We start from the raw sequence: 71717 nt of genomic DNA, 5'->3' as shown, positions 1-71717 counted from the left end.
ACCACTGTTCATATTTTCATGCACATTTTTGTTACAACACTACTTGATCATAGATAATTAAGGGATCCCCGTAGATTTTCAATCTATCGTATATCTAAGTAATCTATAACAAAACAGTTTAACTTGCCTGTTGAACTTTTAAGGTGAAATTTCAAATGTGTATACATTTAATACTATTTAGGTCAGAAATCATTGAAACACTGGTAAAATCTATCCTATAATTATATATCTAAAACCTCTCAGAGACCCTGAAAATGCACCTGAGAGCGTCTATTTTCAAAAAATTTTCCAGGGGGCATGCCCCTGGACCCCCCCCCGAGTTTCACTTGGCACCATTGGCGCTCAATTGTCTGTGTGTTATCATGCCAGAATTTAGGGCTTTAATCTTTTTCTTGGGAAAATGCTGTGCTTAACTCTTGAATATTTTCTATCGTGAATACTATCATTTTAACAAAGCATATAATCTCTGCTTTCCAAAGAAATTTCTCTCGTTAAGATCTGTTCAGTACTTTGGGAGTAACGGCAGGTTGAAGTTGGTACAACAGAGTTCACTCTCTGCTCGTGTGACGTCAGGAAACTGCCAGCGATTTTCTTTCTGAGTCATGGGAAAGCGGTCAGGCTCTCTCTCTCTCTCTCTCTCTCTCCTGATCAGTTTCTGACCGGATTACTCGTGAATATCAATCAGATTAACTTTTATAGGGATGTTCTCTCGCTCTCACTGTTTCTGATGAAGGATTCAGAAAAATTTTTCCCTCTGCTAGTTTTGATGTTAGGATTCACAGGAGACTCTGAAGTGAATTTTCATCGCTTTACCGACTTATTTTTTCAAATCAAACTGATTCATGTAAATAACTGTTTTAGAATATAACTGTAGTTTTGATGAAAAATATTGAGATCTTAGTGGTCGGAATGATATTTTAAAATCGGAAGTCAGAAATGTGAGTTTCAATTTCAGTGCAGTTAATGTGAATTGTTTATTGGATGTGGCTCACAGTTTTTTCGAGGTTCGCCTTGAAAGCTGTGAATATTAATTGAAATTATCATTTATATTCTTTCATATAAACACTAGTAGGCCCTACTTTCGAGAAATACAAAGGCCTACAGAGCACAAAGAGGGTATTAGAAATAATCTTTTATTACTTTTTAAAATTTTGGTAGAGAATGGTAGACGTGAATGACATTCAGTGCTTATTTATGTATATTTTGTAATTGTAATTAACCTTGATTTCTTCTTCTTTGTGATGTATAAATGAGAGTTAAGATCAGCTTTATATTGTGCAAATAAAGCCATTTGGTGAAACTTTGAAGAAGAGTGTACGGATTTAACGGTTTTACCTAATTAGCATAATTAAATACGAATGTGTATAATTTGTTTTTACTAATTTTTCAAACTTTGTATTCAGTATACAACCATCTATGTGCCTGGCAATTTCCATGTAAATATCTTGAAATGAACAATTCCAGCGTTATGGACGTGACACTTGAACTTAAAATGGCAACAAATGACCCAGTGCATGTTTTATTGTCTCCCAGTATTTAAACAGGTGTTGCATATTTTAAGGCTGTACCATACTGGAGAAGTGATAGAACAAGAACAATTCCCATAGTACATCTAGGGCATGCCAGAAAATGCCAATAAAAGATGCGTTATGGATGTGACAGAAAAAGTATCACTTTTCTTGGGTGACTGTACATTTTTATCAAACTCTGTGAAACTGTAAACCTAATGTCGAAATGGAGATATCCGTTTGATAGAGGGGTCCAAGGTGAATATTAAAAAATCTTTGTTTAAAATATTTTGTATTTCATGCAGAGTTTTGGAAGGAAAAGTCAGCGTTATGGATGTGACGAAATTCCGTTATGGATGTGACGCGTCTGAAATAGACATGGCATATGTTTAGAAAATCAGCAATTTAACCACCATAACCCTTTGAAAAACTCTCTAAATATCAGCTAAAACTATCAGAGTTCTTAATATTTAGGATGGCTATAGTTTTGCTGTTTTGTGGATTTTAGCATACATTTCTGTGGCTTGTGGCAATAATATAGAATTGTACATGATCAAAGTTGATTTTAGCTTGGGGTTTACATTATAAGAAAGAAAGACTGATGGTGACATATTAGGTTGGTTACAAATTGGTTCAGCTTGTTCACATCTGTAAAATACAGGCCTAGGTGATATCTCTGGGAGTGATTTTGATGTATTACATGTTGCTTTATTTTTGCATGGTGAGGTTGACATTTACATGGAATTGCCCACATATAAAAATGTTAAGAAAAAACATTTGACCTCATTGAACCTCATTAATGAGGCCCATTTTGGACCATGTGATCCTCATACAGAATATTACGGCAGTTTTCTAAAAATTAAGCCGCTTGATTTGTAATATCTCAAGAATGGATCAACATATTTTAATTCTGTAAGAAATATGTTATTCTGCATTAATTTCTGAATTCAACGAGACCAGTTTCAGGTAATTTGGACTGAATTTGAATTCAGTCCAAAAGCACAATGTTGCACACTGCTGTTGTGTAAGAAGAATATATACAGCGATTAAATGCTGTTATTAGAATTTAATCAACTTTGGGGTGGTAAAAATAAATCCTCTACTCGCCTGCCTGCATCACAGCACCCCATCATTGATTGTTTTCTTATAACAGCACACCCTGTGTCTTGTTTTATTCCTTAAATATAAATAACATTCTCTGTTTTATCTACACGTTTTATATGAATGTATCCCATATATTCCTTTGTAATTAGTTATTGTATGTAGCTAAGCTCCATTAATCACTAATGTGATCATCATTGCAGAATTACAATAACGAAGGACACCAAGGTGCCAAACGCTTGTTTGTTTACGCTGAATAAAGAAGACCACACGCTGGGAAACATCATCAGATCGTAAGGACTTGCTTTCGGTTCACTTGTCTCCACCTTGTCTTTCCATCCTTTAAAACCCCAACGTCCTCTTTTCCGACAGACAGCTCCTGAAGGACCCTCAGGTGTTGTTTGCTGGGTATAAGGTTCCCCACCCACTAGAGCACAAGATTGTGATTCGGGTCCAGACAACCCCAGACTACAGTCCTCAAGAAGCCTTTACAAATGCCATCACTGATCTGATCAGCGAACTGTCGCTGCTGGAGGAGAGGTTCAGGGTGAGTGTTACTACAGCTGGACAAAATACCACATTGCTCTTTGGTTGTTACTCACCGTGATTGTTGTGGTGGTCATTTTTACGTTGTAAGGAGTGAAACACCAGGCGCTCTGTTGAAGTTAATAAGCCAAAAAGATGCAGCTTGTCGTGTTACTGAGAAACCGCAACATGTTCTGTCCTGAAGACTTTCCTGGGTCAGAAAACTTGGTTCCAGTTTTACCTCTGACAGGCAAAGCGTTGATTGTCCACTATACAAGTCCCTGTGTAACAATAATGCATTCGGGCGTGTGCACTGTTATTGAAATTTAATCAGCACTTTCTGACCAATCAGGTTCAAGAATTTAACAAATCTCTTGTATAAATACACCAATCAGCCATAACATTAAAACCACTGACGGGTGGTACAAGGAATAACATTGATTATCTCATTACAGTGGCACCTCTCAAGGGGTCGCATATATTGGGCAGCAAGAGAACAATCAGTTCTTGAAGTTGATGTGTTGGAAGCAGGAAAAATGGGCAAGCATAAGGATCTGAGCAACTTTGCCAAGGGCCAAATTGTGATGGCTAGGTGACTGGGTCTGAGCATCTCCAAAATGGCACATCTTGTGGGGTGTTCCTGGTATGCAGTGGTTAGTACCTACCAAAAGTGGTCCAAGGAAGGACAACCGGTGAACCGGCGACAGGGTCATGTGTGTCATTGATTCGTATGGGGTACTACGGCTAGCCCATATGGTCCAATCCCACAGAAGAGCTAAAGTAGCACAAACTGCTGAAAAAGTTAGTGCTGGTTAAAACAGAAAGTTGTCCCATGCAAATCAATCAGCCTTCGACACCCATGACCCTGTCGCCAGTTCACCGATTGTCCTTTCTTGGACCACTTTTGGTAAGTACTGGGTACCTACCACTGCATACCAGGAACACCCCGCAAGATGTGCCATTTTGGAGATGCTCAAACCCAGTCATCTAGTCATCACAATTTGGCCCTTGGCAAAGTCACTCAGATCCTTAGACTTGCCCATTTTTCCTGCTTCCAACACATCAACTTCAAGAACCGATTGTTCTCTTGCTGCCTTTTATAATATATCTGACCCCTTGACATGAGATAATCAATGTTATTGACTTCACCTCTCCGTGGTCATAATGTTCTTGCTGGTTGGTGTATGTTTAGTATCAGTGCTCAGTTCCTACACTGTTTTTGACCCAAACAGCACCGGAAGAAGTACTCCTACCTGATCATGGTATCTTATGCAGTTTCTTTGCATTCAGTTTTCATGACTAATCCATTTTCCACTGATTTTTAGGTTGCCATCAAAGACAAGCAAGAAGGAATTGAATGAACGCTACAGCTGTGTCAGACCCTGGATGTCCACTGACGACTGCTCCAGCCCCTTCTTTGAGCTCTTTAATGAGTTTAAGTCGCTCAGTTTGTCTTTGTCATCTCTGGGCTTCTTGGGCTGAAGCTAAATGTTCTTCTCGCTCCAGTCCAGTAAACATGGAGACTGTTGAAACTGTCTGTGAAGTCATTTTCAGTTTGAATATTATTGTGTTGCCATGTGTGTGTCTGATCTTTGTATACACTTTGTCATGAATAAATGTAATTTTGGTACCTGAATTGTTCAGTCAGTATATTGTGGGGTTTGAAAATGGAAACAGCATATGCATCAGGATAGGATCTGCAGAACCCAACAACAGAACCCAAGCTGCATAAGCGAGCAGTATTTTGGTTAATGGGGAGAGTCAGATATGAAACTGTCTGTGAAGATTCTCAGTCATCCAGGTCATAGTAAACTGTGGGTGGTAATAGAGAACAACTGGACTTGCTTGAAGATTCTTGAAGACGTTTCACCTCTCATCCAAAAGGCTTCTTCAGTTCAGAACTGAAGAAGCCTTTTGGATGAGAGGTGAAACATCTTTGAGCAAGTCCAGTTGCTCTCTTTTACCACCCACAGATATGAAACTGGTGAGATAAAGAAAGTAAAGTTTGCACTAATTAACATGGAAGCATGTTAAATATGCTTCATTGATCTTTAATTTTGCCTGCACACAATTTTATGTCGACTCTTCTTCAGGAGTGGGTGGGATTAGTCAAACTTTTCATCAGAGTGGGCAAAGCAGCGATTGGTCAATTTCGACCAGAGTGAGCAGAATTGGTTAAAATTTCTACAAGCGTGAGCGGGATTACTCAACTTAGTGATCGTAAGAGGGATTGGTCAAATTTTCTCTGAAAATGGGAGGGGTTAGTCGAACTTTATGTAAGCAGGCAACAGTCTGAAAATGTCAATGAGAGAGGGTGAGATTGGTCAAAGTTGGTACCAGAGTGAGCAAAATCGGCTAAAAATTCTACAAGCGTGAGAGGGATTAGTCAATTTTATGTTACAGTAGGAGGCATTCGTCAAACTTTCTCGGAGAATGAGAGGGGTTGGTCAGGCTTTTTCATCATAGTGGGCAAAGCAGCTATTGGTCAAAATTTCTACCAGAGTGAGCAGAATTGGTTAAAAATTCTGCAAGTGTGAGCGGGATTAGTCCACTTTTCTGTGAGCGTTAGAGGGATTGGTCAAACTTTTTATGTAAGCAGGCGACAGTCTGAAAATGTCAATGAGAGAGGATAAGATTGGTCAAAGTTTATACCAGAGTGAGCAACATCGGCTAAAAATTCTACAAGTGTGATAGGGATTAGTCAGTTTCTATATGATAGGAGGAGGGTTTGGTCAAACTTTCTGACAATGAGAGGGATTAGTATTTTTCTCATCAGAGTGGGCAAAGCAGCAATTGAGAGTGAGCAGAATTGGTTAAACGATCTACAAGTGTGATAGGGATTAGTCCATTTGTCTGTGACCGTAAGAGGGATTGGTCAAACTTTCTCTGAAAATGGGAGGGGTTAGTCAAACTTTTTATGTCAACAGGCAGCAGTCTGAAAATGTCAATAAGAGAGGGTGAGATTGGTCAAAGTTGATACCAGAATGAGCAAAATTGGCTAAAATTTTTTACAAGTGTTGGAGGGATTAGTCAGTTTTGTGTGATAGCAGGAGGGATTTGTCAAACTTTCTCTGAAAATGAGAGGGGTTACCCTGCATTCATGTGCTCTGGGAAGATGATATTTTCCAGTTGGGAAGTGGTATTTACCAGTGTGTTGTGTTCACATGCTTTTGTTGTGGTTGACAAATTAAAGATGGTGGACCAGATTCTAGTTAGCAATAGTTAGTTAGCTATCGTTAGCAATAGCGTCTGCTCTGGATAGGTAAAAACAAACCATAACAACGCATTTTTAAAGGAAACGGATTTCTAATGTATTATATTACACTTGTTAATGGCGCAACATTGCATAGACACCAAAAACTACCCACTAGTACTAGTAAAAAAAAAAACTTTAGTAGCGTACAATGCTTAGCATTCAAGTGTCTTGTACCGCTCGCCGCCATGTTGAAAAGGTTAAAGTTCATCTCATCTCGGCAACTCGTGTATCAAAATTTTCTACGAGTTGCCCAGTGGAAAATACCACAAGAGGGGGCGTTCATGTGTGTTTTCCATGTCGGCGTTTGGTATTTACCATAATTCCCATAGCACATGAACGCAGCATTAGTCTTTTTTCGCATCAGATTGGGCAAAGCAGCAATTGGTCAAAATTTCTACCAGAGTGAGCAGAATTGGTTAACCGATCTACAAGTGTGATGGGGATTAGTCCATTTGTCTGTGATCGTAAGAGGGATTGGTCAAACTTTCTCTGAAAATGAGAGGGATTAGTCGAACTTTATGTAAGCAGGCAATCTTCTGAAAATGTCAATGATAGAGGGTGAGATTAGTCAAAGTTGATACCACAGTGAGCAAAATTGGCTAAAATTGTTACAAGTGTGCGAGGGATTAGTCCACTTTTCTGTGAGGGTAAGAGGGATTAGTCAAGCTTTTTATGTAAGCAGGCAACATTCTGAAAATGTCAGTGAGATTGGTCGAACATGAAAGTGAATGGGTTTAGTCAAATTTGCTCTGAGCGCAAACGGGACCAGTAAAACTTGTCAAGGGGTTGGGGGTTGGGTGTGATCGATCAAACTAAATTTCTACGGGACCGGGCAGTGCTGGTTAAACATTCCAAATGAACAAACCGCACACGTCTTTCACTGGAAACACATGAAACTCTCCCCGGAACTAGTTTAGTAATTGCTGTTGCGGTGGGACACATTACCGAGATGCACAAGAGCAAAGTTACTTGATGGCTGCCAGGCAGCAGACAGCTAACTGTGGCTGTAAAGGCATCCGAACGTGTCTGAAATGTGAGGCAAATGAGAACAAGCGACATCTGCTGAATAAGAAAGACTCGGTAGGTTTGATAATCAGTCAATAATGGAGTCTGAGTGTGATTATAAAGGTTTATAATAAGATATCTGTGTAGGTATTGCATTAGCCTTTGTTGTTAGCTACTCCCATGCGTTAACACTTCCGCCATATTGGATGGGTCCAGATTTGACTGTATGCCAGTTCAAATCAATGGAGTGGTGCTTCTATTTAAGAAAATAAATAATGTTACTTGCTTTGTAGTCAGCACTTAATTACATAGCTGTAGTTTTACAGATTATGGTTTTAACATTATGCATTTACATTCTCTGTTCCAGGTACGTTATGATTTTACCTACGATCCGGAATCAAAACTGGCAGTGCCAGATGGCGGTAACATTCAGCAGGCTTTTCCATTCCCTGGTGTGTTCCTCTGGGAGAACTTTATCTCTGAGGATGAGGAAACAGAGCTGGTTGCAAAAATGGACCAAGAAGTCTGGAAAGAGTCTCAGTCTGGTCGGTGTAAACAGGTACTCCTCTCCAAGACGATATAATCGAATGTATATGTTTTTTTTTTTCCTGGTTGGCATTTTGTAATCAACCCCACTATTTAATTTTCAGGTTTGGTGTGTTTCTGAGCAGAGAAGTGTTATAAAGTTATAATATAGTATGTAATAGGTAACGTGTGTTGACTTATGTGTGGCAGCCTGATAAAACCCTTCACGTGGTCACGTTATATATAGTTGTGAAAAATGGCAAGATTTCCTGAACTGAGATCTTTCTCTTTCTTGCTCATATCCCAATCAGAAGTCAAGCTCGAGCATTTTTAAAAAAAGTTTTGTTACCCCAGACGTGTAAAGAAAAACATCACCGTATTTAAAGATGTTATAAGTTTTTACAATAGGAAATGAGCTACAAATTTATCAGTCTCTGTTTCATCCCCCTGAGGTAAAAGTCACTCAACATTTAAACACAAGCTTATCGTCTCTTCACTTGACTCATCTCGGTCCATACTAACATTGGTGGGGCTTCCCTGAGATTTAAAACGCCGATGCTTGCCTTCAAAGCTGAAAATGGACCAGCATCCACTTACCTCAAAGCACTTATCACACCCTGCACTGCCCCACGCACTCTCCAGTCCTCTCGCACTGCTTGAAAGGGTTCCACCGTCTCTCTGGGTGTATTCAGACCAGGATAGTTCGATAGTTCACTTGCTTTGGTCCGAACCAAATGTTTTTTTTTTGTTTTTTTTTTTCATTTTGGTGCGGTTCGCTTTCACACTGTACATTTTAGTAAGCGGACCAAAATCTGTCAACAAAGCCACGCGCCCTGAGGTCGTTCAGCTATTGGTCAGAGACGACACGCGCACAAAGCGTTAAGTTCAAAAGTAGTCATGGAGGCTTTCCGTGCTGTTATTCTTTTTAATGTCATCAAAGCTATATGTTTTTTCCAGTTTTTACTGTTTGCACAATTGTGCGATTACTATGCTGTTGTACAAGTAATTTATCAACGACGACGACAAAGGGCAAGGCGGCTACGGAGGATAGCGCTGATGAGCGCACATCATGTTGTGACAGTTCTGGCTCTTCACGCAATAGATGAATTTCTTTTTTGCGTCGCTAGTACCGCCACTTTTTGAAAGAATGTCCCTGATTTTAATGTAGGTCTGACGGAGTTTCTTCACTTTTAGCCGACATTGTTCTGGGGAGCGCGTGAACCCCTTCTCCTTCATTTTCTCACTGAATACAGCAAACACGTCGGCATTTTTGTGTGTTCTCTCCAAAAGCTCAGATATGTGGACATCTGCCCATATATCCACAAGGGTACGCGTTTCTTCCTCGGCCCACGTTTGCCCCCTACTCATTTTTTGTACTCTGTAGTCTAGCCTCTCACTGGTCTGAATGACTGAACGACTGTTGTAAGGTTCCCTTGACAACCGAAACAGTGTTTGCACTTTGCGGTGGAGTGTCAAGACTCTGTTTCCCATAATGCTCGACAAACGACGGAAGCTCCCGAGGTACAAAAAAGCAAAACTGTCGGATTAGGTCCGGTCTGCTTTCACACCTCCAAAAGATCCGCACCAGGGTTCCTTTGGTCTGGACCGAGTCCGACCTTGCAGCTCGGTCTCGGTCCGCTTGTTTGGTCCGGACCAGAGTTCGGTGGGTTGTATTCAGACCAACCCAAAAGGTCCGGACCAAGGGAAATTTGGTTCGTTTGGTCCGGACCAAACAACATAGGTGTGAATACGCCATCAAGGTACAAGGAAGACGTACATCAAGACTCTTCTCTGTTCTGGCACCGAGATGGTGGAATGAACTTCCTCTAGATCATGGACATGTTTTTACTTCTCAAATTCACCAATATTTCATGATCTCCTCGTCGAAACCTACTTTTGTTTCTTACTCTTTTTCATTTGACCGTCGCCATTTCGTATCTAAACGTGCATTTGAGAACGAAGTCACGTGAGGTGTCGATAATGGTGATAATTTTCACCAGTGTCCACCATTATTGAAACCCTGTGAGATTAAGTGACCTTTACAACTGTTCTGGATCGATCTTTGTGTAACATTGTTGACGTAGATGGAGTACTTTTTAAAAATAGTAAAAGTGCTGTGATTTTATAGTAATTTTTTTTTCTGATTCATGACAGAATGGAATGTTTATAGAGTATTTGGAATCCTAGTGCAATAAATAGAATTAGACCAGAATTAAATTCCTAGCATATAAAAAAAATTACGTGCTTGAAATATTCAGATTTTTCTATTCCATTCAGATTTTTTTTTTTTTTTGCAGTTTGTTGTAAATATCTACCACATATTACGATACCAGGAGACATTTTATATTTTGGTTCGAGGAATAACATGCGACCTTTGACCTGGATTTTCATGCGGCTACAATATCAGTTGCCTGTTGACATTTATTGGTAAACTACAAAACTAGAAATTAATACAAACAACAACGAATGATTAACAAAATGTGATCTACGAAAATACTTAAGTGGAACAAAAAGATTTTTGGACACAGGTTCAACATTATCAGTTCATTTGTTTACGAACATTAGAATTAGTTCCTCATTTACGTAAGCACCCACATCGATATATTTATATAAAAGATATTTTGTACTAAATATAAGTCTGTGTAAAACAAATTTTAAATAAAAACTTTTTTTTTTTTTTAAATAATCGTCGGGATGTCAATAACTGTGGACAAAGATGTCGATAATTGTGGAACGGTGTCACGTGATCTGATACGTTAAGTAATCGGGAATCAACTCATTTTTTTCCAGTGGAAGTTTAAGTAACTATTCATGCACAATTTATGTATTCTACTTTTGCAACGGCCAAAAGATCGATAATTGTAGCCGCCGCTCTACTGTAGTTAGTTCTACATAAACATGTTGTTTCTCTTAGGACTTTGGACCGAAGGTAAACTTCAAAAAGCGCCGTATACGCCTTGGGGGATTCAGTGGCCTGCCTGCAACCAGTCATAAGCTTGTGGACAGAATGACCAGAGAGCCACTGCTGGCTGATTTCCACCCGGTAGAGCAGTGCAACCTGGAGTACTGCCCCGAACGCGGCTCTGCCATCGACCCTCATCTGGATGACAGCTGGCTGTGGGGGGAGCGCCTGGTGACTCTCAATCTCCTCTCTGACACCGTGATCACCATGAGCTTAGACCAGGGCTGGGGGGACATGGACCGAGGCGAGGTCAGGGTGGCTGTAAATATGCCTCGGCGGTCTTTATTTGTGCTGTACGGTGAGGCGCGCCACCGGTGGAAACACGCCATTCGCCGGGAACACGTTCACGACAGGAGAGTGTGCAGTACCTTCAGAGAGCTGACTGCTGAGTTTCTGCATGGTGGACAGCAGGAGAAGCTGGGATCAGAGCTGCTGGATGTAGCGTCGAGTTTTAAAGGTGTTCCTTTGTAGAAATGGTTTCGTGTTGGGTTATTTATGGATGAACTGGATGAATTCAGTATACCCCAGTGTTTGGTTTTAAACATGAAAAGTCTGTTTATTTGCTTGAGATGATATTCAGTCTTGTCTCGTAGTCATGTGTGTGTATGGTGTGAGCAAATCTGTGGTTTAAAAAAAAAAATTCTCAATAAAGAGCGACATGGGGGAAAAATGTAGTAATAATACAGTGGAAAAGGAAATGTATTTAAAAGTTCTGACTGCAAAGTTGAATTCTGGGCAAAATGTTCTATTTCAATAGCTGTTCGAGGTTCAGGATGTTTTTGCTGCTACACACACACACACACACACACACCGTATATCCTATGTGTGAATGTTTTGCCAAGATAAAAAGCGTCCCACATTTTACGATTCCGGAGAGCGCCGAAGCAAGTGAGAAACAATATCACGTGACCACCGGTTGGGGCATGTTTGACCAACTTTTAACCAAAACAAGTCGGACTCGGCTGTCCCACCAGCGGAAAAGAAAAGGGAAGTCTGTCTAGTGAGTGCAACTGCAAGATAGAACAAGGTTAGATGACGCGTCATTTTTCTGGACAGATAATTAAATCATTCTAGCTAGCGCTTAGCTATCTTAGCCTCAGAATGCACGGGCTCGACTCCATGGTAGCAAGTATAGAGTTATACACCTAATGTTTTGATCTTACAGAGAAAGAAACGATAACACAAAAGCAGTAACAGAGAAAAGATATAAATATTTGTCTTTTGTGTCATGGATCTATTCACGAATGTCAACCGCAGATTACATCCCTGCGACTCGAAACTCTCCGAGGTTGATGCAGAGGCATGATGTTTTCTTGGTGGCGTCGCCATCTTGGTGTGATGCAGTTCCATGGTTATGCGTTCGGCTGTTTCCATAGGGCCGTACTGTTTACCTCAAGACAGGCTTGTAGTACTTGAATCCGACTCATGCCCTAATTTTAAGGACTTGTGACTTGACTCGGACTCGTGCATCAACTGCGTTCAGACTCGGAATTTTTCTTTATTTTTTTGTAACATGCCATAATAATTTGGCGTAAGATATTTATATCGGCATTCATTTTTATACTAATTTTGTGCAAGAGAATGCACATTCACCTGTTCATACATCACGTTCAGGAACAAACTAACGTTAACGGCGCTAAAATGCCTGGAGAGAAGCCCCTAGGATTGTCCGATTTGCTTCTACAGACTTCTCGTGCAGTGGGAAAAAATGCTGTGTGTTCCATGTGTAGAAGAACTATCGAGGAGACGACGGGGACAACCTCGAACTTCAGTCTTCATTTGGTAAGACTCCACCCAGAGAAGGAAGTGACATGCTATGTCCATTGCTCTGTTGATAGTGGGTGGGGCTTGCTGAGCGATGAACCTCATCTCATCTCATTATCTCTAGCCGCTTTATCCTGTTCTACAGGGTCGCAGGCAAGCTGGAGCCTATCCCAGCTGACTACGGGCGAAAGGCGGGGTACACCCTGGACAAGTCGCCAGGTCATCACAGGGCTGACACATAGACACAGACAACCATTCACACTCACATTCACACCTACGGTCAATTTAGAGTCACCAGTTAACCTAACCTGCATGTCTTTGGACTGTGGGGGACACCGGAGCACCCGGAGGAAACCCACGCGGACACGGGGAGAACATGCAAACTCCGCACAGAAAGGCCCTCGCTGGCCACGGGGCTCGAACCCGGACCTAGCTGTGAGGCGACAGCGCTAACCACTACACCACCGTGCCGCCCAGCGATGAACCTGTTAACTAAAATGGTGCAGTCGAGCAGTAACGTTAGTCCAACACAGTAGCAGAGACCGTGAAATGGTGCGGGTGGAGTCTTGTTCTCAGACTCAACTCGAAATTTTCTTTAATGCCTCGGACTTGAACACTGGGGACTCGAGACTGGACTCGGACTCGAGGTTTAGTGACTGAACTACAAGACTGCCTTGTAGTTGAAAGCAACCCTCGGCACATCAAAATAATCACATCTCGTCCACTTGATATTGTTCTTACGAGACACAGGAAAATGCCATGCACAATAAAAAAAAAAAAAAAAAAGTTTTTGAAATTTTCCGATGACTTTGCAGTCAGCACTTTTAAATACTGATTGACTTGTAAATTTGATTCTAAAATATTGTAGTAATTGCTTTTCATCCTTTCCCAAAGGAATGTCACAAAAGCTAGTGTTAATTTCCCCCGACAGAAAAGTACCCAACAACTAAAATACAGTGACCTTTTTAACAAGACTAAAAGTGCTTAACCCTTTCAGCACTGCGTAACTTTTTCCATCAGGGGTCTCTTGTCAGAGTGAGACCGGAATAGCGGTCTGCAGTGGTGAAAGGGTGAAAAAGCACAGGAACTACAGGCATAAATTGTAATTTCAAAAACAAAACACTGATGCCATTGCCAATTCGTTGACTAAATTTACGTCTAACTTTTTATTCCAACTCTGGTCTTTACGCAACACACCATTTTTAATCTCGCTGTACCGTCTGAGTCTTTACACACACATGCAGTGTGAGTCCCTGCTCTTCTTCCCCTCCCCCAATTTGCTCCTCCATTTTGCTTCCTTGATAAATCAATGGGTCCGTCTCAGAAACTGGTCTCTCATTTGGGACATTATGGTCCCAATTAATTTTCTAATTTAACTTTTTTTTTTTTGCATTTACCTAACACTCAATGTTTCTTTTGTCATGTTTAATAAGAATAAAGATAGCGTCTTGCTTTATCTGGCCTCCACTGTGGAAAATATTTTTGATTACAATTCAAATGCTTTTGTAAAATTGATTTCCATATAAAATAACTACAACATGAAGAATTAAAGCCCCTCCTTCACAGATGAGTGAAAATATTGAATACATTTCCTCTTTTTGATTGCTTGGGTTAAAAATGCCAAGTTATGATGACTGAATTGATTTTTCACTTAAATATGAATAATGAGATACATTTTGGGGATTTGATATGGCGAAATAGGACACAATGGAAAAATCAAGAACACACCGGAAAGATGAGAATAACGGCGGTGGTAAAAGAACAGCGACTGTACCGGCTGAAGGTCGCGTGAGCAACGGGACATCACTACCGTACCGGACGGAGCGCGAGGCGGGGGCGGGGCAAAATGACTGGCTGTAGATTCTATCCAAAGTTCGATCTAAATTGACCGTGGTTGCAAAATATTGGTCAAAAACACGCAAACACTATGAAATATGAAAGATGAAAAAGAAACATTCTATTGCTTTATACTGCAAGACTAAAACAAAATAAAACTCTCAACTCACCTTTTCAGCGATAACGTCCGAACACATCACTCGCGTAACAGAAAGACCGCAAATGGAAGCACGATCAACTTCTAACTGTTGGAGTGGAAAATTCCATTCTACACATGCAAATTGTTAATGTGTGTCCTTCCCCGCACATAAATAACACGCTACGGTAAAAAATACACCACAACTCATTTTATAGCTCAGAAATTCATACAAGACCAGCTACCATCGTAACATATTCTGTAAGAAACATATTCTATACCGTACTTTCAGCTTTCATTTTAAAAAACAAAATCGCAGATTTATAACTAAATTTTTATATGGCATAGTGATTTTAAGTTACTGCTTTTGGTGAGGTAGTGACCTCGACCCTGAGGCTTTCCGTTTAGATCAAAACACACGATCGTATTGGTTTTGGGTCTGCGGAAAATGGAGTTACAACGGTGATGAAATATTTTGCATGATGTTTTATTACGGTTATGATTATTCTGTGAGCGCACCAATCCTTAGGTGGATAAAGTTACAACTTAAAATACAATTAATGATAACTGTAGACTTTTCAGTGGACTATAACCTTTTTAAGGGAATGCGATGTAGTCAACTATTTATCATGTCCCAGATCAAGCCGCCATTTTTCCACAAATTTGCAGAATTTTTGCCAAATTCTGAAGAGTATTCACATCAAAGATTTAGTTTTATCTGTATTATTTCTTTCATCATTTTATTTCAAATTAAAACCAACATCACCATTCAAAACCGTATAGTTTATTGACTGTGAGTATATTTAGTGGGGGACCCTCACAGTACCCAGTTTCTGAGACAGACCCATATTTAAACTGAACTGATTTAGAGAATTTTTATTTAACCCTTACTAAACATGAAATATGATTTCTAATTTTATGGGTGGTCTTTGATTTTTTTTGTGTGTGTGTTATGTAACTACAGCATATCAAAACTACTGCACCTGCACTGTCAGAATATAATGTAGTGTTTCTGAACTCATCAGATGCCAATTGTAATGTCATCACAGGTGAAGAAAAATACGCACATTTTTCATCGGAGCACTACACACACGTGTTTGTTATTGTGTTGATCCGTTTATGTTCAGAAAAGTGTAAAGATCACGTCACTGGAATGTTTTATTCTCGTTTAGTTGATGATCTGGAGCACAATGACAGGACTTTACAGAGAACCTATGTCCAGGAGTATGACACGGACCCTACAGAAGTAGAACAATTCTATGTCTGTACAGAGACTGTTGTTCACATTCAACCATCTATATAATTAATCATATACAGTGTCTTGCAAAAGTATTCATCCCCCTTGGTGTTTGTCCTGTTTTGTTGCATTACAAGTTGGAATTAAAATGGATTTTTGGAGGGTTAGCACCATTTGATTTACACAACATGCCTACAACTTTAAAGGTGCAAATTGTTGTTTTATTGTGACACAAACAATAATTAAGATGAAAAACCCCCAGAAATCTGGAGTGTGCATACGTATTTACCCCCTTTCATATGAAACCCCTAAAGAGCTGGTCCAACCACTTCACTTCATCCATCCATCCATTATCCATAGCTGCTTATCCTGTCCTACAGGGTCGCAGGCAAGCTGGAGCCTATCCCAGCTGACTATGGGCAAGAGGCGGGGTACACCCTGGACAAGTCGCCAGGTCATCGGCGGGCTGACACATAGACACAGACAACCATTCACACTCACATTCACACCTACGGTCAATTTAGAGTCACCAGTTAACCTAACCTGCATACCTTTGGACTGTGGGGGAAACCAGAGCACCCGGAGGAAACCCACACGGACACGGGGAGAACATGCAACCTCCGCACACAAAGGTCCTCGCCAGCCGTTGGGCTCGAACCCAGGACCTTCTTGCTGTGAGGTGACAGTGCTAACCACTACACCACCGTGCCACCCCAATTCACTCCATAAGTCACATAATTAGTTGATGTCTGTATAAATCAACCTGTTCTGGAAGGACCCTGACTCTGCAGCACTACTAAGCAAGCAACATGAGAACCAAGGAGCCTCTAAACAGGTCAGAGACAAAGTTGTGAAGAAGTATAAATCAGGGTTGGGTTATAAAAAAAAAAAATCCCAAACTTTGAATATCCCATGGAGCACCATTAAATCCATTATAGCAAAATGGAAAGAATATGGCACCACAATAAACCTGACAAGAGAAGGCCGCCCATCAAAACTCAAAGACCGGGCAAGGAGGGCATTAATCACAGCGGAGATGGGAGTATCTGTCCATAGGACCACTTTAAGCCGTACACTTCACAGAGCGGGGCTTTATGGAAGAGTGGCCAGAAAAAAAGTAATTGCTTAACAAAATATGTTTGGAGTTTGCCCAACAGCATGTGACAGACTCCCCAAACACATGGAAGAAGATTCTCTGGTCAAATGAGACTAAAATTGAACTTTTTTGGCCATCATGGGAAATGCCATGTGTGGCACAAACCCAACAACCTGAGAACACCATTCCTACAGTGAAGCATGATGGTGGCATCATGATGCTGTGGGGATGTTTTTCATCTGCAGGGACAGGAAAGCTGGTCAGGACTGAAGGAAAGATGGATGGCACTAAATACAGGGCAATTCTGGAGGAAAACCTGTTTGAGTCGGCCAGAGGTTTGAGACAATGACCCTAAACATACTGCTAAAGCTATACTGGAGTGGTTTAAAGGGAAACATTTAAACGTCTTGGAATGGCCTAATCAAAACCCAGGCCTCAATCCAATTGAGAATCTGTGGCATAACTTGAAGATTGCTGTACACCAACACAACTCATCAAACTTGAAGGAGTTGGAGCAGTTTTGGCTTAAGGAATGGGCAAAACTCCCAGTGGCTAGATGTTCTAATCTAATAGAGACATACCCTAAGAGACTTGCAGCTGGAATTGTAGCAAAAGGTGGCTCTATAAAGTATTTACTTGGGGGGGGGGGGGGGGGGTGATTACCTATGAACACTCCAGATTTCTGTTTTTTCATCTTAATTATTGTTTGTGTCACAATCTTTTCCTTTCGTACAGTTAGTCTTCCTTCCTATCTATTCATTTATTATTACACCAACACAAAGGCTGTCCAATACTTCTTTTCTATTAGAAGAAAGAAGAAACCTTTATTCATCACATGCACACTTCATGCACAGTGAAATTCATCCTCTGCATTTAACCCATCTGAAGCAGTGAACACACGCACACACTCAGAGCAGTGGGCAGCCACACCAGAGCGCAGTCAGGGGTCAGGTACCTTGCTCAAGGGCATCTCAGCCCAAGGCTGCCCCACATCAACCTAACTGCATGTCTTTGGATTGTGGGGGAAACCGGAGCACCCAGAGGAACCCACACAGACACGGGGAGAACATGCAAACTCCACACAGAAAGGCCCTCGCCGACTGCTGGGTTCGAACCCAGAACCTTCTTGCTGTGAGGCGACCGTGCTAACCACTACAACACCATGCCAGGATAGTTGTTGAAACAGGATTATTTGCTCATGTTATTTGCCATTTTCACTTCATTCTCACAGTTGTGTCTTCACAGTGTTTATTGGTCACATAATTCACTGTCAAAATATTCATGCACCTTGCAACCAATAAATACTGTTAAGACATGACTATGAGAATGAAGTGAAAATGGTAAATCCATCCATCCATTATCTGTAACTGCTTATCCTGTTCTACAGGGTCGCAGGCAAGCTGGAGCCTATCCCAGCTGACTACGGGCGAGAGGCTGGGTACACCCTGGACAAGTCGCCAGGTCATCTTAGGGCTGACACCCAGAGACAAACAACCTTTCACACTCACATTCATACCTACAGTCAATTGAGAGCTACCAATTAACCTAACCTGCATGTCTTTGGACTGTGGGGGAAACCCATGCAGACACGGGGAGAACATGCAAACTCCACACAGAAAGGCCCTCGTCGACCGCTAGGCTCGAACCCAGGACCTTCTTGCTGTGAGGCGACAGCGCTAACCGCTACAACAGCGTGCTGCCGAAAATGGTAAATCTCATCTCATCTCATTATCTCTAGCCGCTTTATCCTTCTACAGGGTCGCAGGCAAGCTGGAGCCTATCCCATCTGACTACGGGTGAAAGGCGGGGTACACCCTGGACAAATCGCCAGGTCATCATAGGGCTGACACATAGACACAGACAACCATTCACACTCACATTCACACCTACGGTCAATTTAGAGTCACCAGTTAACCTAACCTGCATGTCTTTGGACTGTGGGGGAAAACGGAGCACCCGGAGGAAACCCACGCGGACACAGGGAGAACATGCAAACTCCGCACAGAAAGGCCCTCGCCGGCCACGGGGCTCGAACCCGGACCTTCTTGCTGTGAGGTGACGGCGCTAACCACTACAACACCATGCCGCCCGAAAATGATAAATAACATGAGAAAATAATCCTGTTTCAACAACTGTCCTAAAGAGAAAAGAAGTATTTGTGTTGGTATAATCAGATAGATAGACAGAAGAAATATACAAAAGAGAAAGATGCACTGAATAAGAGAAAAACTAAAATAAAATCAGTTGAAATAATTATGGTAGTACAAGAGCCGTTCAAAAAAAATGATCAGAGACTGGACTGGACAAGTAACAGTGAAGGGGAGCGCTATAAAGATATGTAAGGAATGTCGGTGGAGTTGAATAAATAAAGGAGGTAATGAAAGGGGGAAAAAAGTCAGGAGATACTTTTCTTGGGGCAAATTTGATCGAATACGTGGGTTTAACCCAAACCAAATACACACAATGCGAGTGGTAAGATGGCGGCCAGATGGCTTCACTCGTCTCACGTGGCAGTGAGTTTTGGCTGGATTAGCCACATTCAACATGGCGGACTCGAAGCGCTACGCAAGCGCGTCATGACGTCACTCCGGTCAAAGGTCACGGCGCGTTTCCCGGGAAAACACGAAGTAAAATTGACGGAGAGACTGTGAGTAACATATGTTTTATTTTGAATGGAGAAGCATTTATCATTGTTAAGGCAGATACATAGCTTCAGTAATATGGAAAGTAGTTATAATATGTATATTTTATTCTTTTAATGATGTTTAATGTTGTTTAAGGTTAGTTTACTGTCTCGCGCGGATGGAGCCATATTGGTGCGCGTGCGTTTATAGTAGCGTCTTTTCTGCTGATTGACTTCACGTGAAAACAAACAAACAAACAAACACACAAACAATCCCAGTCTTCAAGATCTGAGTTTTCAGTCGGCTCGAGTGAGTTTGATGGAATTGTTTCTTTTGTACTACAGACAGGCCCGTTTCAAGCTATTTGGGGGCCCTAGGCAAAGGGGGATCTGGGGCCCATAATTATCCCCCCCTCGACGAAAGGCCTTATGGCCGCCCACCCACTGAAGACTTAATAAATAAACATCACACATATTGTAATCATTCTTACGATTTTTACTTAATAAATGAGCTCTTTACATTATTATAAATAAGTATCAAACCCAATTAAACACAATAATAGACAAAATATACACACACATATATACTCAGCAAAAATAAAAACTTGACACTCATTATTTTTCAAATAGTGTTTAGAAACTTTTCTTGAAAGAGTTCTTGTTGTGGGCGGCACGGTGGTGTAGTGGTTAGCGCTGTCGCCTCACAGCAAGAAGGTCCGGGTTCGAGCCCCGGGGCCGGCGAGGGCCTTTCTATGTGGAGTTTGCATGTTCTCCCCGTGTCCGCGTGGGTTTCCTCCGGGTGCTCCGGTTTCCCCCACAGTCCAAAGACATGCAGGTTAGGTTAACTGGTGACTCTAAATTGACCGTAGGTGTGAATGTGAGTGTGAATGGTTGTCTGTGTCTACGTGTCAGCCCTGTGATGACCTGGCAACTTGTCCAGGGTGTACGTTCCTTTCGCCCATAGTCAGCTGGGATAGGCTCCAGCTTGCCTGCAACCCTGTAGAACAGGATAAAGCGGCTAGAGATGATGAGATGAGTTCTTGTTGTGATTATGGTTAAATGCATTGTCAAGGGCATTACGTCACACATTCATTCTACTGGTCGGGCCTACATAGCACGTGCGAGAGCACTGCACGCTAAAATCACGTTTCCACGTGACCTATTGATACACGTGCAATTGATCTCAAGGTAGCAGAGTAGAGTGTCATCTCAGAAAAACAAGGTTTTATGGTTAATTATTCGTTAATTTGCAATGCCACGACTGTCAAACATTCAGCGTGAACGTGCCATTGGCATGCTGAATACGGGAACATCCGTCACTGACGTTGCGAGGGTTATGGGATGCAGTCGACAGACCATCCATAATCTCCAGACACGTCTCCATCAAACTGGCACCACAGCCGACCGCCCCCGTCCTGGTCGACCACGTGTGACGTCAGACGCAGAAGACCAACAGATTGTCTTACGTCATTTGCGTAATCGGTTTGTCACTGCCACATCCACTGGGAATGAGTTGTTTGGAGGTCGAGTGACTGCCCAAACCATTCGAAATCGCCTGTGCTCTGCTCTGCATTAAGTTGTGACTCACAGTTTTTGATCATGGACATTGTCGTCGCGGGCGGCACGGTGGTGTAGTGGTTAGCGCTGTCGCCTCACAGCAAGAAGGTCCTGGGTTCGAGCCCCGGGGCCGGCGAGGGGCTTTCTGTGTGGAGTTTGCATGTTCTCCCCGTGTCCGCGTGGGTTTCCTCCGGGTGCTCCGGTTTCCCCCACAGTCCAAAGACATGCAGGTTAGGTTAACTGGTGACTCTAAATTGACCGTAGGTGTGAATGTGAGTGTGAATGGTTGTCTGTGTCTATGTGTCAGCCCTGTGATGACCTGGCGACTTGTCCAGGGTGTACCCCGCCTTTCGCCCGTAGTCAGCTGGGATAGGCTCCAGCTTGCCTGCGACCCTGTAGAAGGATAAAGCGGCTAGAGATAATGAGATGAGATGAGACATTGTCGTCGCATTTCCGGTGGAACCAATTCCATGACAAACATGATCTGTATGCTATAGCATCTTTAATGACAAGATAATTGAATACAATCGTTATTTCAAACCTATTTTCCAAAATGTTCAAATTATTGACTTTGAAACGAGTGTAAAGTTTTTATTTTTGTTGAGTTTTTATATATATATATATATATATATATATATATATATATATATATATATATGAAAATAAGACAAAGTAATATAAAATGTGCAAATAACACAACACTAAATATTTACAGTATATACACAAGTAGAAATAACTCCAAATGGTGATTAAATGATTACAAACATGAATAAGAATCTTAATAAGAACCAGCACACACAGAAAAGTGCAAAAGGTATAGAAAAACACATAAAAATTTAAGAATACACAACTAGAATCATGGGCAAAATGTCTAAAACTGCTGCTTGCGGGCTTTGGCTTCAGCAAAGGCAGCCACAATACCCTCCATGTCCAAAGACCTGCGGACATCACATTCAATTGACATCAGTGCCAGTCCGGAGAGCCTCTCTTGGCCCATGGCGGACCTCATATAGTTCTTAATAAGCTTCAGAGCTGAAAAGCTCCTCTCACTTGAGGCAACTGACACAGGAAGTGTAAGAAGTAAACGTAGTGCAATGCTTAATTTGCTGTACACGTCACTGTTATAAACACTGTCTACAAGATAACTACCATTAACGTAAGCAAGCTACCAAATTTGCTTGTCGACCCGCTTGGTATTAATGAGTGTGTACATTCTCACTTACCAGTGTCTTGTTTTTTTCTGTCTTCCTCTTCCCTTTTCTTTTTTCTCTTCTGGCTCCCTGAGGGGTAATTTCGCTTCATATTTGATTTATTTTTATTTTTTTTGCCGCGGAGCTCTGCAACCACTTGACTGGACGGAGATGGGCATTGAGGGGTTGACAACAGACTGTCATTGCACTTTTCGGTCAAAGCATGTAGGGAGGCGCTGTTGTGCATTAGGGGGCCCCCCTTGGAACTAGGGTATTTCAACAAGTGTCATTAGGCGCTGCGCTGCCACGCTCAAAAAGTTGTCATTGCTATTGAATACATAACCAGTCGTTCGGCAGCGGGGGCCCTTCGAGGGCTGGGGCCCTGGGCAATTGCCAAGTCTGCCTACCTTGTTGCAACGGGTCTGACTACTGAAAATAGTGATGGCTATTGAGTATGGAATCAATTTTGTGCCAAAACCTTCATGCAATACTTTTGAAATATCAAACAAAAATGACAAATCAAAATACAAAAAAAAGTGTCAATTTTTTTAGACTGGTAAACAAATTATTCGTGTAATCGTGCAAAATATCAGTCTATTACTCTTCAGAAACCTTTTATTTTTGTTCCGCGTCTTTCTCAGTTTTGTTTGACGTAATTTATTTTGGTTGCGATTCCAGCTTTCTCGTTTGCACTTCCTGACTTTTTGCTTGCAGTTTTGGCACAAACTTCACGTGTGGGTGGGCTGTCCAGGAACGCATTCCCATTGGGTAACTTGTGTTTGACTGACAGCTATGCTCAGCCATTCCCTACTCGGATTCTGGACGTCCACACGACAACGGCAACGAGATGTTATTTAAAAATATATTGCGTCCAAATGGGCAACGATCAGTAAAATATCAGGTCCATATGGCAACACAACGCTTGCTGAAAACGATGCAATACACATGCCACACCTCTAGGGGCGCTGTAAGACGGTCCCTTCGGAGACACCAGAACAGTAGAAGTAGTAAGGATGCATGCGCATAAACTATTATGCGCGAGACTTCATATTAGCCACAAAGTCAGGAAAATCTGTTCGTAAAATTACATTATAATGACCAAATACAATGAAAAGTATTTTTCCAGTCTCACCTGTGAAAGGTAATCCCATGTGATCTCGTTTGGACGGCAAACCTGTTGGTACAGTTAAACGCAGCTAATCTTTATTCTCCGCTTTGACCTATCCAATATGGCGGCGAGGATGACGTATGATTCTACGCGGAAGGCGGCGTCTTTAATGGTCCGGAATAAATTGAATGCTACACGTTGATGGATTAATTTGCTCCTCTACGCCCTTTTTGAGGAATGTATTGTAGGACTAAAACCAACATCTGAAGAGGTGAGATCGCTCCTTTTTTTTCCCTGTTTTTGCTGGCAGGATTGACTCTGCCCTAAGGGCAGAGTCTCTCTCTCTCTCTCTCTCTCTCTCTCTCTCTCTCTCTCTCTCTCTCACTTTGCACCATTATACAATAAATATTCACAGTGAAAATATTTTGTAAGCGCGTTTCATGAACCAAGTTATAGGATTTGTTGACAACTCGCATCGCATCGCAATGAGAAGATCATTGGCACTACTGGTGTTAAGAATCAGACCATTTCATAAATGAATATTTTGCTGTAGAGCTGCAGTGTTTGTACAATTGCATGTTTTTGCTTCACTATTACTGTCACTATTCTGCTTCTTGCATTACTACTGTGAACTAACACTGAACATAATAATAATAATAATAATAATATCCAAGCTCATGTTTCACTCTCACTAGTGCTCTGTAAGGCTTTTTCCTGGTGATATTCGTTACACTTCTACCCGGCGTGAAGCACTCACAGTCATGTGGTTGTGACGCCATCGTAAACAAATCCGTTCTACTCATCCAGACGACTTCACAACGGCAACGTTGCCAGATCTTTCCACTCTGGAACCCGTTCTCAAAAAGATTGCGTTTTGGGCACCCAAAACGCCGGTGCCATGTGGACGCCAGGCCTAAACGATAAGCAATTGTATCGGAGTCACCTGAATCCGTTGCCGTGTGGACAGGGCCTTAGAGTCACCATTTATCAGCCACCTACAATGCAGTCCTTGGCACACTTCCCAGACAACTGAATGCACACCAAAACCCAGCTGTTTTCAATGACTACGTTTACATGCACATCCAAATCGAGCTGCTGTCGGTAATCGAGCTGAAGGTCCCAGCAGGGTGCCAGAGAAATCCAATCCTACATGCACACAATGAAATCGGGCTATTGTGTGAGGTGCATTGTGCACCTGAGCCACAGGTGGCGCAACACGCCCCATCGTGTTGGTACACTTCCGGTTGTCGTCATGAAGAAGAGCTATTCAAGAGTGTAAACAAAGTTATCAGTTCCGTGTTCTCCATTGCGCGTTTTTCTCCCGTCCATGAATTTTAATATATTCAACTCCTTAAGCTGAATGAGCATGAACTCTGTCTCCTCATTGCTCCAGAAGTGCACGTTTCTGCTTGCCTGTGGCAGTGGGGGCGTGGTCAAGCGCCGGTCTGTGACAGGAGGGCGGAGCCAGGGAAGGTGAGTGGCAGAATCACTACACCTGACGGTAATTAACCTGTGTTTGTGTGTCTTCCCAGTAACCGTGCCTTATTTAAGGAGGCAGAGGGAGAGCAGAGGGGAAAGCTCATCCCGGGACTAGAACACAGCGCACGCACGCGCGTGCGTGTGTGTGTGTGTGTTTTTCTCTCAAGAATAAAAGTAGGCTGTTAAACTGAAAAGTCTGACAATAAAAAGCCTATTAGTACCAGAAGCTTTGTCCTGCCATCCTCTGTGCTCCACCCACACTTCAGAGAGCTCTACATCGCCATTTTCTCTTCTTCGTTTGTTCCTCCTGACCTCTTCTGCTGCTCGCTACTACTGTTGTCATGCCGACCGAGGCTGTTGTGTTTCCCGCTTGTGGTCTCGTCACTTCCGGAAGTAGCTCGACAACTAGCTCGATAGGGTATACATGCACAAAGTAGCTCGGCAGAAATCGCATAAACTAGGTCGTGTAGCTCGATTCCGAGAAATCAAGTTCGGTTCAATTTCAGCCGAATTAAGGTGTATACATGGCATTTTGAACTTCGATTTCAGTCGAGCAACGGCAGAAATTCGATTCTCTCTATGTGCATGTAAACGTAGTGTGTGACTCACAGGAGGACAGAGAGAATCAGCATTCCATTGATCACCCTAATGGGTAATCCATTGATCATCCTAACGACTCTTGAGGCCGTTCACAACCAGCCCCCAGTGACCCACACCAACAGGATGACTCAATGACACCTTAGGCCAAGTTTACATTAGACCGTATCTGTCTCGTTTTCTTCGCGGATGCACTGTCCGTTCACATTAAAACGCCGGGAAACGGGAATCCGCCAGAGCCCACGTATTCAATCCAGTTCGTGTCTGGTCCGGTGCTGTGTAAACATTGAGAATACGTGGATACGCTGTGCTGAGCTCTAGCTGACGTCGTCATTGGACAACGTCACTGTGACATCCACCTTCCTGATTCGCTGGCGTTGGGATCACACACACAGCGGCTCAGTCCCGAAACACTGCTCGTGTGCTTCACTCGCGCGCTCTGTGAGCTGCGCAGGGCCGGAGTGCGCACCCTCCAGAGGGCACTCGCTGTTCAGGGCGGAGTGATTTGGAGCGCAGGAGGAAGCGCTGAGCTGCACTGAGGTTTATTTACACATTTCAACCTCCTTCAGGCGCTTAAACTCAGTGAGAACATGAACATCACAGCCAGGTGTGTTTATTTGCTGGGGAAGGTGCTGGCTTGCCATCCTTCCACTTGCAAGTGGTGAGTGACTTGCGCATGCCCGATATGCACTGGGATCATGTGACGTGCCGTCTAATTAGTCATGTGATTAGCGTATCCATGTATTGGTGTTGCTGTGTGTACGCGAATCGTTTTAAAAACGTTAATCTGATGATCCGCTGATTCGAAATAATGTAAACAGGGCCTTAGATGAGCTTTTCATCCATGAGAGGATAAATACCTGATGCTCCCTACCAGTCAGACAGAACTGAAGAAGCCTTTCGGATGAGAGGTGAAACGTCTTCAAGAACTTTCAAGCAAGTCCAGTTGCTCTCTTTTACCACCCACAGCTCACCTGACCAACTGACTCACTGAATCACTAGGTGTAAAGTGGCCACTTGCGTCACATTTAAAGGTCATAGGCAATGGTCGGAGGTGAAATGTAGAATATCAACTTTCCTGTCTAGAAGAACGACCCAAAAAGCGAATTCAACCTTCCTAGTGTTTAATTTGCACCCTAAAATTGAATTAAACGGTTAAAATATACTGTTTTGCCCAATTCCCGAAGGTTTGTTTACATCTCACTTATGCACACTTTCACTGCCAGGGGACCGTCATCATGACGTCATTCAAGCCAAACAGACTGGGAGCAGCTCTGTGTTTACCTGCGAACCGAGCACACGTGTACGGACTTTGGTCGTGAGAGGTTGTGTAAAATGTCTGAAAGCGATAGCGATTTTGAAGTAGGAACTCCTCTAAATTGAATATCGAGAGGTGAAACCATTATATGTACGAACCTATGGCTGTTGCGAAGCAGTTGGTGAATGTGGCTCACTGGTTTGACCGCGCGGCCTCGGAATCGGACAGCGACTCGGCTGACTCTGATCGCGGTGACCCCGGACCTCAACAAGACTCGCACCCAAACGATTTATCCTGGTAGTTATGATAAATTCTTACTTTTGTCGTAATACTAAATAAGAGCCCTTTTGAAGAATAATTAAACCGCCCTCCCTAGTGGATATAGGGAACGATTACTGGACAGTGCGCCGGTAGGCCACATTAGCCTGCCATCCGCGGCATTATGCTATTTATAGCCTGCTCTAAGCAAGGAAATATCTCTCTGTCTCATTTCCACAATGATTGTACAGGATCCCTCAGGATTCTTGACTTGTCAATTGCAAGCAAAAGTAAAAATGTTTACCTCCAGTCTTCTCCTTTTTGCTTGAGCGTTGCTGCTCCATTTCTTTTTTGACTGCTTGATTTTGTTTCATGCGCACAATCCATTCGTCTCCTCTACCGGAAAAAGCCAACCCTCTGGCTTCACGTGCACAATCCACTCTCTCCGCCTCTTCTCCTCTTCCGGAAAAAAACAACCCTCCAGCTTCACGTGCACAAACCACTCTCTCTGCCTCGTTTCCTCTTTTGGAAAAAGCCAACCTACTCGCTCCACCTCTTCTCCTTTTTCGGAAAAAGCCAATCCTCTCGCTCCGCCTCTTCTCTTTTTTTGGAAAAAGCCAACTCACTCGTTCCGCCTCTTCTCCTTTTTTGGAAAAAGCCAACCCGCTCGCTCCGCCTCTTCTCCTTTTTCGGAAAAAGCCAACCCGCTCACTCCGCCTCTTCTCCTTTTTTGGAAAAAGCCAACCTGCTCGCTCCGCCTCTTCTCCTCTTCCGGAAAAAGCCAACCCTCTGGCTTCACGCACACAATCCACTCTCTCTGCCTCGTTTCCTCTTTTGGAAAAAGCCAGCCTACTCGCTCCACCTCTTCTCCTTTTTCGGAAAAAGCCAATCCTCTCTCTCTGTCTCTTCTCTTTTTTGGAAAAAGCCAACTCACTCGTTCCACCTCTTCTCCTTTTTCGGAAAAAAACAATCCTCTCGCTCCGCCTCTTCTCCTTTTTTGGAAAAAGCCAACCCGCTCGCTCCGCCTCTTCTCCTTTTTTGGAAAAAGCCAACCTGCTCGCTCCGCCTTTTCTCCTTTTTCGGAAAAAGCCAACCCGCTCGCTCCGCCTCTTCCGGAAAAAGCCAACCAGCTCGCTCCACCTCTTCTCCTCTCTCGGAAAAAGGTAAAAACTTCTTCTTGAACCGGTCCCGTTGTTACAGTTCACTGCACAACAATAAGGCATGGGGTTTCTCTTTGGAAATTCCCGAACGCACGTCTGCACTCAAGCCGAACGGCAATGCAAGTAAACGGAAGTGGACTCAACTCAAGCGATTTGTTTGGCTTAAATGACGTCACACGCCAAGTGGTCACGAAAATAGCCGAACAGAAACTTGCCACGATCCACGCTTACTTATTTTAATTATTACTTATTAACAATGCTTCTTGGGATCAGAAGAAAATGACAGAGGCACGGTGGTGTAGTAGAGCCCTGCACTCCCGCGGGAGTTGCGGGACCCGCCGCAAAGCAGTGCGGCGTGGGACAAATTTTGAAAGCTTATTGCGGGCGCGGGCGGGACCGGAAGTGCACATATGCGGGCGGGAGCGGGAGTGCACATATGCAGGCGCGGGTGGGAGCGGTGATAAGCTGCAGTCTCGCGAACTAAAAACGTGTTTTAAACAGGTTACACAGTGACGGTAGGCTTGACTCAATGCTATCCCAGAAATCCTTCCTGTAATATGCAAATTTGGCTGTCCAATCAGAGGCGGCCAAATTTGCATATTACAGGAAGGATTTCTGGGATAGCATTGAGTCAAGCCTACCGTTACTGTCTAACCTGTCTCTCTGATTAGAGTTGTAGACTAACTCAAGCAGTAAATCACTTCACTCATGGTACAAAGCAAGCCCATTCACTTTTTTATGCTGATCAGAGAATTACAATGGTTTCTCATGTGACAAAAATGTGCGATTCGCAATTAAATATTTTAATCGCTTGACAGCACTAATTATTATTATTAGAGACACTACATGCTGAATTCAGAAACAAGGTAAATAATAACAAATGTGAACGTGAGCTGTAGATATTTATGCTCAAATCCACTCAAAGTAGGGGGCGGGGCACCATCACGCTGTGTGATGAAGAACTTTCCTGAGAAATAACGCGAACGTCTGCATCATGCAGGATTTGCGGGCGGGAGCGGGACAAAATATGGCAGGTGGGAGCGGGACTGAAAAATCATAATTCTTTGCGGGCGGGAGTGGGCAGGAGCGGGACTGAAAAATCCGACCCGCGCAGACCTCTGTGGTGTAGTGGTTAGCACGGTCGCCTCACAGCAAGAAGGTTCTGGGTTCGAACCCAGCGGCCGCCCAGGGCCTTTCTGTGTGGAGTTTGCATGTTCTCCCCGTGTCTGCGTGGGTTTCCTCTGGGTGCTCTGTTTTCCCCCACAATCCAAAGACATGCAGTTAGGTTGACGTGGGGTGGCCTTGGGCTGAGGTGCCCTTGAGCAAGGTACCGAACCCCTGACTGCTCCCTGGGCGCTCTGGTGTGGCTGCCCACTGCTCTGAGTGTGTGCGTGTGTTCACTGCTTCAGATGGGTTAAATGGAGAGGATGAATTTCAGTGTGCTTGAAGTGTGCATGTGACGAATAAAGGTTTCTTCTTCTTCTTAACATATAAAGTTTCAAATGTGCATAAAATTAAAACCGTTGCGTATGAGCTTTAAATGCAGAAACTCAGCAACTCTATCGGGCAATGAATGGCAAGAGCGTTAAACTGAAACTACAGGGCTGTTTTTAATCTGGAAAAACCCCACCAGTCCACATTATTGTGTCGTTCATCTTTCACACAGTATCATGGAGAAGATTACAGAGAGAATACTGCTGGAGAAAGGCTCACCTAAAGCAAACAAGCTGGAGAAAATTACCAAAATAAAGTAAGTGTTCCTACACCTAATATGTAACTATAAGCTGTGTATACTTGTAGATGGAGTAAAAGTACTGTGCTTTTCGAAAGTGTCTGGCAGAGGGGAAAAAAAAAACATTCAGAAAGTATTTTTATTCACACACGGCACGTTATTTTGTTTACAAGCTCTCACGTATTCACATGAAATGATATAAACACAAAACATATGGAAGTGTGATAAAAATGTATGTTTGGCATGGTGTTACTTGTTGTGGTTAGTTAAATCCTTGAGGTTTATCTTTGCTCGCACATTCTGCTCTCTGTTTAATAAAGGCAATGTTGACCAATAATGTCTGTCTGTCTTTTCATAAGACGATGATCTGGACAGGTGATGTAATGCTACATAATGTCTCTCTCTTCTTTCATTCAGTAGTGTATTCTAACACAGGGATTCTGAACCTTTTCTACTTTAAGACCCACCTTGTCACAAGTCGGGGCCCATTAAAAAAAATCCCCAATTATTTTGTCTCATCTATTCTATTAGAATCTAATAATCTGTTGTAAAGTGTATTAATGGGATGCAGCATCACTCCCATTACAGAAGGGAGCCCAGGGATTAAACAAATGCAGTAAAACCCAACTTTTTAATTGTAGGTATTGTATTTAAAACTGTACGGATGTGCCAGAAACCAAACCATACATGCAGGGCATTCTCAGTCAAAAGGGATTAATGATCCAAAAGTGGCGTCTGGCCTATTAACACAAGAACTTATTGCCATGTTTGTGTTCAGCAAACAAGCAAGTTATTGAAACCAAGAAGTGGATATAGAAACCACTCAATGGGATGAGATCCTTACACGCTAACAAAGAAGGATTTTTCGTACGAGTTGGAAAATTATCCATCTGTCGAGTTCCCCGACATCTCAAACTACCTGGTGCTGCAGACATCGTTCTACATGGGGACACAGATGAAAACCTGGAAGAGCACGGAGGCGTACGACTTTTTATAAGTGGCTGGGTTAAAGATTTGGGAATCAGAACGCTACAGGATAGATGGCGGTAAACGGATCTAAGTGCAGGAAGAGTGTTTATTCCCAGGCGTGATATTTACAAAAGCAAAACAGAAAGTAGAGTATTTAAACAGCGTTATAAACATGGCTAGAAACAAACGTGACAGTGATGATGATAATACTTCGCGAAGCCTCCGTGAAAAGAGTCCGTATCTGCGTGTGCTGATTGCGCTCAAATCAGTATCAGGTGTTTCCCATAACGATTAGGTCCCAAGAGTGCACACAATGATCTTTGTGAGTCGCGCCAGACACAAGTGCGCGAAGGTGTGACAGTCAAATGTTCACCTACTGTGTGACCACAACTCTTAGGTCACGTGTATATCACCATGCATCGCCACCAAAACGCCTCCTTTTCATCTATAAAGCATCGTGAGCTGTAGTGCGACCGTAGCTTAATGAGGCAGATGTGATGTCGGATGCATCCCAGCAATTGTACCCTACTACGAGTAAAAATTAGCTTCAACTTGGGGAGGGAATTCGCGGCCCAGTGGTTGAGAAACGCTGCAAATGCTTCATCACCCATTTACGTTATACATAGCTAACTTAGCTTCGTCAATTAAATCATCATTATCCAATCACAGAGCTACAACACACTTTTGAATGTGGAAACATCTCTGAGCAGCTGTGTCTGTGTCAGTGACTCTGTGCTCCCGGATCGACTCTCTTAGGCGTCATAGGTCTGCATTCCTAGATCATACGTTGTCAATTCAAGTATTTTTTACGAGGCTTTAAAGTATCGATTAAGGTCGTCATAAGTGTCGAAACAGTACTTTAAAGGGGAACTGATATTTTTAAACTTGCTTTATTTCTTAATTAACGTGTTATTCAATTACGTTTCCGGTTTTAGTAACCTTATATTGTGACTCGTATTGGCAACCAATTGCAATTAAATATTATACATATCGGTCTATTCGGTTTTTAGCCATGTTGAATTTAGTTCGTTTGGTCCACGGCAGGCGTCACGTATCTGCGCGATCTCCACGAGACTTGTGCGAGACTTCAAAATGTGAAGTGTCAGCCAGGTGTCGGTGCCACTATTTTGAAAACTGTTTGTTTTCCAAACGAAATATTGCATAAAAACAAGTTTAAAACCCTTTGGTGACTGACCCCTTGAAAATGGTTCCTCCAGGAACGATGACGTTTCAGTTGTCAAGACAACAGAAAAACTAAAATACAAGAGCATTTTGTTTTGTGCACAAGAGCATTGTGATGTATCTTTCTGTTTTTGTATTTTAGTTTTTCCGTTGTCTTGACAACTGAAATGTCATCGTTCCTGGAGGAACCATTTCAAGGGGTCAGTCACCAAAGGGTTAAATGACGATTACTGTGTACTTTTTTCAAACTTTCCTGATTGCTGTCAAAACAAACAAAACTTCCGGCTTGATCACATCAGCATTCTTTTGACAACCCGTGTCCGAAATCGCTCCCTACTCACTATATAGCGAGGACGCCATTTTGTAGTGCTGTCCGAAACCTTAATGAGGATTATTACACCCTATATAGTGCACTCAAAGTATCCCACGATGCATCATGAAAAGTAGTGTACAACGATGGTCACTAACCAAAGCAATATATCCCATCATGCATTGCGGTCGCGCTGAAAGAAATCAAATTAAAAGTCTCAAATCTGATTTAATAAAAGGCAGTGGCAAAGAAGAAAGTGTTCAGCCTTGATTTAAAAAGAACTGAAAGCTGCAGGTACTTTGTATTGGTTACTGTAGGAAATACACTCAGTATAATATGGATTTATCACAAAAACACATGCATGTATTTATTATTTTGAAAACCCACCAGCCGACTGATCTAGCACATTTTAATTGTGTGACGGAATAGTGTCCAAAAGTGTTTTTTCATTTTACCAGTGAGCTCAGTATATAGTCCTCTATATAGTAATTCCCTGTTGGCAACCCTAGGCACGTGTGCCACAACTGGCACGCCGAGGAATTTCCAGTGGCACACTGATGATGATACACAAACCTAATTTAGGCCACACCAATTCAATTAGTTGACTCTCGGAATCGCCGCTTGAAGAAAATGCAAAATGAAAAAAAAATCGAAATCAAACTCCCGCCAACAGAAAAGGTCACGTGACGTGATGTCGAAAACCAATCAAATCGCCCCTTTCACTTTCGATAAAGACTTGTGGAAGAAACATGCCTGTGGAGGGGAGTCCTGCAAAGCCTGTGTTTGTGATTGTTAGGATATTCAGCGAACAGAAGCGTAAAATCTTTGGCAGGTGTGTTGAAATTCTGTTTACTGGTTTGCCTGTATTGTTTGGTCTATTTCCACCGCTAATTTTACCATCAGAGCATTTTTTTTTTTTTATTTCGCCCGTTCACTTCATATTTTTCCTGAAAAAATCCGAGAACCAACTAATTAAATTGGTGTGGCCTATTCAACACATTAAAAATGTCCAAACGTCATCTTGAACCGTCATTGGCTGTTGCATGGTGAGCCTGCTCTTTTAGCATGACTACACAACAATATAGCGCCCCCCCCCTCCCCATATTTCCCACGAGACGGGCCCACTTGATGCAGCAGTTGCGCTAAGATGGCAAAGAAGCCGACAGTTCGGGCTTTCCTCTCCTCATGGACCAAAGAATATGGGTTCGTTTCTCAGAGGGACCGTGCTGTGTGCATGTTGTGTTTTGAAAGTGTTGTGTCTTGTGTGTCGAACATCCAGTGTTAAACGTCATTTCGAGGCAAAGCACGAAAAGACTTTCAAAGATCAGGCAGATAGGGACGAATCAATCTCACGCGCAGTGTGCAGGTAAGGCAAGCCCACACTTTAAAAGTCTTTGCCTCAGCTAAAAACAATGCCAATGAATGAATATATAACTTCTCACTGCATAGCTAAACATTAAGGAGGCCTTTCTCTCCAGCTCAGATAGTCTTTTTGAGGGGCTGCCAAATAAAGAGACAATAAAATCAAGAATAAAAGACATGCCCGTATCAGCCAGAACTGTTGAGCGACGAATTGGTGAAATGGCAGAAAACTTAAGGGTGCAGCAATCAACTGGCATAAAAGATGCAGCGGTATTTAGCATTGCGCTTGACGAAAGCGTAGATGTGAATGATGTGGCACGTTTGGCAGTGATGGCAAGATATTGTGATGTGATTGTGAGAGAGGAGCTCTGCTGTTTAAAGCCAATGACCAACACAACTAAAGGAGAGGACATAGCCAAGGTGTTGGTGGAGCATTTTGAAGAGCGAGGTATTGACTTGGGCAGGATTTTTGCAGTGACAACTGATGGTGCCCCCGCTATGGTCGGGAAACGGAAGGGAGCAGTCAAATTAATTGAAGATAAAGTCGGTCACCCCATCATGAAACTCCACTGCATAATACATCAAGAAAACCTATGTGCCAAAATGTCTAATTCTGATCTCAACAGCGTCTTGGATACAGTGGTGAAGATCATAAACTTTATCATCAAACATTCCTCTCTAACACACCGACAGTTTCAGTCTCTGTTAGACGAAATGGACTGCGTGTATAAAGATATCCCTCTGCACTCTGCCGTAAGGTGGCTGAGTGGCGGAAAAGTTTTGGAGCGATTTGTTAGCTGTCTGGATGCCATCAAGGCCTTCCTACTTGAGAGGGCTCAAGACTACCCTGAATTGGAAGACGAGAAGTGGATCATGAAGCTTATGTTCCTCACTGACATTACAGGACATCTCAACGACCTAAATCTCCGACTGCAAGGTGCAGGACAAACGGTGTTGGAGATGTACGATGCTTGGGTGGCGTTTGTCAGCAAGCTAGACGTATTTCAAAGGGATGTTGATTCCACCACTTTTCGTTATTTCAGACACGTAAGGGAGTTTGCCTTCAACCACACAATTGACACCGTTGATATCTGTAAATACATGCGCCAGCTGCAGTCAGAGTTTGCAGAGCGTTTTGGGGACTTTCAGAAGTATAGCCCAGTGTTCTCTTTCTTGATCAAGCCTGACAGCTTTGACGGACATGAACTGGATTTGGCTCTGATAGAGTGGTTGGACACACAGGACATGGAAATGCAGCTGATTGAGTTGAAGAGTTCAACGTTGTGGGTGAGCAAGTTTGCAGAGCTACGTATATAATTACAAAGCACAGCACAGGGTCAAGGAGACATCATTTACGCCTGCTGGGCATCTTTACCCGAAAAGTTCAACTGTCTTCACAATATCGCACTGGCATAAGGAATAAGTATTTAGGAGACCAAATTGAATTGGACAGATATGGATGAAATGGACAGATATGGACAAGTGGTGTGGACGTGTAAAGACTGCGTCTGTTCGAAAGACCAAACAATCTCCATCTTATCGACATTCGGCTCCCTGAACAGCACCGGCCTCAATCAAGGCCGTTGCTGGGGCAACATTTCCCCCAGAAGGTCACTGCTGGGAGACATTCTCGCATTCTTCGTATTCCTTCCCCAATTTTCCGCAGTCGCCGTTTTTCACCCCCAGTGTGACAAGCGGGTGCGTGACCAGCACTGCTTGCAGGAGCGGATGGCTGCTTGCTTGCGCTGGGTTACCTCTACAGGCCAATTTATGCTGACAACCCAGTCCTTGCAGACGGCGCCGCAGATAGTGTCTGCGTAGCCCCCCCACCTTCGCAGATGCTCTGCGCGCACCTCCCAAAAATTGTGACCACCGCAGAAGCCTCGCAGACAGTGTCGCAGACAAGAGGGCTCTGATTGGTCCACTGTACATCCGCTGTACACGCACTTCCGCTTCCCTACTTTCCCGGTTTGGTTTGTTTTCACGACCGCCATTTTTAAAAACACGAGCGAAGATGGAGCAGCACGAAGAGCGGTTGATCGAGGAAGTGAGGAAGTACGTACATCTATACGACTCCAGTTCTAGTCATTATAAGTAACCGGAGGATAAACACTCCACTAACCACACCCACCAACTACTCCTAGCGATTTCGCGACTTCGCGCCCCCTTGCGTTGTGGCGGTGAATAACATCACGCACGCCTATTACTCCCCGCTCAATGATAAATTACAACTGTCTGCGAAAAGCTATCTGCGAAAGCCTTGTCGCAAGAGCATGCAGAGGCCTTACCTCCTCTCCTACCCCCTCAAGTCCCATGTTTTAAAGTGTACTTGTGTTATTGTGTGCTTGTGTGGAGGTTTTTTTTAAATGCTCCCCCACTGTACTCCTGATAGGAGCATAGGGGGGGGGGTTCTTTTTTCCTCATCTTTCCTCATGTTACTACTGTGTTTCTTTTATCCCTGTCTTCCTATCCTGTTCCCCCTCTGTAAGGACAGGTTGATGGTCAATTTCTCTGGTAACAGTGACAATAAAGGGTTCATTCATTTATTGTCAGTGTTCAGATCAACATATCTGTGTGAACAGATTTTCGCACATGAAGAATGGACTTTGCCCCTCCCAAAGTCATCTGACAACGGGCCATTCGGAAGCATGCGTCCAACTCAAAGTGATCAATTACCATCCCCACATCTCGGCGCTAAGTAAGGGGAAGCAGGGCCAGGGATCACACTGACTGATAGGCAAAACATTTATTTTGTAACAAGGCTACTTCAAATTTGCAGTTCATTGTTAAGCCACTTTATGTAGGCTACTTGTTAATGTTCTCTGACACTCATTATTTAATTTTTTTTCTGCAGTTTTATTATTCATCAGTTCCATTTCCATTAGGCTGCTACGTCTTTATTGTGAATAACTTGGGCCTGTTACCTACTGAAAGATTTTGGATGTTATTTTGTGAATTTGTGTAAGCTTGCAATGTTGTTATCCAATGGGGGGGTGTTCTTCAACCTTGTGTGTGAGGTTAATGGCATAAAACAAGTGCAGTGGTGTTTTACATTACATTAAATATCCATATCCGTCTAAAATGTGTGGTGTCTAATTACACAGTTAACAACACCTATTTGAATGGCACACTAACTAACAAGAAACTTTCTAATTGGCACTACATGGCAAAAAGGTTGCCGACCCCTGCTGTATAGGGAGTAGTGAACGAGTGAGTGATTTCGGACACGGGGTTGGTCACTCTGATTTCCGCTGTACGTTTTACTTCCATCCTACGATGTCTCGCACAGGTCTCAGCGAATCTCGTTTACGGCCATTGCTTTGATATATGGACTGATATATTACATCGCATATTTCAAACACTCATAACTTGCTATAGCGGTGACAAAATAGCGATCAAAAATGCATTCCTATATTTAATAAAATGAGAGAAATAGAATGTTGATGATAATAAATTTGCCTTCAGTTCCCCTTTAAAGTGCCATTCCACCATTGGATGTATTTTTTTGGCATAAAATACAATATATTTTATGTCAACATGACTAGACAGAGAAATCTTTTAGCTTCAAAATGATATATCAAACATAATTTTTTGACAACGACAAGTATATTAATTTTGCGACCAAAGTCACCTACCCTTTTAATTTCCGCGCGGTAGTGAAACGTGATGTCATCGGCAGGTTCCCCTTCTTGTGTACCACGTCACGTGTGACGTGGCACAGATTATCAGCAATGGCGGATAGAACGCGATTGTCAGCTTCGGAAAAGAAGCGAAGGAAAATAGCAAGTGATGCCCAAAGGAGACGGTCGATGGTGAATATCGGCACAGCAATCGACAAGTGGAAATCGCGTTCTATCCGCCATTGCTGATAATCTGTGCCACGTCACACGTGACGTGGTACACAAGAAGGGGAACCTGCCGATGACATCACGTTTCACTACCGCGTGGAAATTAAAAGGGTAGGTGACTTTGGTTGCAAAATTAACATACTTGTCGTTGTCAAAAAATTATGTTTGATATATCATTTTGAAGCTAAAAGATTTCTCTGTCTAGTCATGTTGTCATAAAATATATTGTATTTTATGCCAAAGAATACATCCAATGGTGGAATGGCACTTTAACATGAACGTTGTTTCGTGTTTTTCTTTCTAGTCTCTCTCGTATGGCGTTAAAGGATCAGGATCTCTCCGTGGCCTTGTTGAATAAGCTCTCTGCTCTGGAGGAGTTGGATCTTTCCAGGAATCTGCTGCAGAATCTTCCAGCAGGACTCTGTCTTCCCCAGCTGCGGCTTCTGAACTTTTCCAACAACAACATGGAGGAAGTGACCTCGCTGGAGGTCCTGACTGGTCTGGAGGAGCTACGGCTGGAGGATAATTTCTATCTCACTGTAAGACCCATCTTGGTGACTTCTACTTTAAAGGATATCATGTTGTGTATGTGTGTGTGTGGGTTTTTTTGGGGGGGGGTTTTGGTTTTTAATAATAGAACTGCTTTCTGTAGGTCAGCGACGAGCACAAGGTGATGTTTCTCTTGCCCAAATTGAAGATGCTGAACGGGAAGGACATCAGTGCAACAGCCAACCACATCCACTACGTGAACACTGAGATCCTTTGGAAGCGGGCGAGTTTGGAACTGAGCTTTTGATGTAATCAGGAAATTGACTTTTTTTTTTCCCCCACGTTATTAAAAATTACTTTTCTGTTACAGGTGATCGGAGTGTGGGAGAAGAACTTCACTCTCCCCGATCCACCAACTTCCCAAAGCTTAAATGAGCTTGAGAAGAACTTTGTTAACGCTGCATGCTTTCAAGTCAAATACGGCCCCAGCTCTTTAAACGACTACACCAAATGGAGGGTGTGTGTTCGAGATCCGAAATGAAATTTCTCAAGCTCGGTGTCATCTTCCTTCCATTAATTTTGAACTGTGTGCTTCAGGTTGAGATGATTGCAAAGGAATATCTCAACTCGCTGACTGATCCAGAAAAAGAGGACGAGGACATTCCAGCAGAGACTCCGGGAAAAGAAACTGGGGTAGGACTTTCAGTTCAGTTCAATTCAACAATAATACGTTTGTTTTCGGGTGGAATTAACGCCTGTTATGAAACAACGCATGCTTTCTGTCTCAATCCAAGAGACAAATTCAAGGCTCCAAAACAAACTGCGATGCTGAAAACCCAAGAAAGAGAAAGACGAGAAACCAAACGGCCACGCCAGAGGCCAGTCTGCGCAAATCATGCCGGTTAGCCAGTGCTGCTTCAGTCGAGACGAATCCTGGAAGATCCTCCTGGTTGAAGGAGACCCCTCAAAAATCGAACCCGAGTGTCTCAAGCCCAGGGTGCGTGAAAGCAAAGACTCCTGTGGCAAGTCTGAGGAACTCCAGTCACAGGCAAAACACCCCAAAAAAAGCAACGGTTGCACAGGTTGCCGTGACGCCCACTGCGAAGGGAGCGAAGAAAAATCTCAAAGTTCAGCTTAGGACTCCGCAAGCATGTAGCTCCACCGAGACAGAAAGTGGAACGATCTGGAAAGCGACTAAATCCCAAGTTTCAAAGGTGTGTATGTCATGAATTGAAAACATGTTTACTTTCTTAATTCTTCGTTTGCAACCACATGACCAAAACTGCTTGCGTCATTGACCGCCGCCATCTGGAGGATATACAATATACAGTGTGGTCAGAAGTTTACATACAGTGATATGAGTGTCATGGCAATATTTGGGCTTTCAGTAATTTCTTTGAACTGTTCTTTTTCTGTGGCAGAATGACTGTACAGCATACATCTTTAATAAAAAAAAAAACACTCGAATTTGGTGCACAAGTTTTAATTTTCTTTGGGTTTTCTGAAATCTACAAAGGGTCAAAAATATACATACAGCACACCTAATATTTGGGTAAAATGTCTCTTCGTAAGATTCACCTTGACCAAACATTTTTGTTGACCATGAACAAGCTCCTACAGTCTCTCAACAAGCTTCTGGTTGGATATTTCACAACTCTTCATGGTAGAATTGGTAGAGTTCAATTAAATTTTTTATTTATTTTTTCTTGGCATGGACTCGACTTATAAGCACGGTCCATATATTTTCAATAGGGTTGAAGTCAGGGCTTGTTTTAAGCTTAATGTTAGCCTGCTTTATCCTCCACAACCAGCTCTGATGCGTGTTTGGGTTCATTGTCCTGTTGTAAGTCCCAAGTCGTGTTCAAGTTTCTGATGGTTTATGCTGAAGAATTCTGAGGTAGTCCTCCTTCTTCATTACTCCATCCACTTTGTGCAATGAACCAGTTCCACTGGCAGCAAAACAGCCCCAGAGCATGATGATCCTACCACCACCACCAGCTGGTACAGTGTCCCTCTGTACATGGTGGTCATTGTGGCCAAACAACTCAATCTTTGTCTGATCTGACCATACAGCTTTCCTCCAGAAGGCTTTTTCTTTGTCCGTGTGGTCAGCTTCAAACTTTAGTTAAGCTTGAAGGTGTCAATTTTTGAGTAGGGGGTTATGTCTTGGATAGCAGCCTCTTAGTCCATGGTGATCTGAACTGCAGATAGTGATCCATCAGCTTCCAGTTCATGGCAGGGCTGTGCCATGCAGGCCTGTTTCAAGCTATTTGGGGGCCCTAGGCAAAGGGGGATCTGGGGCCCATAATTATTGCCCCCTCGACGAAAGGCCTTATGGCCGCCTACCCACTGAAGACTTAATAAATAAACATCACACATATTGTAATCATTCTTACGATTTTTACTTAATAAATGAACTCTTTACATTATTATAAATAATTATCAAACCCAATTAAACACAAGAATAGACAAAATACACACACACACACACACACACACACACGTAAATCAAATATGAAAATAAGACAAAGTAATATAAAATGTGCAAATAACACAACACTAAATATTTACAGTATATACACAAGTAGAAATAACTTCAAATGGTGATTAAATGATTACAAACATGAATAAGAATCTTAATAAGAACCAGCACACACAGAAAAGTGCAAAAGGTATAGAAAAACGCATAAAAATTTAAGAATACACAACTAGAATCATGGGCAAAATGTCTAAAACTGCTGCTTGCGGGCTTTGGCTTCAGCAAAGGCAGCCACAATACCCTCCATGTCCAAAGACCTGCGGACATCACATTCAATTGACATCAGTGCCAGTCCGGAGAGCCTCTCTTGGCCCATGGCGGACCTCATATAGTTCTTAATAAGCTTCAGAGCTGAAAAGCTCCTCTCACTTGAGGCAACTGACACAGGAAGTATAAGAAGTAAACATAGTGCAATGCTTAATTTGCTGTACACGTCACTGTTATAAACACTGTCTACAAGATAACTACCATTAACGTAAGCTAGCTACCAAATTTGCTTGTCGACCCGCTTGGTATTAATGAGTGTGTACATTCTCACTTACCAGTGTCTTGTTTTTTTCTGTCTTCCTCTTCCCTTTTCTTCTTTCTCTTCTGGCTCCCTGAGGGGTAATTTCGCTTCATATTTGATTTTGGGTTTTTTTTGCCACGGAGCTCTGCAACCACTTGACTGGACGGAGATGGGCATTGAGGGGTTGACAACAGACTGTCATTACACTTTTCGGCCAAAGCATATAGGGAGGCACTGTTGTGCATTAGGGGGCCCCCCTTGGAACTAGGGTATTTCAACAAGTGTCATTAGGCGCTGCGCTGCCGCGCTCAAAAAGTTGTCATTGCTATTGAATACATAACCAGTCGTTCGGCAGTGGGGGCCCTTCGAGGGCTGGGGCCCTAGGCAATTGCCAAGTCTGCCTACCTTGTTGCAATGGGTCTGGTGCCATGGTGGTTCCCAGGTTGTTCCTGACCATTCAAACCAATTTCCTTTCAGCTGAGGGTGACAGTTTGGGTTTCCTTGAAGCAAAGTGGCTTGGCAAAGTGACTACACCTCACAATAACTTGGATACAATTGTTTGAACTGATCTTGGAATTTGCAGCTGTTTAGAAATGGCTCCAAGAGACATTCTGGAGTTGTGTACATCTGCGATCCTCTTTCTCAGATCTGCACTGAGCTCCTTGGACTTTCCCATTTTACTGTGTGTTGGTCAATCCAATGAGTGCTGTAAACAAACCCTTTGTATGAAGGCACAGAGAAGCTACCAGCTGTAGTCAATCATGATCACAAACAGGAAGTTAAGAGACCTCGGCTTTGGCAAGATAAGAGACGTTTTGGAAGTTTCAGCAGCTCTGAATTAATAATCGAAGTGAGCGTATGTATATTTTTGACCCTGTGTTGATTTCAGAAAACCCAAAGAAAATTAAAACTTGTGCACCAAATTCTAGTGTTTTTTTAAAGATGTATGCTGTACAATCATTCTGCCACAGCAAAAGAACAGTTCAAAGAAATTACTGAAAGCCCAAATATTGCCATGATATTCATATCCAAGATGACATTCATGTCACTGTATGTAAACTTCTGACCACAACTGTACATATATATATATATATATATATATATATATATATATATATATATATATATATATATACACACACACACACAGTGGTAAGAGTACAGACTGGAAATAAGAGGAATTACATTTAGAAGTTTGTAATCATTTCTCAAAGCTATTTTAAAAGTAGTTATTATACCCCCGCTCCGAAGGAGGAGGGGTATACTGGTTTACCTCTGTCTGTCTGTCCGTCCGTCCATCCGAAACACCCTTTTTCTCAGCAACTACATAGCCACTTGGTCCCAAACTTCAGCTTGGGGTTCTATACCATGTATACCGTTTTCAGGTCTGTTGCGCATCGACTTCCTGTTTACAGACTGAATGTATTTACGAAACATATAGCGTGGATTTACAACGTTTTCGTAACACTTCTCAGTAACTACAAATCACAACTGCTTGATATTTGGTACCGAGCTTCAGCTTGGGGTTCTATACCGTATATACCGTTTTCAGGTCTGTCGCATATCGACTTCCTGTTTACGGACAGTGTATTTACAAAACATATAGGGTGGATTTTGACGCTATTTCAAGAAGCAAAATGTTATTTCAAAATGACCGTTTACCAGGGTGCTGTTTGAAATCTCTGGGTAGAAAACTGCTCTTTACTTACTTGTTTCATTCTTTGTTGAAGTCAACATTCATAATAGGTGTCCTATTTCTTCGATTGCTTGCATTCTGATATAATCGAGAACGGGGGGGGGATACGCAAGTGAGCAGTAGCTCACAGTTGATCTTGATCACAGTAGCTCACCACAAAGCCGTTATCTCATCACTGAGTGTCTCCATGCAGGAACCAGCCAGTCTGCAGCCTCTTCACGTCCTGCAGTGCCACAGTAAACGTGACAGTCCAGAGGATTTCAGCACCCAGCTGTGGGCCTGTGCCTTCGAGCCTCAGGACAACAGCAGTGAGTAGTGTGTCTTCAAATACAGCCGGGTTTGGGTGTCGTCTTGGGCAGTGCTTGATCTTCTTTCACAAGTCAAAGATACCGAGATACCAAGGACCAAAGAATGTCCTCATTGCAACTTGGTGTAAAATCATCACTTCTCTAATCTCTGAAGGAAAAGACACGGTTCCCGTGGGTCCTTGAAATCCTTGAGAGTTTGTGAATTTGATGGAGGGAAAAAAAAAAATCAAGGCCTTGAAAGTTTTTCAAAATGTGCATAATTATTCTATCCACGTTCACTGGATATGCGCAATTATGCTCTCTGATCGGCTACTCTACTATAAGGATATCCGCTCATATACCATGAGGTAGAAAAAAAATGGCGGTGCGTGTTGCTGAACCAACCAAGGACGAAATAACTACCTGAAAACAAAACCCCAAAAAATAGAAAAAAAAAAGCAACAAAACATGGAAAAGTATTTCTTGGTAAGAACGTTTTTTTTTTTTTTTTTTTTTTAAGAATTATCGCATTTTTCACAAATTGTGAATTCAAGTACCCGGGGTCAACTATGCAGGAAAATGAGGGCTGTGATAGTGAGGTGAGAAAGAGAGTGCAGGCAGGGTGGAGCAGTTGGAGAAGGATTTCGGGAGTCATTTGTGATAGGAAAGTCCCAGCAAAAGTGAAAGGTAAGATGTATAAGACAGTAGTGAGACCAGCTGTAAGTGCGGATTGGAGACAGTACCCTTAACAAAGAGACAGGAGGCGGAGTTGGGGATGTTAAGGTTTGCGATGGGAGGTTGAACGAGCACATCAAAGGGACAGTACATGTGGAGAGCTTGGGAATTAAGCTAAGAGAGATGAGACTGAGATGGTATGGGCACATCCTGAGAAGAGATGCAGAGCATGTTGGAAGGAGAATGTTGAGGATGGAGCTGCCAGGCACACGGAAATGAGGAAGGCCAAAGAGGAGATACATGGATGTGGTGAGAGAGGACATGAAAGTGGTAGAGAAGGATGCGGAAGACAGGGAGCAATGGAGACGAAAGATCCGCTGTGGCGACCCCTAATCGGGAGCAGCCAAAAGAAGATGATTACATTTTTCACAAATTGCTCCTGTCATTTCGCTGGTTTGTTTACGTTCTAAGCGGAAATGAGTTTGTCGGACGTTTTGGATAAAGTTTTTATTTATCGAATTTGCTGAAAATAAAAATACCGTTTCTCAAAATCCAGTGAATCTCGTCGTACATGGCTTATAGCCAACTACGAGCCTCGTCATCTGTCAGCTCATGTACGACTCGATTTCGTGGAATAACTGTTAAATAGACATTGAAAGTCCTTGAATTTATCTATTTTGTGGGGAAAAAAAGTGTCGAAATTGAAGACCTTCAGACAACACTGCATCAACTACCGTCATTCATCATTAGCTGATATAACCACATGGGCTTGGGGTTAATTTTGGCAAACCTTTAAGCTCGACAATATGGAGTTACATCTACAAACTTGGCTTAACGTTAGCTTTCTTGCTGCCGTTCGACTTCAGCCACTCATGCACGCATGTGACGGTGACTGTCGCGCTTTCTTGAGGCAGGTGGTGTTTATTTGTCTGTTCATTTGGCCATGTTAATGTTCATGAAAAATGTTTAATGAAATAAACGAGCAGTTACTTCGCTCTTCAACTTGTAAGTCTCTTTCAGTATCGCTCAACTTGTACATTGTTTTGCTGCGCTATGTTAGAAAAGGCAAGAGACCATCCAGTCTGCCATCACGAACAGTACAACTGCGAAGTCTTGACACATTCAAGCCTCTGTCTCTGTTTAATTGTTGACCGTGAGCGTTTGCAAAGTCTGCTAGTTCTCATCAGAGGTAGACAGTAACAAAGTACACTTACTTGAGTACTGTACTTAAGTACACTTTTTGAGTATCTGTACTTTACTTGAGTATTATTTTTTTGGAAACTTAAAACTTTAACTTCACTACATTTGAAAGGCAAATATCGTACTTTTTACTCCACTACATTTCTATCAAGGTCCTTGTTACTATGAAGCAGCTTTGAAAGTGGATGTTTTTTCTTTTATAAAACATGATTGGTTTTTTCCTCAGGCGACACTGAGACAGCCTATCAGTAAATCACTAGGGTTGGGTCACGTCCATAGACTAAATAAAATCAAATTCAATGATTTCTCAGCAGCATTATTTAACACGATCAGTTGATGACGGCAGGATGAAAGGAGGCGTTTTTTCTGGGGAATGCACACACACCCATGGCCATACCTCGAACCCATGTTTCAGTTTTCTGAAAGGATTAAAGACACATTTTGCTTTAAATGTTTTAAATGTCACGGCCTACAAAAACTCGCCATCCAACCTGCGGAAGCATATTGAGGTATATAAAACATTTTATTCCAAGAGAAAGCTTGCAATGAAGTTGTCTGTGCTTTTAGAGCTAGCGATAACGTTACAAACGTAGCTCTGCAGTCTGGTTAGTCAAATGACTTTCTATGGATTTGCCCACCAAGTTGCTACAGCCTTGTCCACAGCTAATGTTAACACACAGCCAGTTAACTTGGATACTGTTAGTTAGCATGTAAAAACGGAGTTATGCTAACATGAATAACATTAGCATAATCTTGCCAAATAAACAGAATGTAGAAATCTTTCTTTTCTAGTAGCATTAGCTACCCAATATAATTTCGAGTTTGAAAAGAGTTTGCTAGCATGTCAGGTGGAGCTTCAGCTCTACAGGTTCTACAGGCTAGTCAGTAAATCCAGCAAATTGCTTCAGAAGCATTAGGTTTTGTAAGTGTTGTGGTAATAATGCAGCAATGTGTTGACAGAAAATGCACTTTTAATACTTAAGTATTTTTAAAAGCAAGTACTTCAGTACTTTAACTTGAGTAAAAATTTGACTGGGCAACCTTCACTTGTATCGGAGTAACATTTAACCAGCGGGATCTGTACTTTGACTTAAGTAATAAAGTTGGGTACTTTGTCCACCTCTGGTTCTCATTATAACAATTCTTAGTGTTGTAACAGTAATTTGACCTTGATCCGTGTCTCAGTCTATGTTGTGTTGGGTCCTTGAATTTGATGCAGTTGGTCTTTGAAATTTTTAAGGTGTGGGAACCCTGAAAAAAGTGCGGCTTCACCTTTCGAGTAATTTGTTCTTTCATCATTTCTAAATTAGACAGCCTGATGTACAAACTGTTTTAGATGTTTTGTTTTCACCAGGGATGTTTTATTCAAGTTCAGAATGTACTGTTCCCCACCCCCATGTGGAAATGTATCTGAGAAGGGTTTGGAAAGAGCATTCTTCCTGGTGCTACTATAACGACCATGTGAATTTATTTTTTATTTTATTATGATTTATTTTTTTTAAAGATACAGGTGCCTGGGCACAATCGGTGGCCACTTGTGGAGGTGAGACGGTGTGTGTGATAAACTGCGAGTCTGGCCACGTACTGAAGAAATACAAGGTCCCTGGTGAGGTGTGTAACCAGTTATTCATGTAATACCATTTCTTACCACTAGGTGTCTCCAAAAACCGCTAAGTTTTCACTGCGCTCTTTCATTGAGCTCAAAGCAAAACGAATAAATATACAGAGAGGATACATCCCATCCCTGTCTGTCTGTATTTATTGCCATTGCTGCATCACTGCTGCCAAATTAGTCATTATATATACACATACAGACATCAGACATGTGCTTCGATTTATTCATACACGTTTCTTTACATTGCCTTGGAAATTTCTTTGCTCTGTTAGGAATTCTTTACGCTGGCCTGGAGCACGGTGTTGATGGCGCGTGAGAATGGCTGCGCTCGATCCTGCAGCATCCTCGCCGCAGGAGGGAAGAAGGGCATGGTGAAGCTCATCCACCCCAGAGCCAACTTGGCATACGGCGAGTTCCGTGCCAGCCGCCGAGCCATAGCTATACTCCGCTTTAGCCCGCGAAAAACCAGCTTCCTGTTCAGTAAGTGCAGTTCGAGGGATCAAAAAGTAAATATTCTCATTTTTTCAGAACTAGTGATGGAAGGTGATAAGAAAATGTCATTTAATTTATGCCTCGGTCACAACCGGCCGTACGTGCTCCTACGGCCAGTCTACGTGCAAGAAACGCACGGAGGGCGCGCGTGAAACGCACGGACGGCGCGCGTGTGACGTGCTGATTTTCGAGCCGTAGACTGGCCGCAGAGGTTCTTTGTCATGTCAAACAAACTCTACGGGCGCTTACGTTTTTTTTCAGGTTGCAAGACAAACTTACGGCCAACGTGCGTCTTTCTCCACGAACAAAAAAAAAACGCAGCGATTTGGGAAACGCCAAAAATCGCACGGCCAAAAATCGTATGTCCGGTTGTGACCTAGGCTTTTATAGATGTTTCACCTGAATCCTTGCATTACTGATCCAATGCTATGCCATTTTAATGTTCTTGCAAGCAGATACCATGATATAGGACTGGAATTTAATACACTCCAGTTTGTATACTGTTTCATCCCATGTTAAAGTTTTAGATAGATGATTAGCTAAGAAGATATTTTTGTTGTTTCTAGCTGGCGGGTATGATAACAAGATCATTATGTGGGACATCGGTGGACTGGACCGAGACTACAACTTCAAAACCAGGTTTGTTTTTGGGGCGAATCCAAAGATTCCTGTTCTTGGCTGGTAGGAGCGGAACCCAATGTGGTGTTCTGCTGTTGCTTGCTGAGATGCTTTTCTGCTCAGCACAGTTGTAAAGAGTTGCTATGAGTTACTATATCCTTCCTGGCAGCTCGAACCAATCTGGGCATTTTCCTCTGACCCTTCGGAGACTGTCGTGTGGGTGAAAACCCCAAGAGATCAGCAGTTTCTGAAATACTCAAACCAACACCCATGCCACAGTGAAAGAAAGAGAGTCACACTTTGAGATCACAATTTTTCCCATTCTGATGTTTGAACATTAATTATCTGAAGCTCTTGATTTGTATCTGCGTGATTTTCTGCATTTTGCCGCTGTCAAGGGATCGGCTGATTAGAGACCTGCATCAAACAGCAGGTGGATGCAGGGGTGTTCCTAATAAAGTGTATACACAAATGTAATCGTTGGTATTTCTTATTCTGTCAGTCAGCTGCTTGTAATGGAGACCTGCTCCACTCCACTGCACCTCTGCCTGCTGCCGTGTTCCCCAGACACGCATCTCATCTCGGGCTGCGACAGCGGGCTTTACTGCTTCGACATCCAGCTCAGCAAGAACACGCAGAAGAGGTGCTTGTTTGTTTATACATTTAACCCTTGTCGTGAATGTATAACATGTTCCAAACGTGACAGTTTGAGTGACTTATTCCAGAATGCCTGAACCCCCCACGGGTTATATGAGTAAGAACACCGGGTGTATCCGCCCCCTTATTAATGGCAAGTTTAATTCCAGTTTCAGCTAATTTTCAAACCTCTTGACGTGTGTATCGTCTTCACTGCTCAGGTTAATGCTGAGAACTTGCGTGACTCGCTGGCGTGTTTTTCAGGGAGGAGGAGATGGAGATTGTGTTTCCTGTGTACAAGAAGAGCAATAAGAACAGTAACTACCGTACGATTGATGGACTCAGCTTCCTTACAGAAGACATAGTAGGTGAGTGAGTAGACTCGCGGTTACACTGTCCTCACTGTGCGTCAATACATTTATCATGACTGATGGTGAATATTATTGGTTCTATTGTAACACTTGTAAGAGTAAGAGCCTTTATTGTCTCTTCAAGAGAGAAATTTGTCTTGGGCACAAAGTCTGGCAATTCACATCGACTTATACACACAATGGACAACACAGAATACATTTAACGTTTAACATCCACACAACAGCATTCATAATAAATATTACCACACACACACCCACCCATAGACACACACACACACACACACACACACCCACCCATCACCCCCCCTCCCTCCACCCTCCCTTTCTAAGAAAATTAAAAGACCAAGGAATAAAATTACACTTAACATAATACCACGGGTGGCAAAGCCTAAAAAACCTAACCTAACACCCCCACACTACCTACTATTGAGTAATTTAATAGACCAAGGAACCATTGACAATTTAAACCTATTTGTCCTGCAGTTTGGCAGCCTATATCTTCTTCCTGATGGTAAGAGTTCATATTCTCCATGTAAAATATGTTCATCATCCTCTACGATTTTCAGTCCCTGCCTCCTCACTGCCTCATCAAATAAAACCTGAAGCGATGTGGGAGGGGGCATGCCCATTATCTTCCCCGCTCTCTTAATAAGGGTTTGTAATTGGGCTTTCAATTTCACAGACAGGTTCCCTAACCAAACTGTGATGCCGTATCTGATGATAGACTCAATGGAGGCCCTGTATGATGGACACACCATGGCAATGGATGAATGAATGCGTTAAAAGATGTAATTAATATTAGACAGGTACCAGTATATTGTGCCTCGATAAATCCAGATAGAATGTTTATTACAAATACAAAATGAGTCTCATCAGGCTGCATAGTCTCTTAGTTTTTCCTAGCACAATCACATACAATAGTAGCTTGACTTCACCACAGGTGGAAGTAACTCAGCTCTAATGCTGCCAAAAAAACTGATCTAAAATAAAATGAGCTGAAAGAGCTGTTGTGTGATTTGCTGTACAAATAGATTTAGCAAGAAATCTTTTTTTTTTTTAACAGACTGTTGAATTTAAGGAAAAGAGACGCAAATGGAGGAAGTACAAATGTTCATAAAAGTTATTAAGAAAAAGCCTACGTTTGTTATTAACATTTCCTTTTTAATAAGAGGGCTCTTTTAGTTTTTAAGCTATTGTAGTTGTGTTCAAAAATAGCAGTAACCTGATGAACTACTGTTGTTAGTAGTAGTGATATTTTTGCATGGCAAATAATTTAATTGTAGATAGTGTTGCAGTCGAGTCACTAAACCTAGAGTCCAAGTCCAGTCTCGAGTCCCTGGTGTTCAAGTCCATGTCATAAAAAAAAAAAATTAGAGTCGAGTCCGAGAATAAGACTCCAACTGCACCATTTGACGGTGGCTGTTTTAGCGCCATTACCGTTAGTTTGTTCCTGAACATGACGTATGAACAGGTGAATGTGCTTCTCTTTATCAGGGAGTGTGAAGTATTCTGTCAGAGATGGTTGGGAGACGGATGTGAGTGCAGAAGGTGTGTTTATTAATACAAGCGAAGACGGTAAACAATCCAGAACGGCAGGCAAAATCGTAAAACCGTGAAACGGACAATTGGTCGAGCGAGGGTCAAACAGGCTATCCAGGGATGTGATTTTTCCGCGAATTCGCGGAATTCCGCTTTTTTCACCTCAAAACTTGAAAAAAAAAGTTTCCGATTTTTCCCTCAAATCCACATTCGTATCCTATTCGTTCCGACTTTGTTTGAAAGATGGCAGCCTCGGATTTGCATCTTTACGCCTCGATCACGGAGGCTGCCATCTTTCAACTCTTTGTTTGAAGCGAGCGCATTCATTGGTTGTTACAGAGCGATGGGCCAATCATGTACCTCGTTTCATCTCATTGACGTAATTGTCATTTACGCAATTACGTCATTGAGATGAAACGAGGTACGTGATTGGCCCATCGCTCTGTAACAACCAATGAACGCGCTTGTTAGATAGCTGTACGTAAGCTCGCTTCAAACAGAGTTGAAAGATGGCAGCCTCCGTGATTGAGAGTAAAGATGCAAATCGAGTTAAAGAAATCGACAGAATAGTGAAAAACAAGTCCCGCTGGGAATGGTTGGAGAAAGAGGTTGCTACAGACGTTGGACATGAGACTGTGAGACATTTGTTCAGCGATTTCGTTCTTTGGGGAGAGGGCAGAGGTCTCTGGCTGTCAAGTTTGGGGATGCTGGGACCTCCCCTGCCCGAGCTACGAGCGTCCAAAGTCGGGCTGGAGCCCGGGATAGAAACGAAACCTAAACGGAGCGCCGCGGCTCGCCTCGGGGCGAATTACGTCCCAAGGCGCGGGGCTAGCGGGCCCTGCCGCGCTGGTTCTTTGGGGTGTGTGTGTGAGTGAGGGAGAGAGAGTGAGTGAGGGAGAGAGAGTGAGGGAGAGAGAGTGAGTGAGAGAGAGAGAGTGTGTGCGAGTGAGAGAGAGTGTGTGCGAGTGAGAGAGAGTGTGTGCGAGTGAGAGAGAGTGTGTGCGAGTGAGAGAGAGTGTGTGCGAGTGAGAGAGAGTGTGTGCGAGTGAGAGAGAGTGTGTGCGAGTGAGAGAGAGTGTGTGCGAGTGAGAGAGAGTGTGTGCGAGTGAGAGAGAGTGTGTGCGAGTGAGAGAGAGTGTGTGCGAGTGAGAGAGAGTGTGTGCGAGTGAGAGAGAGTGTGTGCGAGTGAGAGAGAGTGTGTGCGAGTGAGAGAGAGTGTGTGCGAGTGAGAGAGAGTGTGTGCGAGTGAGAGAGAGTGTGTGCGAGTGAGAGAGAGTGTGTGCGAGTGAGAGAGAGTGTGTGCGAGTGAGAGAGAGTGTGTGCGAGTGAGAGAGAGTGTGTGCGAGTGAGAGAGAGTGTGTGCGAGTGAGAGAGAGTGTGTGCGAGTGAGAGAGAGTGTGTGCGAGTGAGAGAGAGTGTGTGCGAGTGAGAGAGAGTGTGTGCGAGTGAGAGAGAGTGTGTGCGAGTGAGAGAGAGTGTGTGCGAGTGAGAGAGAGTGTGTGCGAGTGAGAGAGAGTGTGTGCGAGTGAGAGAGAGTGTGTGCGAGTGAGAGAGAGTGTGTGCGAGTGAGAGAGAGTGTGTGCGAGTGAGAGAGAGTGTGTGCGAGTGAGAGAGAGTGTGTGCGAGTGAGAGAGAGTGTGTGCGAGTGAGAGAGAGTGTGTGCGAGTGAGAGAGAGTGTGTGCGAGTGAGAGAGAGTGTGTGCGAGTGAGAGAGAGTGTGTGCGAGTGAGAGAGAGTGTGTGCGAGTGAGAGAGAGTGTGTGCGAGTGAGAGAGAGTGTGTGCGAGTGAGAGAGAGTGTGTGCGAGTGAGAGAGAGTGTGTGCGAGTGAGAGAGAGTGTGTGCGAGTGAGAGAGAGTGTGTGCGAGTGAGAGAGAGTGTGTGCGAGTGAGAGAGAGTGTGTGCGAGTGAGAGAGAGTGTGTGCGAGTGAGAGAGAGTGTGTGCGAGTGAGAGAGAGTGTGTGCGAGTGAGAGAGAGTGTGTGCGAGTGAGAGAGAGTGTGTGCGAGTGAGAGAGAGTGTGTGCGAGTGAGAGAGAGTGTGTGCGAGTGAGAGAGAGTGTGTGCGAGTGAGAGAGAGTGTGTGCGAGTGAGAGAGAGAGTGTGTGCGAGTGAGAGAGTGTGTGTGTGCGAGTGAGAGAGAGTGTGTGCGAGTGAGAGTGAGTGTGTGAGAGTGAGTGTGTGCGAGTGAGAGAGAGTGTGTGCGAGTGAGAGAGAGTGTGTGCGAGTGAGAGAGAGTGTGTGCGAGTGAGAGAGAGTGTGTGCGAGTGAGAGAGAGTGTGTGCGAGTGAGAGAGAGTGTGTGCGAGTGAGAGAGAGTGTGTGCGAGTGAGAGAGAGTGTGTGCGAGTGAGAGAGAGTGTGTGCGAGTGAGAGAGAGTGTGTGCGAGTGAGAGAGAGTGTGTGCGAGTGAGAGAGAGTGTGTGCGAGTGAGAGAGAGTGTGTGCGAGTGAGAGAGAGTGTGTGCGAGTGAGAGAGAGTGTGTGCGAGTGAGAGAGAGTGTGTGCGAGTGAGAGAGAGTGTGTGCGAGTGAGAGAGAGTGTGTGCGAGTGAGAGAGAGTGTGTGCGAGTGAGAGAGTGTGTGTGCGAGAGAGAGTGTGTGTGTGCGAGAGAGAGTGTGTGTGTGCGAGAGAGAGTGTGTGTGTGCGAGAGAGAGTGTGTGTGTGCGAGAGAGAGAGAGTGTGTGCGAGAGAGAGAGAGTGTGTGCGAGTGAGAGAGAGTGTGTGCGAGTGAGAGAGAGTGTGTGCGAGTGAGAGAGAGTGTGTGCGAGTGAGAGAGAGTGTGTGCGAGTGAGAGAGAGTGTGTGCGAGTGAGAGAGAGTGTGTGCGAGTGAGAGAGAGTGTGTGCGAGTGAGAGAGAGTGTGTGCGAGTGAGAGAGAGTGTGTGTGCGAGTGAGAGAGAGTGTGTGTGCGAGTGAGAGAGAGTGTGTGTGCGAGTGAGAGTGTGCGAGTGAGAGTGTGCGAGTGAGAGTGAGTGTGTGCGAGTGAGAGAGCGCGAGAGAGCGAGCGAGAGAGTGCGTGCGCGCGCGAGTCAGAGAGAGAGTGAGCGAGAGTGTGTGTGTCAGAGTTGCATGTTGACCATTAAATTGGCTTGAATTTGTTAATCATGACAAGTTTTTTTCTTGTGTGTTTGCTTGCCATTTTAGTACAATTTTTAAGTCAGAAAACCCCAAAACCCAGGAGCTTCGGGGGGCTTCCCCCCCTTGTCCCCCCACCAGGGTGCTGCCCTGGACCAGCTGGGGGCCTGCGGCCCCCAGACCCCCGGCTAAAATTTTCAGATAATTTCACCAGCCCCAAATCACATCCCTGGCTATCGTAGACTTGGCAGAATCAAAGACGAGAAACAGGAAATTGTCAGGAGACTTTTACTGTATTTAGCGTTTTTGAAAGGAGTCACCTGTAGCGCTGCTTTGTAACAGTAAAGCCGGGAAACTCAACAGGAAAGTCAGGTTTTGTTGCAGTTTTTCTGTACCGTGACACTTTTTTTTTTTCTTTTTCTTTAACTTGAAAGTGAAGGGAGGAAAAAGGCCGGTGAGGAAACGACGGTTTGTTGCTGTTGTACCATCCCCACTACTATCTCGTACTAATATCTCTCCTCCCTCGCAGCATCTAAGAGCCACATGCAGGGCTCGATCTACTTGTGGAGCTGGAGCGGTACGAGGGCGCTGCGCCAGGGAAGGAAAAAGGAGGTGCCTGCTGTGATCCTGGCTGAACTGCAGTGGTCCAACACCGACATTCTGTACCTGTCTCTAAACACCTGCCCTGGTCGGCATCGCTCAGATTCTATAGTATTTAACAAAAAATGTTGTCGTTTTTGCAGTGTATGCACAGTATACCATAAAGGGTTGTTGTGAGCCATGTCTATATTCTTAAAAAAGGAATATTTAACGGTTTTCTACGAATATTAATGTGGCCGAGTCACAGCTTTCGTTTTACCGGCCGATAAAGTGTGCACAGCGATTATGGGTGAAATGAAAAACTGAACAATACAGTATTAAATTTCGCGATCGCCTCTGTTCTCGTTCACCCTGCGCGTCAGTACAGCATTATTAAAGGCGTGACGATTAATTGATCCCCGAGCTTTCGATCCGCGATTCAAAAAATTGATTAAAATGTAATGAATCACGATCCCTGGACGATTCACTAACAATACCCCTGTATAACAAATTTCGACAGACGGTATAATTTCGATATTAAAAATTCGGTATCCGGAGCTGTACACGGGTGCAGCCATGTTTGTGGTTGCTATAGCAATCTTGCAAGATCAAACATTGATTTGTGAACAACATGGCGGACAATTCGCAATTCCTGAAGCTACCAGCAGCCCAGTTTGGCGCCATTTCTTACAATCTCGTGACAGAAAACAAGTGCTGTAAGTTGTGCGAGTCTAAGGTTCCTCATCGTGGCAGTACCACTAACATGCAGGATCGTATTCGGCGGCACCATCCAACAGTTGAGATGGATGCGAAAGCGAAGTTTCGCGAAGCATCCGCGTCTAAATGTCAACGAGTTGAATCTGACTGTATTTTTGTGTTTTAAAAGATTGAGACAAAAGTCATGACTTTTTTTTTTCCATTGCTTTTTTGTTTCTTAGCATTCTGCGATTTGAAAATTAAAATGTGCTAAAAATGACTGGAAATCCATTCATAGTTCCGTTCAAAGTCAATGGAGTGACTGGAGTCTGAATAAAGACTACAAAGGCAACATGACTGGTTTGTTTGTTTGTTTGTTATTGCACCACATTTCTAGGCTGACCGTTAACAGAATATGGACAATGATTTGCATCAGTTAAAAAATGGAGGACAAAAAATGCGAATCGTGTGAAAACTGAATCGTCGCACTTCTACAAATTACTATTCGAATACGTTTTTGCGCAATTCTTACAGATTTGACAGCCCATTGGATAGCTTTTAGATATCCTTGTTGGCCGTTTCTCAAATGTCTGTCTGTCTGAAGTGTTGTATTTGGCTCTCGACAGGTTTTGGCTATGTGGTTTGTGGAGATGAGAAAGGGCGACTCTGGACGTATCATATCACAGACCTCACGAAGGCCAACTTCAAGAGTGGAAAAGCAGTTCCTGCAACAGAGGTACAAGTACTGCACTAACTTACCAACAGAGCTGTTATTAAAGGAGTGTCTCACTCCTATAGAGATCTTGCATGTGACGTCACAGCCGATCCAGACTGTGACAGACGCCATCGTGTCGGTCAAACGCCATATTCCGCCTTCTACTTCTGCTTTTACTTCTACCTTTTCTTCTGGAAAACCCTACTATATACAATTCTACTACAACGGCTGCGGCTACAAGCTCTCCCTACCTATGCACGGTTTTTATGTTTTTTGTGTGTATTTTTGCGTGTTGTTCGTCTGTACCGGACTTCAATATCCACTACAACCGTATGGACTTACTGGACATTGGTTTCCAGCAGAAAATGACGGTTTGTAGCGATTTCCATCGCATGCACAACATTCCGGACGAGAAAAAAAACCAAAAACATTCCGGACGAGACCAGATTGCGAGACCAGCGGGGTCTCCGTGGATTGTTATCAGAAACAAAGGGAAGGAGGCGGCGCCGGGAGCCGAAGCAAAAGCGAGGCTACAGGCAGAGCCGGCCTGTTGACTAAGCTCAGAAAACAGCCACTCAAATCTCCACTGCCAAGCCTGTACCTCTCCAACGCCAGATCCATGTAAACAACACGGACGATTTGGAATTACCTTATTCTATAATCGGCTGGTCAGTGCTATACTCAATACTTAAGTGACTTACCCATCCAGTGAGGATCATTTTCTTGTTTACAAGATGCCACATCTGAGTCGCTGACAAATCCTGAATTTCTGTAAAGATAACTGTGCAGAGATTTATAAGCACGCAGTGCTTCACCACTGAACAGCGAGAGAAAGTTGATGAGGTAATCATACACGTCCGGGTATTCCGCTGGCAGTTCAAAATCCGGTCGTGAAAACTCCGTCCGGAAAGCCATAAGGGCCACAAATCTGTAGATCGTTTATTTTAGACATATATCTAGTTATCTGTTCATTAGAAAAATGAGCCGTGTAGTCCGTCGGTTGAAATCGATCCATTCTGTACACGAGTGCAGCAGTATTCAGCGGTGTTTTTGACCGACACGATGGCGGTTATGTACTTTCCGGTCACGTGACTGCAAGATCTCTATAAGTACGTTTACCGGAAAGTGAAAAGTGGTCGTCCGGTATGGATGGTTCTCAGGCAATAGATCAGTGTGAGAACCGAGCAGGATTTAGACCAGGAAGCTCATGCACAGACCAGTGCTTTGCCTTAAGACAAATAACCGAGAAATGTCTGGAAATGCAACTAGCATTAAAAATCAATTTTGTTGACTTTTTTTTTTTTTAAGCAGCATTTGACCGTGTACTTCATCGCAACTCACTTTGGAAAGTATTCGGTGCATATGGATACCGGAAAAGATCATTAGAAGTACATATTTTGATTCAGAATGTTGGTGAAACAACAAAATGGTTCCCAGTAACAGCTGGTGTTAGGCAAGGGTGTATATGGTCACCGTTCCTTTTTGACATACAGTTGTGGTCAGAAGTTTACATACAGTGATATAAATGTCATCTTGGATATGAATGTCATGGCAATATTTGGGCTTTCAGAATGAATGACTGTACAACATACATCTTTAAAAAAACACTTTCATTTGGTGCACAAGTTTTAATTTTCTTTGGTTTTCTGAAATCAGCACAGGGTCAAAGTTATACATACAGCACACCTAATATTTGGGTAAAATGTCTCTTCGTAAGATTCACCTTGACCAAACATTTTTGTTTACCATGAACAAGCTTCTGGCAGAATTCTGGTTGGATATTTCACAACTTTTCATGGTAGAATTGGTAGAGTTCAATTAAATTTTTTTTTTCTTGGCATGGACTCGACTTATAAGCACGGTCCATATATTTAATGTATTATATTTAATACACGGTCCATATATTTAAGCTTAATGTTAGCCTGCTTTATCCTCCACAACCAGTTCTGATGCGTGTTTGGGTTCACTGTCCTGTTGTAAGTCCCAAGTCGTGTTCAAGTTTCTGATGGTTTATGCTGAAGAATTCTGAGGTAGTCCTCCTTCTTCATTACTCCATCCACTTTGTGCAATGAACCAGTTGCACTGGCAGCAAAACAGCCCCAGAGTATGATGATCCTACCACCACCACCAGCTGGTACAGTGTCCCTCTGTACATGGTGGTCATTGTGGTCAAACAACTCAATCTTTGTCTCATCTGACCATACAGCTATCCTCCAGAAGGCTTTTTCTTTGTCTGTGTGGTCAGCTTCAAACTTGAGTTAAGCTTGAAGGTGCCAATTTTGGAGCAGGGGGTTATGTCTTGGATAGCAGCCTCTTAGTCCATGGTGATCTGAACTGTAGACAGTGATCCATCAGGCTTCCAGTTCATGGCAGGGCTGAGCCATGGTGGTTCCCAGGTTGTTCCTGACCATCCAAACCAACTTCCTTTCAGCTGAGGGTGACAGTTTGGGTTTTCTTGAAGCAAAGTGGCTTGGCAAAGTGACTACACCTCACAATAACTTGGATACAATTGTTTGAGCTGACCTTGGAATTTGCAGTTGTTTAGAAATGGCTCCAAGAGACGTTCCAGAGTTGTGTATATCTGCGATCCTCTTTCTCAGATCTGCACTGAGCTCCTTGGACTTTCCCATTTTACTGTGTTGGTCAGTCCAATGAGTGCTGTAAACAAACCCTTTTTATGATGGCACAGAGAAGCTACCAGCTGTAGTCAATCATGATCACTAACAGGAAGTTAAGAGACCTCGGCTTTGGCAAGATAAGAGACGTTTTGGAAGTTTCAGCAGCTCTGAATTAATAATCGAAGTGAGCGTATGTATATTTTTGACCCTGTGTTGATTTCAGAAAACCCAAAGGAAATTAAAACTTGTACCAAATTCTAGTGTGTGGTTTTTTTTAATTAAAGACGTATGCTGTACAATCATTCTGCCACAGAAAAAGAACAGTTCAAAGAAATTACTGAAAGCCCAAATATTGCCATGACATTCATGTCACTGTATGTAAACTTCTGACCACAACTGTACTTATAGATTGAGTGATGAAGAATGCTGTCGAAAGGAGAAGTTCAAGATACCCACAACAGAGATTGTCAGGCTTGGACTATGCTGACAATATCGCCATCATAGGTGAAACACAAGAAAGGCTTCAGTATTCCACCAGTCAAATAGAAGAAAAACATGCTAAACCCCAAGAAGACAAAAGTTACGTCAATTGGACGAGAAAAAAATGCCACTTGGTATAATGATAGGTGATAATAACATATTGGAGAATGTGGATAGATTTGTATATCTTGGAAGCACAGTAAGTTTTAACGGGGAATTAACTTTGGAGGTGGACAGTCGGACAGGGAAGGCAGCTGATGCTTACAATAAAATGGAGCCTTTGATGAAACAAGTCCGTCAGTTTAAAATCCAAGACCAGAATATTTCAAGCAGTAGTAATGTCAACACTGTTGTACGGACCTGAGGCATGGATCATCATCATAACGGATGAGAAGCAAGTGTGTGTGTATGGGTCTGTCTCAGAAACTGGGTACTGTGGGGGTCCCCCACTAAATATACTCACAGTCAATAAACTATACGGTTTTGAATGGTGATGTTGGTTTTAATTTGAAATAAAATGATGAAAGAAATAATACAGATAAAACTAAATCTTTGATGTGAATACTCTTCAGAATTTGGCAAAAATTCTGCAAATTTGTGGAAAAATGGCGGCTTGATCTGGGACATGATAAACGGTTGACGACATCGCATTCCCTTAAAAAGGTTGTAGTCCACTGAAAAGTCTACAGTTATCACAAAGTGTATTTTAAGTCGCAACTTTATCCACCTAAGGATTGGTGCGCTCGCAGAATAATCATAACCGTAATAAAACATCATGCGAAATAATTGATCACCGTTGTAACTCCATTTTCTGCAGACCCAAAACCAATACGATCGTGTGTTTTGATCTAAACGGAAAGCCTCAGGGTCAAGGTCACTACCTCACCAAAAGTAGTAACTTAAAATCACTACGTCATATAAAAATTGAGTTATAAATCTGCGATTTTGTTTTTTAAAACGAAAGCTGAAAGTTGGGTATAGAATATGTTTCTTCCAGAATATGTTACGATGGTAGCTGGTCTTGTATGAATTTCTGAGCAATAAAATGAGTTGTGGTGTATTTTTTACCGTAGCGTGTTATTTGTGTGCGGGGAAGGACACACATTAACAATTTGCATGTGTAGAATGGAATTTTCCACTCCAACTGTTAGAAGTTGATCGTGCTTGCGTTTGCGGTCTTTCTGTTACGCCGGTGATCTGTTCGGACGTTATCACTGAAAAAGTGAGTTGAGAGTTTTATTTTGTTTTAGTCTTGCAGTATAAAGCAATAGAATGTTTCTTTTTCATCTTGCTTTCATATTTCGTAGTGTTTGCGTATTTTTGGCCAATATTTTGCAACCACGGTCAATTTAGATCGAACTTTTGATAGAATCTATGGCCAGTCATTTTGCCCCGCCCCCGCCTCGTGCTCCGTCCGGTGCGGTAGTGATGTCCCGTTGCTCGCGCGCCGCAGCAGAGACCCGCGCGACCTTCAGCCGGTACAGTCGCTGTTCTTTTACCACCGCCGTTATTCTCATCTTTCCGGTGTGTTCTTGATTTTTCCATCGTGTCCTATTTCGCCATATCAAATCCCCAAAATGTATCATAGTATTCATATTTAAGTGAAATAATCAATTCAGTCATCATAACTTGGTATTTTTAACCCAAGCAATGAAAAAGAGGAAATTTATTCAATATTTTCACTCATCTGTGAAGGAGGGGCTTTAATTCTTCATGTTGTAGTTATTTTATATGGAAATCATCTCATCTCATCTCTCATCTCATTATCTCTAGCCGCTTTATCCTTCTACAGGGTCGCAGGCAAGCTGGAGCCTATCCCAGCTGACTACGGGTGAAAGGCGGGGTACACCCTGGACAAGTCGCCAGGTCATCACAGGGCTGACACATAGACACAGACAACCATTCACACTCACATTCACACCTACGCTCAATTTAGAGTCACCAGTTAACCTAACCTGCATGTCTTTGGACTGTGGGGGAAACCGGAGCACCCGGAGGAAACCCACGCGGACACGGGGAAAACATGCAAACTCCACACAGAAAGGCCCTCGCCGGACCCAGGGTTCGAACCCAGGACCTTCTTGCTGTGAGGCGACAGCGCTAACCACTACACCACTGTGCCGCCCATATGGAAATCAATTTTACAAAAGCATTTGAATTGTAATCAAAAATATTTTCCACAGTGGAGGCCAGATAAAGCAAGATGCTATCTTTATTCTTATTAAACATGACAAAAGAAACATTGAGTGTTAGGTAAATGCAAAAAAAAAGTAAAATTAGAAAATTTATTTTTTTGACCATAATGTCCCAAATGAGAGACCAGTTTCTGAGATGGACCCATATATATATATATATATATATATATATGAATGAGAGAGAGAGACTGAGTGACAAATGGAGAAGGACTAAGCAAGTTCCACTTGTCACCCACCTTAGAAGAAAGCGACTGACGTGGTTTGGTCATCTGGTAAATGGCGCCGTCACAGCAGGAGAAGAATTGGGCGTCAAAAATTTTAAGATGGAAGGATGTAATTAAGAGAGACCTAAAAGAGATATTGGTTAATTATGACGAGGCACTGTATATGGCTGCTAATAGGAAAGAAGAGTGGTTTAATCTTGTATCAGCACTATGTGGTTCTTCCATGAGAGAGAGACAGAGAGAGAGAGAGAGTTTTGGGCACCCAGTGATCTATGGTTCTAATTCGTCGCACAGATTACCCTGTAGCAAATGTCACTACTTATGTAATAGGATCAACGGTCGTGCTTGTAAACCTCGCCTACTAATCCGTCAAAGGATCTCAAGATAATGTGTCAGTTGGCACAGTCACAGTCGCCATGGTTCCTGGTTTCACTCTTTTAGCTCCTGTTCCCATGTCAAGTTTGTCATGTTCTTCAATGTTTCTTTACAAGGTTTTTTTTTTTAAGCTACTTCCTACAAACATGCCGGTATGTAGATTTGCCCTGGTGTGAATGAGCGTATGAATCCAGGGAATAACATGAATAACATTCTTGTATACAGTTGTGGTCAGAAGTTTACATACAGTGACATGAATGTCATCTTGGATATGAATGTCATGGCAATATTTGGGCTTTCAGTAATTTCTTTGAACTGTTCTTTTTCTGTGGCAGAATGATTGTACAGCATACATCTTTAATTTAAAAAAACACACTAGAATTTGGTGCACAAGTTTTAATTTTCTTTGGGTTTTCTGAAATCAACACAGGGTCAAAATATACATACGCTCACTTCGATTATTAATTCAGAGGTGCTGAAACTTCCAAAACGTCTCTTATCTTGCCAAAGCCAAGGTCTCTCAACTTCCTGTTAGTGATCATGATTGACTACAGCTGGTAGCTTCTCTGTGCCATCATAAAAAGGGTTTGTTTACAGCACTCATTGGACTGACCAACACAGTAAAATGGGAAAGTCCAAGGAGCTCAGTGCAGATCTGAGAAAGAGGATCGCAGATATACACAACTCTGGAACGTCTCTTGGAGCCATTTCTAAACAACTGCAAATTCCAAGGTCAGCTCAAACAATTGTATCCAAGTTATTGTGAGGTGTAGTCACTTCGCCAAGCCACTTTGCTTCAAGAAAACCCAAACTGTCACCCTCAGCTGAAAGGAAATTGGTTTGGATGGTCAGGAACAACCTGGGAACCACCATGGCTCAGCCCTGCCATGAACTGGAAGCCTGATGGATCAGAGATAAAATTAGCTCATGTTTTAAGTCGTTCAAATTCTGTAAAGCTGCTTTGCGAGAATGTTTATTGTTAAAAGCGCTATACAAATAAACTTGACTGTCTACAGTTCAGATCACCATGGACTAAGAGGCTGCTATCCAAGAAATAACCCCTGCTCCAAAATTGACACCTTCAAGCTTAACTAAAGTTTGAAGCTGACAAGAAAAAGCCTTCTGGAGGATAGCTGTATGGTCAGATGAGACAAAGATTGAATTGTTTGGCCACAATGACCACCATGTACAGAGGGACACTGTACCAGCTGGTGGTGGTGGTAGGATCATCATGCTCTGGGGCTGTTTTGCTGCCAGTGGAACTGGTTCATTGCACAAAGTGGATGGAGTAATGAAGAAGGAGGACTACCTCAGAATTTTTCAGCATAAACCATCAGAAACCTGAACACAACTTGGGACTTACAACAGGACAGTGAACCCAAACACGCATCAGAACTGGTTGTGGAGGATAAAGCAGGCTAACATTAAGCTTAAAACAAGTCCTGATTTCAACCCTATTGAAAATATATGGATTGTGTTTGTAAGTCGAGTCCATGCCCCCAGAAAAATAAATTTAATTGAACTATACCAATTTTACCATGAAGAGTCATGAAATATCCAACCAGAATTCTGCCAGAAGCTTGTTCATGGTAAACAAAAGTGTTTGGTCAAGGTGAATCTTGCAAAGCGGCTAGATATAATGAGATGTATGCTGTACATTCTGCCACAGAAAAGGAACAGTTCAAAGAAATTACTGAAAGCCTAAATATTGCCATGACATTCATATCCAAGATGACATGTCACTGTAAACTTCTGACCACAACTGTGTACACTTTGCATGATTACGTTCTGAACGAGGATGTCGTTTCAGGTGCTGGAGTGGCCCTCACCAGTGCGAAGCGGAGCAGGCCCAATCGATGGACCGTCCATCAACAGTGTCGCCATGGATCCCGAGCTTCATTATTTGGTTGCCCTGACTGACAAGAACATGGTGGTGGTTTGGAAACGAGCATCTGGGCCATAAAGTTTCATATTCCTCCCATTTTTCAGGATGGACTTCGTCATGCACCAAAGCAAGTGCGAAAGGATCGCTGCAGTTCTTGCACAGTAGGGGATGTATTAGGTTCAGTTCAAATAATGAGCACTGATGAGACTTACCGAGAGACTAATTACTGCTGGAGTGCTAATAAAGCATCAGTGTGTGTGTCTGTCTGAGCTCAACAGAGAGAAAAGTGATTTCATCTTCAAGGGATTTTTTTGAGCTGATAGCTGTTGAAGTGGTTTTTTTGTTTTGTTTTTTTAAACTAATTTTTAATTTTTAATCCAAGTATTGTGTCTTGTTTGTAAAACAAACAAATTGCATGTATAATGACGGTAGATTGTATTTTCATTCTGGGAACTGAAAGAAATGCTGCATGTTAAATGTGTGTCTGTGTGTGAGACTGCACAACATTTTTCACAGTATGTTATGGCCATATTATACGAGGGTACTCCAAAAAGTTCTCGGCCTCACCCGGAAACAAGGGATGTAACTGTATACTATAAAGCTTTACATCACCGTCCACAAAAACTCAAATGAAAGAAGCCATCAAAGACAAAAGGAGAAGAAAGAAAGCTTCAAGCTGGCATGATGTTGCTCCAGGACAACGCGCCATCCACGCAAGGGCAGAAGCAGCCAAATGTGGCTTTGAACTGTTGCCCCATACACCTTACTCACCCACCTATCTTCTGTTTCCCAAACTGAAATCCCACTTGCATGGTCACCGTTTTCAGAGTGATGATGAGGTCATCCATGCTGTTGAGGAGGATCTGGAGGCTGAAGAACGTGGCCACCTTCTGTGAAGGGATAGTGAAGCCTGAACATCGGTGGCCCAAGTGCACTGAAATTAAAGGAGACTATGCTGAAAAATAACGCAAGAACTATCTTTCTCCTGTGAAGTTTTCTGAGTGAGGCCGAGAACTTTTTGAAGTATCCTTACAAATCTATACCTTCCTGTGTAATTTTCCCCAGTGGTGAAAATGATTTGCCGTATATAACTTGGTTTCATAATTCCAGTCATAGAAACTCACTAAACCGAACAATTTGAAACTCCCAACACATTAGATCCAGCTCACAACTGATAAAATAATTCTTGAGTTTTGTTAGGTGGGTTCCCCCCCCCTCCTTTTTTGTATTATTTTTACTACTCGGACCCACAGCATGTGCAGACCACATACGTATAGTATTACGTTTTGATCTGGCTGTACCGAAGGAGGTTAAATTCACAAAGTATGATCTAGGAATGTAGACCTTTGCCGCCTAAGAGATTCTGCCTCACGGATCGATTTGGGAGCAAACGGGCACTGACGCAGACACAGCTGTTCAGAGATGTTTCTCAGTTTATTGTAGGACAAACGTAAAGCATTTACATCACTGGGTTAGACTACACTGCTGTATGAAAGAAGAGATACCATTATATCATCTGTTAGAACCATAGTCCTATGAAAAGAAGGAAGACATTACCGGTCAACATCAACTTCATTAAGCAGAGAGCAGAATGGGCGAGCGATGATAAACCTCAACCAAAACAAGTAGCAGTCAGAACAGCCTGCCTGTTCCAGTTTCAAGCATGCCAAACATATATTTCTGTCATATAGTCCAGGACCTGGCTTAGACACGTACAGTCAAGCCGGAAAGCCTGCACACCCCTTTCACCTTCCTCACCTTTTATTATGTTACAGACTTATTCTACAATAGAGTGAGTTCATTTTTTGTCACAAAATTCCAAACAAAATAGCCCATAATGACAAAGTGAAAACAGGTTTTTAGACATTCGTGCTAATTTATTAAAAATCAAAATGTAAAATATCATACGTACAAGTGTGCACATCCTTTGATATGACACCCAAAAGTGAGCTGAGGTGCATTTTGTTTCCACCAATACTGCTTGAGATGTTTCTACAACTTAATTGGAGTCCACCTGTGGTAAATTCAATTCATTGGACATGATTGGGGATTGCCAGCACCTGCCTATATAAGGTCCCACAGTTGACAGTGCATGTCAGAGCAAACTCCAAGCCATGGGGTCAAAGGAATTATCTGCAGACCTCAGAAACAGGATTGTGTCAAGGCATAGATCTGGAGAAGGGTGCAGAAAAATTGCTGCAGCTTTACAGGTCCCAAAGAGCACCGTGGCCACCATCATTCGTAAATGGAAGAAGTTTGGAACCACCAAGAATCTTCCTAGACCTGGCTGCCCGGCCAAACTGAGCGAACGGGGAAGACGGGCCTTGGCCAGGGAGGTGAGCAGGAACCCGAGGGTCGCTCTCTGACAGCTCCAGAGTATCCTTGTGGAGATGGGAGAACCTTTCAGATCAACCATCCAGGCAGCACTCCACAAATCAGGCCTTTATGGTAGAGTGGTCAGATGGAAGCCACTCCTTAGTAAAAAGCACATGACGGCCTGCTTGAAGTTGGCCAAAAGGCATCTAGAGGATTCTCAAACCATGAGAAACAAAATTCTCTGCTCTGATGAAACCAAAATTGAACATTTTGGCCTGAATACCAAGCGTCACGTGTGGAGGAAACCAGGCACCGCTCATCACCTTGCTAATGCCACCCCTACAGTGAAGCATGGTGGTGGCAGCATCATGATGTAGGGATGTTTTTCAGCAGCGGGAACAGAGCGACTAGTCCTGATAGAGGGGAGGATGAATGCAGCTAAGTACACCAAGATCCTTGAAGAAAACCTGCTCCAGAGCGCTCTGGACCTCAGACAGGGGCGAAGGTTTATATAACAACAACCCGAAGCACACAGCCAAGAGAACAAAGGAGTGGCTTCGGAGAAAGTCTGTGAATGTCCTTGAGTGGCCCGGGCAGAGCCCAGACATGAATCCAATTGAACATCTGTGGAAAGAGCTGAAAATGGCTGTGTAGCGACGCTCCCCATCCAACCTGATGAAGCTTGTAAGGATATGCCAAGAGGAATGGGCAAAAACGTCCAGAAACAAGTGTGCCAAGCTCGTATCTTCTTTCCCAAGACGCCTTGAAGCTGTAATTGCTGCCAAAGGTGCATCAACCAAGTATTAGGCTAAGGGTGTGTCCAGATATGTAACCCCTAAATAACCTATTTTTGTCAGTAAAATAACATTGCATATTTTCTAAAAACCTACTTTCACTTTATTACGGGCTATTTTGTATAGAATTTTGTGACAAAAAATGAACTCAATCTATTGTAGAGTAAGTCGTAACGTAATAAAACGTGGAGAAAGTGAAAGGGGTGTGCAGACTTTCCGGCTTGACTGTATGCACATAATTTAGGAGAGGATAACTCAACTGTTAGAGGCTAATTTGACCCCCAGGAATAACTTGGGACGTGTGCCAAAATCGCTATCCGGGGCAAACAGCCTGAAAATTACCGATCCAAGATGGCTGTCGGTATTACGGCATTATTATTGTGTTACTCTTCATGTTCGTGACACATAAACAGTAATAATGTGATGTTAAAAGTTATATTGTTGGCTGTTAAACGTTTAGGCTCTCAAGATATTGCTGCCTACTAAAATAAGTTTTGTTTTGTATTTTTCGCTTTAAGTTAACGTTCCATTGATCATAACCGTATGATTGAAAATACAATTTCTTTATATTAATCAAATGCTTGCTTTCTTAAACTCTCCTAAATTATGTGCATAGGTCTCCCGATTTCATGTTTGACGTAGGGTTATTCTGTTTTTCTCATGTTTTCTGTGAAACTGTAATTTAGGCCAATTTTTGGTGTGTGGTTGTTTGTTTTTTTCCTTTTACCTTGACCATAGCTTGTTTCCTTTTCCTTCAATCATGAAAATGGTGTCACTAATGGATTCCCCATACCCAGGGGTGGACGAAGTACCCAACTTCATTATTTAAGTCAAAGTACAGATCCCACTGGTCAAATGTTACTCCAATACAAGTGAAAGTTGTACAGCCAAATTTTTACTTAAGTTAAAGTACTGAAGTACTTGCTTTTAAAAATACTTAAGTATTAAAAGTAAATTTTCTGTCAACGCATGGTTGTATTATTGCCACAACGCTTACAAAACCTAACGCAGTTACCAAAGACAGAAATGTGAATTCACAAAATGAATGCACGCTGTGCATCATGGTGGTTTAATGTTAAGCTAGCTAGTCAGTGAAGCTCCACCTGACATGCTAGCAAACTCTTTTCAAACTCAAAATCATATTGGATAGCTAACGTTACTAGAAAAGAAAAATTTCTACGTTCTGTTTATTTGGCAAGATTATACTGAATCATATTTCTGAAAGCACTTCAGATAAGTTAACATTATTCATGTTAGCCTAACTCTGTTTTTACATGCTAACTAACAGTGTTCAAGTTAACTAGCTATGTGTTAACGTTAGCCGTGGACAAGACTGTGGCAACTTGGTGGGCAAATCCATAGAAAGTCATTTGACTAACCAGACTGCATAGCTACATTTGCAATGTGATCGCTAGCTCTAAAAGCACAGACAACTTCATTGCAAGCTTTCTCTTGGAATAAAAGTTTATATACCTCGATATGCTTCCGCAGGTTGGATGGCAAGTTTTTGTCAGCCGTGATGTGGTTTGTTTTCGACAAACAAAGCAAACATTTCAAATGAAATGTATCTTTAATCCTTTCAGAAAACTGAAACATGGGTTTTAGGTAAAGCCATGGTTGTATGCATTCCCCAGAAGAACTGCCTCCTTCCATTCTGCCGTCAACTAACTGTTCAAATAATGTTGTTGAAAAATAAATGAACTTGACTTTATGCAGTCTATGGACGTGACCTGACCCTAGTGATTACTGATAGGCTGCCTCAGTGTCACCTGTGAAAAAAACAATCATGTTTAAGAAAAGAAAAAACATCCATTTTCAAAGCTGCTTCATAGTAACGAGGACCTTGACAGAAATGTAGTGGAGTAAAAAGTACGATATTTGCCTTTCAAATGTAGTGAAGTTAGTCATAAGTTTCCAAAAAAACATGTACTCAAGTAAAGTACAGGTACTCAAAAATGTACTTAAGTACAGTACTCAAGTAAATGTACTTTGTTACTGTACACCTCTGCCCATACCCAAAACCCCATACAATGAGGTATTGCACATACTTCTGTGGTGAGTGGTTCAAACATCGATATTTCTAATATGGCTACCGGCGGCCATCTTGGATTGGTAATTTTCAGCCTGTTCGCCCCGGCGATAGCAATTTTGGGCACACAACCGAAGTTGTTCCTTGGGTTCAAATTAGTCTAGAACAGTTGAGTTCTCCGCTCCTAAATTACGTGCATACATATCTAACCCAGGTCCTCGACTAATATAGACTGTGAGCATGCCAAAGTCAGATTTGTTACAGACGTGAAGTTGGTTCTGAAAGCACATGTTGGCGAGTGAACTTCTGATTTAGAAAACATGACAATCCTGATTTGGAAAATGGATTTGTGTATCAAGAGTGTGGTTTGTGTTTTGCGTTATATTTAGGAGGAGGAATCGGAACTGAGCGAGCAAAACTGCCTACCACTTAATTGTTTTTCACTCTAACCCTGGGTGAAATGAAGATGAACAATTCCTATGCAGCATTTTAACTTCAGTTTGTGTTAGCGTTAAAATCATGGACTTGTTTCAGAAACGTCTGCATATCGTCATTGCAATAAAAACGACTTAAAACACACTGTCGTCTCTTCTTCTTCTGGGTTGGCAAGCCAGCTACTGGATTGGAGTGTGGAACAGAAGATTGGCAGGAAAAGAAAGAAAAAAACAAACAAACTAAATTTTCTCTATTACACCTGTTTCTTTTAAAAATGTTATTCGTTGGCCATATATATATATATATATATATATATATATATATATATATATATATATATATATATACACACAGTGGGGAAAACAAGTATTTGATCCCTTGCTGATTTTGTTGGTTTACCCACTAAGAAAGACTTGATCAGTCTGTAATTTTAATGGTAGGTGTATTCTAACATGTGGAGACAGAATATCAAAAAGAAAATCCAGAAAATAACTTTTAAATATCTATATTAGTTTATTTGGAGGGCGGCACGGTGGTGTAGTGGTTAGCACTGTCGCCTCACAGCAAGAAGGTCCTGGGTTCGAGCCCCGGGGCCGGCGAGGGCCTTTCTGTGTGGAGTTTGCATGTTCTCCCCGTGTCCGCGTGGGTTTCCTCCGGGTGCTCCGGTTTCCCCCACAGTCCAAAGACATGCAGGTTAGGTTAACTGGTGACTCTAAAATTGACCGTAGGTGTGAATGTGAGTGTGAATGGTTGTCTGTGCCTATGTGTCAGCCCTGTGATGACCTGGCGACTTGTCCAGGGTGTACCCCGCCTTTCGCCCGTAGTCAGCTGGGATAGGCTCCAGCTTGCCTGCGACCCTGTAGAAGGATAAAGCGGCTAGAGATAATGAGATGAGATGAGTTTATTTGGATTTTATTGAGAAAAAGAAGTATTTGATCCCCTAGTAACCATCAAGAGTTCTTGTTAATACAGACAAGTTAGACTCTCCAAATTACCTTGTCACCTAAATTGAAGACACCTAATATCACTAATGACTTGTATAAAAGCCACCTGGCCACAGAATCAATCAGTTTGTCAGACTCCAAACTCTCCAACATGGGAAAGACTAAAGAGCTTTCTGTGGATTTAAGGGAGAAGATTGTAGACCTGCACAAGACCGGTATGGGCTACAAAACCATTAGCAAGAAGCTGGGCGTTAAGGTGACAACTGTTGGTGCAATTGTGCGCAAGTACAAGACTCACAACATGATCATCAATCGACCTAGGTCTGGGGCTCCAAACAAGATCTCACCTCGTGGGGTTTCCAGGATCATGAGAACGGTGAGAAATAGACCTAATACAACACGGGCAGAGTTAGTGGATGATCTTAAAGCAGCTGGGATCACAGTCACCAAGCAAACAGTTGGTAACACTTTACACCGCAATGGTCTAACATCTTGCAGTGCTCGCAAAGTACCCCTGCTTAAGAAAGCACATGTGCAGGCCCGCCTGAACTTTGCCAATGAACATCTGAATGACTTGGAGAGTGACTGGGAGAAGGTGTTATGGTCAGATGAGACCAAAATTGAGCTCTTTGGCATCAATTCAACCCGTCGTGACTGGAGGGAGAGACATGCTGCTTATGACCCCAAGAACACCATCCCCACTGTCAAGCATGGAGGTGGTAACATTATGCTTTGGGGGTGTTTTTCTGCACAGGGCACAGGGCTACTTCACCGTATCAATGGGAGGATGGACGGAGCCATGTACCGTAAAATCCTAAGTGAAAACCTCCTTCCCTCTGCCAGGAAGCTTAAAATGGGTCGTGGATGGGTCTTCCAGCAGGATAATGACCCAAAGCATACAGCCAAGGCAACCAAGGAATGGCTGAAGAAGAAACATATCAAGGCCATGGAGTGGCCCAGCCAATCTCCGGACCTGAATCCTATAGAAAATCTATGGAGAGAGCTGAAGCTCAGAGTTGCCAAGCGACAGCCACGGAATCTTGATGATTTAGAGGTCATTTGCAAAGAAGAGTGGACCAAAATTCCTCCTAATATGTGCAGAAACCTGGTCATCAACTACAAAAAACGTCTGACCTCTGTGCTTGCTAATAAGGGGTTTGCCACAAAGTACTAAGTCCTTTTGGCAAGAGGGTTCAAATACTTATTTTCCTCAATAAAATGCAAATAAATTAATACAAATTCTTTAAAGTCGATTTCTTGATTTTCTTTGTGATATTCTGTCTCAGCATGTTAGACTACACCTACCATTAATATTACAGACTGATCGAGTCTTTATTAGTGGCCAAACCAACAAAATCAGCAAGGGATCAAATACTTGTTTTCCCCACTGTATATACACATATATACAACCCCGATTCCAAAAAAGTTCGGACAAAGTACAAATTGTAAATAAAAACGGAATGCAATGATGTGGAAGTTTCAAAATTCCATATTTTATTCAGAATAGAACATAGATGACATATCAAATGTTTAAACTGAGAAAATGTATCCTTTAAAGAGAAAAATCAGGTGATTTTAAATTTCATGACAACACACACATCTCAAAAAAGTTGGGACAAGGCCATGTTTACCACTGTGAGACATCCCCTTTTCTCTTTACAACAGTCTGTAAACGTCTGGGGACTGAGGAGACAAGTTGCTCAAGTTTAGGGTTAGGAATGTTAACCCATCCTTGTCTAATGTAGGATTCTAGTTGCTCAACTGTCTTAGGTCTTTTTTGTCGTATCTTCCGTTTTGTGATGCGCCAAATGTTTTCTATGGGTGAAAGATCTGGACTGCAGGCTGGCCAGTTCAGTACCCGGACCCTTCTTCTACGCAGCCATGATGCTGTAATTGATGCAGTATGTGGTTTGGCATCGTCATGTTGGAAAATGCAAGGTCTTCCCTGAAAGAGACGTCGTCTGGATGGGAGCATATGTTGCTCTAGAACCTGAATATACCTTTCAGCATTGATGGTGTCTTTCCAGATGTGTAAGCTGCCCATGCCACATGCACTAATGCAACCCCATACCATCAGAGATGCAGGCTTCTGAACTGAGCGCTGATAACAACT

At 42.8% G+C, this 71717-nt stretch overlaps 3 protein-coding genes across 4 annotated transcripts in view; all 3 read left to right on the top strand.

The window, feature by feature from the left end:
- polr2j (RNA polymerase II subunit J) overlaps nt 1–4764 on the top strand; it is a 7615-nt gene extending 2851 nt beyond the window's left edge. Inside the window, exons 2-4 of the mRNA XM_060913075.1 lie at nt 2813–2902; nt 2982–3156; nt 4460–4764. Coding sequence (XP_060769058.1) covers nt 2813–2902; nt 2982–3156; nt 4460–4495 — 301 coding nt within the window. The 3' untranslated portion in view covers nt 4496–4764. The remainder of the gene's footprint in view (nt 1–2812; nt 2903–2981; nt 3157–4459) is intronic.
- A 2585-nt stretch (nt 4765–7349) lies between these two features.
- alkbh4 (alkB homolog 4, lysine demthylase) lies at nt 7350–12827 on the top strand. Its single transcript, XM_060913269.1, has 3 exons — nt 7350–7470; nt 7763–7954; nt 10835–12827. Exons 1-3 carry the CDS (start codon nt 7363–7365, stop codon nt 11351–11353), a joined length of 819 nt encoding a protein of 272 aa, XP_060769252.1. The 5' UTR covers nt 7350–7362; the 3' UTR covers nt 11354–12827.
- A 6727-nt stretch (nt 12828–19554) lies between these two features.
- lrwd1 (leucine-rich repeats and WD repeat domain containing 1) lies at nt 19555–66326 on the top strand. 2 transcript variants are annotated; one of them, XM_060913441.1, is made up of 16 exons: nt 19555–19598; nt 29848–29931; nt 37889–38123; nt 38237–38356; nt 38444–38590; nt 38671–38766; nt 38868–39287; nt 43010–43124; nt 46483–46589; nt 46866–47073; nt 47652–47724; nt 48206–48346; nt 48604–48707; nt 53849–54007; nt 55221–55330; nt 63012–66326. In XM_060913441.1, exons 2-16 carry the CDS (start codon nt 29852–29854, stop codon nt 63162–63164), a joined length of 2268 nt encoding a protein of 755 aa, XP_060769424.1. In that variant the 5' UTR covers nt 19555–19598; nt 29848–29851; the 3' UTR covers nt 63165–66326. The 2 variants fall into 2 exon arrangements, with proteins under 2 accessions (XP_060769424.1, XP_060769425.1); XM_060913442.1 differs by lacking the exon at nt 29848–29931 and having other exon boundaries at nt 19558–19598.
- The last annotated feature ends 5391 nt before the right edge of the window (nt 66327–71717 follow it).

Source organism: Neoarius graeffei, chromosome 28, assembly GCF_027579695.1.
Source record: "Neoarius graeffei isolate fNeoGra1 chromosome 28, fNeoGra1.pri, whole genome shotgun sequence".
In the NCBI taxonomy this organism is placed as follows: domain Eukaryota; kingdom Metazoa; phylum Chordata; class Actinopteri; order Siluriformes; family Ariidae; genus Neoarius; species Neoarius graeffei.
This window is presented reverse-complemented; position numbering and strand designations above follow the sequence as displayed.

Excerpts from the sequence above, each read along its gene's own strand:
- alkbh4 (XM_060913269.1), top strand. The coding sequence starts at position 7,363 with ATGGCTGCCAGGCAGCAGACAGCTAACTGTGGCTGTAAAGGCATCCGA. Across the intron at positions 7,471-7,762 it reads TGCTGAATAAGAAAGACTCG|GTACGTTATGATTTTACCTA; the intron begins GTAGGTTTGATA and ends TCTCTGTTCCAG. Across the intron at positions 7,955-10,834 it reads AGTCTGGTCGGTGTAAACAG|GACTTTGGACCGAAGGTAAA; the intron begins GTACTCCTCTCC and ends TGTTTCTCTTAG.
- lrwd1 (XM_060913441.1), top strand. The coding sequence starts at position 29,852 with ATGGAGAAGATTACAGAGAGAATACTGCTGGAGAAAGGCTCACCTAAA. Across the intron at positions 48,708-53,848 it reads CCTTACAGAAGACATAGTAG|CATCTAAGAGCCACATGCAG; the intron begins GTGAGTGAGTAG and ends CCTCCCTCGCAG. Across the intron at positions 55,331-63,011 it reads AAGCAGTTCCTGCAACAGAG|GTGCTGGAGTGGCCCTCACC; the intron begins GTACAAGTACTG and ends ATGTCGTTTCAG.